Consider the following 72,089-nt stretch of genomic DNA (forward strand, 5'->3'; position numbering starts at 1 on the left):
GGAATAGTATATGATATGTCAATATGTTTGAGTTTGAGCCACTTGGGTGAAGTGGGCTAAAATGATGAGATAGTGATTTTGTATATTGTGGTAAAGTGTCAATGTGTGAGTTGAGGAGGCTTGATGTTGAATTTGATATATTTTGATTGATTTCAAAGAAAAGGGATGAAATTGGCATGTTTTGATTGATTTTGAAAAGAATTGGAAATGGCTTGTTTTGAAAATGGCACTTTGTGGTTTTTATGAAAAACATGGTTTTGGGCATACTTTGGTGGGACATAACATGGACTACGGATCTCTGTTTTGACCCAAATCTATTTAGAAATGAAATTTGATCCGGGATGTCCATGCCATTCGAAGAACGGGTGAAAAATGATTTAAAATGAGGAAGTTATGTCCGTTGGAAGATTGGGGTTTAAATCTGTGAATTCTGCAGCTTTTAACTTAGAAAATTTTTAGCAGAATGACCCATTGCGCGTGGGCGCACCTGGCGCGTACGCGCCGATCTTCCAGAAAATGCCATCCACGCGTACGCGTGGTGTGCGCGGGCGCGCCAATTGTGCTGCACCCAATGCCAAGCCATTTTCCAGAGAGTTATGCCAGAACTGTGCCAGTGTTGTGCCTGGGGCACGAGAACACCCGCGCGTGCGCGTCGATTGGCAAATCTTTAATCCACGCGATAGCGTGCATGACGCTTGCGCGTCGATGAGTTTTTGAGGCCATCCACGCGTGCGCGTGGAGTGCGCGTACGCGTGGCCCTGTTTTCATCCCAAAGTTGATTTTTGAGTTTTAAAAGCCAAATCTCATACTTCTAAGCCTCCGATCTCACCATTTATGTCTTAAATCATTATGACATGCCTAGCTATTAAAAAGGGGCTAGTGAATGAGGTAACTTGCGAGTGAAGCAAGGGAAAAATGAATGATCAATGAGGATCAAGATGATTATGTGAGATGCGGAGGATGGTGGTGGAAGTGCTTGTTATGCCATGGGCCGAAAGGCTGTAATTGTTAATGAAATGGCTGGTTATGGATTTAACCGTGAGCCGGAATAGCTGTGTATGCTATGAATATTGGCTGGTTATGGATTTAACCGTGAGCCGGAACAGCTGTGTATGCTATGAATATTGGCTGGTTCTGGACTGAACCGTGAGCCGGATGGCTGATATGGATGTTGATCCATGGATGAGAATTCATGCATGTTGATGCTGAATTATTGATAATTGTGAATTGCACTTCCACTATCAGAGATACGAGTTTCCCTGGGTAGTAGCAGTGGCTAGCCACCACGTGCTCCAGGTTGAGACTTGATACTCTGTTGTCCCTATGTCGTAAGTGTGGCCGGGCACTGTGAAAGACCCGGATGAGCTCGCCCCCGAAATATTCACCAGTGAGGGTGATGGATATGGATCATGTTTATGATCAAGTTTATAACGAGTATAACTCGAGTTGGGGATGCGCGACAGAGGGACAGTCCAATGGTTAGCGACTAGGACTTGTCGGGTTGGCTCGCCCCCGAAATATTCACCACTGACTGCACCTGCACTCGTGGCTCTATCCTTTTCGAATATACCCTCCAGTTAGTGGAACAAAAGGAATGGATTACCATGAGTATAGAATTTGATTGGATGTGCCTACAATGAAACTTACAGAAGTTAGTATACATATTCTAAAGTGACAAATTAATTAACTTCAAGTAATTTTGTTAACAACCTTCATCCACACATCAAGAACGTCTCTATTGTCAACTTCTACACATTGTTTATCAAAATCTCACCCAAATCCACTGCAAGTCAACATCTCAGAGGCATATTGATGCTTCTCCTTCAGTTGCTTTTGCTTATTCGACGGATAACATATAAGTTGGGAAGGCATCTAACATCTTTAAGACTAGTTTTTTAAAAGTTTATGGTCTAAATTCTCCACAATCAGCTTTCAGACCGTCAACAACATACTCTTCCATAAAATCAACAAATGCTTCAGTTTCTTCATCATTCCACATGTGTTTGTCCATTCTCACCTAAGAAAAAATATAACATGAATAAGTTGTACAATTCAATAACATCAAACAACACCTCTTACAATAGAAAAAAAACAAATAATATCAAACAACGCAATACTAAGTCATATTGATATTTTAGAAAGTCTTACAAACAACTTTTACGATAATCATTTATAAATTTCAATGACAATGAGATTAAAAACACAAAAGAAAGTCTTACAAACACAAAGTAAGCTATTACATCTCAAGTGTCATGCCAACTTAAACAATGAGATTCAAACTGGGCCTATAAGTTATTCCTATTCCATATGACTAGTTCACCACTCTTCGTACATCTCAATTGCAATGTTGCCACGCCATTATGTCCACTAACTCGTATTTTCAACCACATTACTCAACTCATTCGCAACTTCCTCTCCAACAAGCAAAAATTCATATAAGAGGTCAATTTTCTCTTCTGGATCTGTATCTATATTCATCCGAATAGTGTTTTATAATAAACAACAAGAAATTATAATATGATTTTGTGTCTTTAGAGGGTAAAAAATAGGGCTTATTAATATTGACCATCTCTTCTTAAGTAAACCAAAGCATCTCTCAATAATATTCCTAGCAGAAGAATGCTTCTTATTAAGATACTCCTGGTAGTTGCGAGGTGTGCGTACTCCTTAGGGCTACTCTCTAACATAATAACGGGTGCCTCTATATGGTACTAGGAACCTATGACCATTTTTATAACTAACATCAACTAAATGGTGATTACCTTTAAACTACAATGAACTAAAGCTCAATGTCAAAATATAACTTGTGGTTTGTAAATTAAATATTACCCTGTGATATCTTGAGACCATTACTACGAGTGATTGCATCTTGGAGTATTTTTGGATCAGATGTTGATCCTTCCCATCCACTAAGTACATAAATAAAGTTGATATCTCAGTTACACATTCCTAGGACGTTGATACATATTTTACCCTTTCTTACTCGATATTTTGGGCTATCAGACTCTGGGACTGTCACTTCTATATAAGTGTTGTCTAATGCTCCCAAGCAATCCTATCATGCATAAAAAATTATGACTTTTAAATAGATAGTCCTTTCTACTGAAAAACAAACGACACCTATAAACCATTAGCTATACCTTAAACTTTCTCTATGCTGGGTCTACACAATCCTCTTCAACTAGTGAGACCATACCAAATAACATGCTTTGGATACGTATAACTGAAGGATTACCATGAGTTCATAACACGCAGCGGAAGAAAAGAAAATAATCCTTAAAGATCTATTTTGTGCTTAAACTTTATTCCAATAATAAATATATAGTAGATCAGATCTAAATACCTGAGTACGTTAGTAAAAAAATCTTTTTCTCCTTTGATGGTACGAAGACGCTATGCGTATCCACATCGAGACCAACCTTTGCTGTCAACTCCTTGACCAATAGACATCTGATCTAAATTGAGAAACCTCTTGCAACTCTTTACATACCATAAAATTCTTCTCCAAGAATCAGGCTTACATATGTTTATGTGTGTAGAGGTAAAAGAATAAAACCCTTGTGTTTTATTCTCTCTTTTTCTCTACTCTTGGCATACATATATATAGTATGAGATTTGTTACTGATTTAAAATTTGATTCTCAATTCAAATTTAAATCATATCTTAAAATTCCAAATCTGAATCCTTAGAATTTTATGAATCATATCATAACAATTTAAAATATAATCGATTTGGATCTCATCCAAATTTATAATTCAAATTCAGAAATAGAATAACTAATTATTCTCAAATCTCATTTAATATTCTCAATTATCATACTATTATTATGTTCTTGGTGCTAGAAAAGAATATAATAATATTCCATTCGAATTAATATAATTATTTATTTGATCAAATAAAAATAATAATTAAATAATTCTACAGCAAAGATTAGAACACTCGTTAGTGTGTGACCCCATAGGTTCAATACTAAGCGGGTAGTAAATTAGTCATACTAAATTTACTAATCAAGGTTGGCGCCTAGCAATACTCCTCAACGACCCAATAATATGAAGTAATATATTTTTTACTAAGAACCTTAGAAGAACAAAGTATAATTCCTTCCATCTTTTCAGCTCTTGGTTAACCCTTAGAGTATGGTTTAATTGTCAAACTCTAACTTGTTACTATTATTATAATGAACTGTGAATGACCTAAGAAACTCATTTCTTCTTTTATTCAATCTCCTTGGCCAAGGTTTTATTCATCTCAGTCATTATAATCATAGAGCTCAAACTCTTTACCGAGAGTTGACGGATTTCTTATTGACTAATCATTAATTCTACAAGTATTTAAATTATACCCAATATCCATTCAACTAGCACCCTAGGGTATTAGGTGTCCGAAATCAAAGTATAATAAATACATTGTTACTTACTATGACAGTCGCAGGTCAAAGGAAACTCTATTACTATGTTCATCTTAAGAATATCCTATTGACAAATATACGATAATTATAACCATTAGGAATTCTCAAAGTGAGTCAGTTCAATGGCCATATCTCTATATGCACCATATATATATATATATATATATATATATATATATATATATATATATATATATATAATTTAATAAATGAGATCTATTAATCTTCATCCAATGAAAACCATTATATATATATTGATCTTTCCGGATTATTAATGTCCTTTTTAATAATCCTATAACCAAGAACAATTTAGATTAAATTATAAAAGATTTATCTCTCAATATTATGATCACTATCACAATGATAAATCTCTAAATTTAATCAAGGACCTTATTATATTAACATTTTAATATAATAATAATAACAAATTATTTGACACATGATTGATTGGATTGTGGTCATACTCCTTATTCCCAACAATAACAACCTTTAAAACCTTATTGAAATACTTACTAATTATTTTTTCATACTTACAAAATCTAACTAGTAGACTACAAATTTTTTTTGTGATGTAATAAGATAATTAAAAAAATTACAAGTTGCTCAGGTAAACTTACTTCACTATCCTCTGGAAGTTCTCTTTCGACTTGAAGCAACTCACACAAATTAGCAAAAGGCATTTGTGTTCATTCTTAACTCCCAAATACAATTTCTATCACCATGCCAATAATACGCTCTAAAGTATCACGTCTAATTCTATTATTCATTCTTCTGCTTAATGATACTTACCCACTATCTTTATTCCTAAAGTATACAAATAATGTAAGAATAAAGAACAACATCAAATTATCATACATCGATCTCATCATTTGATAAAAAGCAATACATCCTTTAACAATTTTCGAATGCTCTATTCCTTCATATCAAAATAATTGTTTCAGTAAAAATAAGTATAAATAATCAATTAAGTCTACTGAAAATAAAATTCATAACAGTCACTTCAACACCCATTAAGGACTATTTGACTATTGTCATTTATAGCTACTAATGCTTCTACTTATACTTCTACAAAGACTAATGCAATAATAATAATAAATAACAACATGCTCTTAGTCTCGTTTCCCCTCCCTAAACTATATTCAAACCAAGATAATGTTGCATGGCTTAGAAAATCATATTTCAACTCTCACAAATCACAACTAAAACCCAAAAAATTATTATTTGAAGTGTCAACTGTGAAAAATAAAATGGCTCTTATTAAAATTAAAAAAAAATAGTTCACTGATTTCTTAAAATATGACATTGATATTTTTAAAATAAAATGCAAAGAAAATTCAACTAAAAAGGAATGTAATAGAGCATGGGTACATAATATTCCTAGTAGTGGCAAAGTACATCACATATTATTCATGGCAAATTTGTCATGTATTAACAAAATGATAGTAAAATTGATAATAAAAACTTGACCAAACAAAAACTCCCTATAACACCTCTAGAGAAGACAAGCAAAAACTTAAACTGAATCGACAAGCAGGTAACTAAATAAAATGATAGTAAAATTTCATATAACACCTCTAGAGAAGATAAAAAAACTTGAACAGAGCAGCACAACTCTTCAAATAAAAAATCATATAACTCTATATAACTTCGTATCAAACGGTGTCAAAAACAAACACAACCAAAGAAGACAAGTTGCAAAAGAGAAGAGAAGACAACACAAATGTGAACATGGAGGAGAAGAGAAGAGAAACAGAGGGTTGAGGAAGATAACATGAACAAAAAAATGTGCCTACGAAGATGAAGGTGCGACGGCGACTAACCTTCTCACGGTGGATCCGACGACGGCGACGCGGTAATGGTACGAGCGGCGGCCACAGGGGCTTGGCTTTAACTGGAGCTCTTCGATAGTGAATAATGATTAAGACGATAAGGAAGTAAGAATAACTGAGGATGCCTTAATTAGAAATAGCACAAAGGGTAAATTTGAACTTATAAATTTGGATTGAGGAAATTTTTGGATGAAACTATTAGTTAAATTTCAGTCCCAATCCCCAAATTTCCGTCTCCTGTGTCTTCACTTTCTAAAAGTACTGAAAAGACTAAAATTTTGTATTTTGAGACTGAAATTTTAACATGATACTGAGTCTCAATCCCCCCAGTCTCCGCCAACAAACAAACACTACCTAAGGGTGTCAAAAAGGGATATATTTAAAAAAAAATTTGGTAGGGTGTTCAATTAAGATTTAAACTTGCCAAACTCTAACACTGTCAAACCTATGAGTTTTGGTAGGGCGAGGTGAGACTGCTCATTGAACTAGAATTTATCTTTTTTTTTTTTTTTTTTTACAAAAGAATGATGACTACTATAAGAATAAATATATCCAAAAATTTAAAATTATAATTTATAAACTGACTCCGTTTACTTTTTTCTATTTTTTGTTATTTATTTATTTATTTTATTTTTGTACTTTCATATATATGTTCTAAAGTATTTGATTTAAGTTATTTCTTAGAATGAAAATGATTTTTTTGTTTGTTATCACAAAATTCTATTATCGTGTTTGTGTTATATTATATTATAAATGTTGTTGTCATTGTTTTAAAATAGTTTATTATTTGAAAATTAAGTTAAATTTTTTTCTTTGTAGAAATTTGAGAAGGGATATTATAAATTTATAATAGATAATTCTATTGATATTGAGAATTTAAAAAAATAGTGAAAAATGTATTACACATTGTATTCTCTCATTTTAATTAAAATAAAATCTTTTTTTTTTTAACTAAAGAGTTCTTTCTTTCACATACACATATTGTATCTCTCTTTTCTCCTTCCATTCTATCTCTCTTATATATTATTACTAATTACTAATTTAACAACAAAAATGTGTCATATGATATTATCTCATTGCAATTGAAATTAAATATTTCTCTAATAAAATTAAAGAATTCTCTCATTTTTTTTCTTTTCTTCTCTATCTTTCTCCTTCCACCAAGTACCATTCTGTCTCTCTTTTTATTATATATGATTAAATAAAAAGATTGGTTTATCCTTTATATAATAATACAAAAAGAAAAATTTTCAAAAAGAGGAAAAATTATCTTCCATCCATTTTATCTCTCTTTTATTTTATATTTTCAAATAAAAAGACTATTTATTTTACTTTTAAAAAGATTATTTTACAAATTTTGAAAAGAGGAAAGGGTCATCCAGCATCCATTATTTTATATATTAACAGAAAAAGAAAAATTTTGAAATTAAAAGAAGCTGATAGCAGCACTTCTGTAAAAGGATATATTGATATTGTTGATTAATCACCTATCGACAGAACCTTATCGATTGACTAACCACTAACCTAACAACCATCCTATGGATGACACTAGCCATCTAACCGACCAATTGCCTAATGAAATACCCAAACTGCCAACCGACACTTACCAAGTGATAGCCCAACGACCTATTATGTTTGGTCATCGACTACCACAACTGACCAACCATCACCCCGACCGACCAATAGACCATTAACTAATTGGTGCCCTCTAGCCGACCAACCAACTTCATCCCGATCCCGACTTTTATTTTGTCGGTCTACCGATATTGAATGAGCTACCCCTCGCCAATCGACTCGCACATCGACCAGTGACTACTTGTCGACCTAACTGACCAATTGCACACCAAATGACTACTTAACCCTGACCAACCGATTACCAACCTCGATTGATTGATAAGCAGCTTCTTGATCGGCTCTTTCTCGACCTACATTGACCAATCGTCCCATGGTTGACCTACCCTAACCTTTTGACCTACCCCAACCAACCTAACCACCGATGTTTCATAGGTCTACTCCTAACGACCTTGGAAATTGCCCATTGAATGCTCGCTTGCCTACCACAACTAACTATCGATAAATGTTGGCCAAAACTAACCACTGGAAGATATTAGTATAACGACCATATTCGAAGTTGAACAACACTTGTCGACCTAACCTGCCAAATCTTGGTTGACTGCTAGACGACCTCAAACTATGCAAGTTGATTGCCATTGTTGTCCATCCCTAGAATTCTGCAAACTCACTTTGAAGACTCTCTTAGCCTGCAAAAGCTTTGACTTTGATCCTATTGGCTCATAAGGGCTTTGGCCCCATGACTGTTTTGTAAAAGTAGTCTCTTGGCCTTGTAAGTATTTTTCAACATATCATAAGGATGTTAGACAATTCTACATATCTTTATTTTTTTCTAATTTAGAGTTTAGGGTTTATAGTGAGAATGGCACATATGGGCTCTAACGCAAATTTGAGCTTTTACGGGTAAAAAAAGTGAATATTTAGAAAACTATCTCGTATACACACTAAATATTAAGTATTAAATTAATCATTCTTTATAAAATATATATCAAAATATAAAATATATATTAAAAATATGAGTTTATCATTGTGATTGAAAGAAATTTTTTCTACCAAAATTAAGGAGTTCTCTCCCTTCTCCGCTCAATCTATTTCGCTTGACTTTTTAACCTATATGCCACCATTTCTAAAAGTTATTAGAAAATGCTACTCTTTTCAAACTATTTATTCAGATGCTACCATTTTTTCTATACTGACAATCTTTTTTGTGGTATCCTAACTAGAAGGCGCATATCAAAAGTGCTTTTAATAAAAAAAAATACTAACCCATAAACTATTCACTATATAGGAGGAAGTAAAACTCGAATCTCATATCCTTTTCTTTCTTTCATTTGATGAAATCTTTAATAATTATTACAATAATGATATATATTTTTAGTTCTTTAAATTTTACAATAAAAATTAAATATTGAAATTAATTTTATTTTAAAAAAGTTATAATTATGTAATATTATTACAGGCAAAAATATTAGTTCTCAATAAAACCATCAAATGTCTCCATGCAAACGACGAATAGGTAGGAAGACATAAGGTTCCCCTGCCGGAGCCCTCCACAAGGCTAAAAACTATCCAACTTATTCTTATTCTATATGATAGAGAGGTTGGAACCTTGAACACAATTCATGATGATTTGAATGGTTCGAAAAGGAAAGTCGAAAGAGGAGAAAGTGTGGGTAAGAAAATTCCAATCAAACATGTCGTAAGCTTTTTCCAAGTCAATCTTGGAAGCTAAAATCCCTTTCTTAGACTTGGTCTTCTTTAGGAAGTATATCATCTCTTGAGTAATAATAATATTATCTGAGGCTTCTCTGCCATGAATAAACCTTGAGTAGGATTGATGATATCATTTAAGAATGAACGAAGCCGATTAGCTAACATCTTGGTCACAATCTTATAAATAACGTTGAAAAGGCTTATAGGTCAAAACTCTTTAAGAGATGTCAGAGAGTCACATTTTGGAATGATAATGACCGTGGTCTCTGGTGCACGAAAATTACACTCACACTATATAATTCCACACAACTAACCAGCAAGTGCATTGGGTCGTCCAAGTAATACCTTACGTGAGTAAGGGTCGATCCCACGGAGATTGCCGGCTTGAAGCAAGCTATGGTTATCTTATTATTCTTAGTCAGTATATCAATAGGGTTCTTAGTCTTAATTGTGAAAAGTAAAAGAGAATGAAAGGAATATTTGTTATGCAGTAATGGAGAACGGGTTGGAGTTTTGGAGATGCTCTGTCCCTTGAATTTCTGCTTTCCTACTGTTTTCTTCTTCACGCACACAGGTCTCCTTCCATGGCAAGCTGTATGTTGGTGGATCACCGTTGTCAATGGCTACCAGCCATCCTCTCAGTGAAAAGGGTCCATGTATATGGCTAATCATCTGTTGGTTCTCATTACTGTTGGAATATGATCCAATGATCCTTTTGTGTCTGTCACTACGCTCAACACTCGTGAGTTTGAAGCTCATTATAGACATCCTCTCCCAGATCCTACTCGGAATACCACAGACAAGGTTTAGACTTTTTAGATATCAGGAATGATGCCCATTAGTTCTAGCTTATACCACGAAGACTCTGGACTCACGGATTGAACGCTCTGTTGTCAGAAGAGGCAGTCAAACTCGTGAGCCAGAAACCCAAGAGATAAACATTCAATCTAAGGTAGAATAGAAGTGGTTGTCAGGCATGCATTCATAAGTTGAGAATGGTGATGATTGTCATGGATCATCACATTCACCATGTTGAAGTGTGAATGAATGTCTTAAAATAGAAACAAGCGAGATTGAATAGAAAACAGAAATACTTGCATTAATTCATCGAGACGCTGCAGAGCTCCTCACCCCCAACCATGGGGTTTAGAGACTCATTCCGTCAAAGGTACAAGTTCGGATGTAAAAATTTCATGAGATACAAAATAAATCTCTAAAAGTAGTTTTTATACTCAACTAGTAACCTTGGTTTACAGAAAATGAGTAAACTAAGATAGATAGTGCAGAAATCCACTCCTGGGGCCCACTTGGTGTGTGCTGGGGCTGAGTATTGAAGCTTTTACGTGCATAGGCTATTCTTGGAGTCAAATGTCAATTTGTAACCTGTTTTTGGCGTTTAACTTTGGTTTGTAACTTGTTTCTGGAGTTTGACGCCAGAATAGGGTAGAAAGCTGGCGTTAAACGCCAGTTTATGTCATCTAAACTTGGGCAAAGTATGTACTATTATATATTTCTGGAAAGCCCTGGATGTCTACTTTCTAACGCAATTGATAGCGCACCATTTAGATTTCTGTATCTCCAAAAATTTCACTTCGAGTGCAGGGAGGTCAGAATCCAACAGCATCAGCAGTCCTTTATCAGCCTCTGAATTAGATTTTTGCTCAAGTCTCTCAATTTCAGCCAGAAAATACCTGAAATCATAGAAAAACACACAAACTCATAGTAAAGTCCAGAAATGTGATTTTTGCATAAAAACTAATAAAAATGTACTAAAAAGTAGCTAGATCCTACTAAAAACTATGTGAAAACACCCCCCAAAAAACGTATAAAATATCCGCTCATCACAACACCAAACTTAAAATGTTGCTTGTCCCCAAGCAACTAGATAATTAAAATAGGATAGCACAAAGATCAAGAGGCAATCTCAGAGTTTTACATGAAGCTCAATTCTAATTAGATGAGCGGGACTAGTAGCTTTTTGCTTCTGAACAGTTTTGGCATCTCACTTCATCCGTTGAAGTTTAGAATGATTGGCATCCATAGGAACTCAGAATTCAGATAGTGTTATTGATTCTCCTAGTTTAGTATGTTGATTCTTGAACACAGCTACTTTATGAGTCTTAGCCGTGGCTGTAAGCACTTTGTCTTCCAGTATTACCACCGGATACATAAATGCCACAGACACATAACTGGGTGAACCTTTTCAGATTGTGACTCAGCTTTTCTAAAGTCCCCAATTATAGGTGTCCAGAGTTCTTAAGCACACTCTTTTGGATCACGACTTTAATCACTCAGTCTCAAGCTTTTCACTTGGACCTGCATGCCACAAGCACATGGTTAGGGACAGTTGGGTTCAGCCGCTTAGGCCAGGATTTTATTCCTGCATGCCCTCCTATCCTTTTTCTTTTTTTTTTCACTGATTTTTCTTGCTTCAAGAATTAATTTTATGATTTTTCAGATTATCAATAACATTTCTCTTTTTCATCATTCTTTCAAGAGCCAACAGTTTTAACATTCATAAACAACAAGATCAAAAATATGCACTGTTTAAGCATTCATTCAGAAGACAAAAAGTGTTGCCACCACATATAAATAATTTGAATTTTTCTTATTAAGAACTCGGAAAAAATTGGCTCCTTATTCTAAAAATATCTGCTATTTTATTCATGTTTAATGATGATGAGAAAAATAAATTATAGCTTACTTGGAGATGATAAAAATAAAAATAAAAATACTAATTACTACTACTCATATGACTCCTAAGATAGATTTCTAATAGCAGAAGTTATCACAGAATTAAGATTAGGACTCAACAACCTTTATTTTGGGAGACAGATGCTCCTTCAATTTGTGGGTTGTCTAGACCTTCAAGAGAAAGCTTCTGGCGCTTCAGCTCCTGTAATTTACGCCCTTTGCTTCTCCTGTTCCTTACGCAGTTTGTAGATCATAAAATTTTGATTCTGATGTTCTTCCTTGAGTTGATCCATAGTTTCTTGTAACTTAGTGACAGATGCTTCTAGGCGGGTCCAGTAGTCAATTTGAGGGATTTCTGGGAGGAATTCCTGCGCCCTCCTTTTGATGGAGTTTTCTTGTACTTGTTGTCCCTCCATTGACTTCTTGGTGATTGGATGTTTGACTGGGATGAACTCATCTACTCCCATCTTCACCCCAGCCTCTTTACATAGTAGAGAAATCAAATTTGGGTAAGCCAATTTGGCGTCCTTGGAGTTTTTGTTTGCAATTGTGTAGAGCTCACAAGAAATCAGTTGATGAACCTCCACTTCATTTCCTTGCATAATACAATGGATCACCACTGCTCTCTTGATAGTGACTTCGGAGTGGTTGCTAGTAGGCAGTATGGAACGCCCAATGAAATCCAGCCAACCCCTAGCAATTGGTTTGAGATCCCCTCTCTTGAGTTGGTTTGGAACCCCTTTTGTGCTGGTTGTCCACTTGGTTCCAGGGATGTATATGTCCTCTAGAATTTGGTCCAAGCGTTTATCATCACACACCATTCTCCTATTGAAGGATTTTGGATCATCTTGTAGTTGAGGTAGCTTGAAGACCTCTCTTATTTTGTCAAGGTGGAAGTAAATCATCTTCCCTCTGACCATGATTCGAAAGGTATAGAAAGCGATTTTAGTCATTCTCTGCCTCTCTGTTTGCCACAGATTTGAGTAGAATTTCTGAACCATATTTCTACCCACTTTTGTCTAAGGATTAGCTAGAATTTCCCAACCTCTGTTTCGAATTTGCTCTTGGATCTCCGGATATTCGTCTTCTTTCAAATCAAATTTTACTTCTGGGATCACTGACCTTAGACCCATTATTTTATGGTAATGGTCCGAATGTTCCTTGGTCAAGAACTTCTCTTGATTCCAAAGTGGTCTTGGATTATTCTTTTTCTTGCCTCTTGAAGTTGTTTGTTTTCCTTTAGGAGCCATGATCTTAGTGAATCTTAGCTCAGTAATCACGCAAAACACCAAACTTAGAGGTTTGCTTGTCCTCAAGCAAAAGAAAGGAAATGAGAGGAGAAGGAGGAGAGCCAATTTGAATTGTAGAGGAGAGGGGGTGGCCGAATCTCAATTTAAAAGGAAGGGGTGGGTTCAAAAATTTTTGAAAAATATATGATAGAAGATATGATTTGTAAAAAGATAATTATGATATGCAAAAGATGTAATTTTAAAATTGAAAAGATAGGAGAGAGTTTTGAAAAAGATAAATCTAAATTTGAAAAGATATTAACAAGATCTATAAATTTTGAAAAAGATTTGAAAATAAATTAAAAAGATATATGAATTTTGAAAAAGATTTGAAAATAAGAAAAGAATTTTAGGATTAAGAGTTATAATAATTTTTTTTTTCAAATTTGAAATTGAAGAGATGAGGATTTGAAATATGTTTATGCAAGAAATTATGGATGAAAACATAAAAATTAAAAAATTGGGTTGGAAAACAAAATTGCCTCTCCTCCACATTCCTGGCGTTAAACGCCCAGCCAGGTACCCTGACTAGCGTTTAACGCCAGAAAAGTCTTTATCACTGGGCATTTTTCTAAACGCCCAGGATGCTGTAGTTTTGGCATTAAATGCCTAGAATGGCACCCATTCTGGCGTTTAACGCCCAGAAGTTGCTTGTTTTGGGCGTTTAACGCCCAGCCAGGTACCCTGGCTGGCGTTAAACGCCAGAAAGTGCCTATTACTGGCGTTTTCGTACCAGTGAGCTTTTTTTCTCTGCCTTTTGCTCTGAATCCTTCTGTAACTCTGTGAACACCTGTAAATGAGAATTAGTTCTTGATGATAATTTATTTAACTTCTATAATTATTATTTAAATGACATGTAAACTGTAGTAATGGCTGGGTTGCCTCCCAGCAAGCACTTCTTTATTGTCTTTAGCTGGACCTTACTGAGCTTTAATCTAGTCTCAGTTTTGAGCACTCTTGCTCGAAATCACTTTCAAGATAATGTTTGACTCTCTGTCCATTAACAATGAAATTTTCGTCAGAATCAATATCCTGAAGCTCTACATATCCATATGGTGACACACCTATAATCACATATGGTCCTCTCCACCGGGATTTTAGTTTCCCAGGGAATAGCCTGAGCCTAGAGTTAAATAGCAGAACCTTTTGTCCTGGCTTAAAAACTCTGGATGACAGGTTCTTATCATGCCATCTCTTTGCTTTCTCCTTGTAAATTTTGGCATTTTCAAAAGCATTGAGTCTGAATTCCTCTAGCTCATTCAGATGGAGCAATCTTTTCTCTCCAGCTAATTTGGTATCAAGGTTTAGGAATCTGGTTGCCCAGTAGGCTTTATGCTCCATTTCCACGGGCAGGTGACAGGCCTTCCCATACACAAGTTAGTATGGAGAGGTTCCTATAGGAGTCTTGAATGCTGTTCTGTATACCCATAGAGCATCATCCAAGCTCTTTGCCCAATCCTTTCTACGGGCAATGATAGTCCATTCCAAGATTCTTTTTAGTTCTCTATTAGAGACTTTAGCTTGCCCATTGGTCTGTGGATGATATGGAGTTGCCACCTTGTGGCTAACTCCATATCGGACCATGGCAGTATAAAGCTGTTTATTGTAGAAATGAGTGCCTCCTTCACTAATCAGTGCTCTAGGGATACCAAATCTGCTAAAGATATATTTTTGGAGGAACTTCAGTACTGTCTTAGTATTGTTAGTGGGTGTTGCAATTGCCTCCACCTATTTAGATACATAGTCTACTGCCACCAGAATGTAAGTGTTTGAGTATGATGGTGGGAAAGGACCCATGAAGTCAATACCCCACACATCAAACAACTCAATCTCTAAGATCCCTTGTTGAGGCATGGCATAACCATGAGGCAGATTACCAGCTCGCTGGCAACTGTCACAGTTACGTACAAACTCTTGGGAGTCTCTATAAATTGTAGGCCAGTAGAAGCCACATTGGAGGTCTTTGGTGGCTGTTCGCTCACCTCCGAAATGTCCTCCATATTGTGATCCATGGCAATGCCATAGGATCTTCTGTGCCTCTTCTCTAGGTATGCACCTACGGATTATTCCGTCTGCGCATCTCTTGAAGAGATATGGTTCATCCCACAAGTAGTACTTCGCATCAGAAAGCAGTTTTTTCTTTTGCTGCCTGCTGAACTCCTTGGGAATGAATCTTATAGCTTTATAGTTTACAATGTCTGCAAACTATGGCACTTCCTGAATGGCAAAGAGTTGCTCATCTGGAAAGGTTTCAGAGATCTCAGTGAGGGGGAGAGACATCCCTTCTACTGGTTCTATCCGGGACAGGTGATCTGCTACTTGAATCTCTGTCCCTTTTCTGTCTCTTATTTCTATATCAAACTCTTGCAGAAGCAACACCCATCTTATGAGCCTGGGTTTTGAATCCTGCTTTGTGATTAGATACTTAAGAGCAGCATGGTCAATGTACACAATCCCCTTTTGATCTTACCAAATAAGATCTGAACTTGTCAATGGCATAAACCACTGCAAGCAATTCCTTTTCTGTGGTTGTGTAATTTTTCTGCGCGTCATTTAGAACACGGCTAGCGTAGTAAATGACGTGCAGAAGCTTGTCATGCCTCTGTCCCAATACTGCACCAATAGCATGGTCACTGGTATCACACATTAATTCAAATGGTAATGTCCAGTCCGATGCAGAAATGACAGGCACTGTGACCAGCTTAGCCTTCAGAGTCTCAAAGGCCTGCAAACACTCTGTGTCAAAGACAAATGGTGTATCAGCAGCTAGCAGGTTACTCAGAGGTTTTGCAATTTTTGAAAAATCCTTTATAAACCTCCTGTAGAATCCTGCATATCCCAGAAAACTTCTGATTACCTTAACATTGGTGGGTGGCGGTAATTTTTCAATTACCTCCACCTTAGCTTGATCCACCTCTATGCCTTTGTTCAAAATTTTGTGCCCAAGGACAATTCCTTCAGTCACCATAAAGTGACATTTCTCCCAATTTAAAACCAGGTTGGTCTCTTGGCACCTTTTCACAACAAGTGCTAGATGGTCAAGACAAGAGCTGAATGAATCTCCAAATACTGAGAAGTCATCCATGAAAACTTCCAGAAATTTTTTCACCATATCAGAGAAAATAGAGAGCATGCATCTCTGAAAGGTTGTTGGTGCATTACATAGACCAAATGGTATTCTTCTGTAGGTAAATACTCCAGATGGACATGTGAATACTGTTTTCTCTTGATCCTGGGGATCTACTGCAATCTGGTTGTAGCCTGAGTAGCCGTCCAGAAAGCAGTAATAGTCATCACCTGCTAGCCTTTCTAGCATTTGGTCTATGAATGGTAAAGGAAAATGATCCTTTCTAGTGGCTGTATTGGGTCTTCTGTAGTCAATACACATATGCCACCCTATAACTGTTCTTGTAGGAACCAATTCATTTTTTTCATTATGAACCACTGCTAAGCCTCCCTTTTTGGGTACAACTTGGACAGGGCTCACCCAGGGACTATCAGAAATGGGATAAATAATCCCAACCTCTAGTAATTTAGTGACCTCTTTCTGCACTACCTCTTTCATGGCTGGATTCATCCGTCTTTGTGGTTGAACCACTGGTTTGGCATTATCCTCCAGTAGGATCTTGTGCATGCATCTGGCTAGGCTAACGCCCTTGAGATCACTAATGGACCACCCAAGAGCTGTCTTGTGTGTCCTTAGCACCTGAATTAGTGCTTTCTCTTCCTGTGGCTCTAAGGTAGAGCTTATGATTACAGGAAAAGTTTTACCTTCTCCCAGAAATGCATATTTTAGGGATGGTGGTAGTGGTTTGAGCTCAGGTTTAGGAGGTTTCTCTTCTTCCTGAGAAATTTTCAGAAGTTCTTATATTTCCTCTAGTTCCTCCAGATCAGGCTGAACATCTTTAAAGATATTCTCTAGCTCTGATTCGAGACTCTCAGCCATATTGATCTCCTGTACCAGGGAATCAATGATATCAACACGCATGTAGTCTTTTGATGTGTCTGGGTGCTTCATTGCTTCAATAGCATTCAGCCTAAACTCATCCTCATTAACTCTCAGGGTTACTTCCCCTATTTGGACGTTAATGAGGGTTCGTCGAGTTGCTAGGAAATGCCTTCCTAGAATAAGAGTTATACTCTTGTGCTCCTCCATTTCCAGCACTATAAAATCAGTGGGAAAGGCGAATGGCCCAACTGTGACAATCATATCTTCAATCACGCCTGATGGGTATTTAATGGAGTGATCAGCAAGTTGAAGACATATCCTGGTTAGTTTGACTTCTTCAATCAAGCCAAGCTTTCTGATAGTGGATGCAGGGATTAGATTGATACTTGCCCCAAGATCACATAGAGCTGTCTTGGTATAGGTTTCCTCTAATGTGCATGGTATCATAAAACTTTCAGGATCCTTAAGCTTCTCTGGTGAGCTCTTTAAAATGATTGCACTGTATTTTTCAGTGAGAAAAACTTTTTCAGTTTCTCTCCAATCCTTCTTATGACTTAAGATCTCTTTCATAAACTTAGCATAAGAGGGTATTTGCTCAAGTGCCTCTGCAAACAGAATCTTGATTTCAAGAGTCCTGAGATAGTCTGCAAAGCGGGCAAATTGTTTATCCTGTTTTGCTTGGCGGAGTTTCTGAGGATAAGGTATTTTGGCTTTGTATTCTTCAACCTTGATTGCTGCAGGTTTATTTCCTACAGAGGTAGGTTGAGAAGCCTTCTTGAGAGAGTTATTATCAGCACTTTCAAGTGTCTGACCCCTCATAGGCATTTGAACGCCGGGATTGGGAGTTGGATTGGTGTTTAATGCCAGATTCCCTCCTTTTTCTAGCATTTAAACGCCAGAACTGAACATGGCTTGGGCGTTTAATGCCACTTTTTCTCCCCTTTTTGGCGTTTGAACGTCAAAACTTGGCGTCCACTGGGCGTTTAACGCCACTTTTTCACCCCTTTCTGGTGTTTGAACGCCAGAATCATTCCTCTCTGGGCTCTTACTGTCCTCAGAGGAATTTTGGGTAGCAGTCTGCTCATCCTCTATGATTTGTTCTTTTCTTGGTTTTCTGCTGCCTTGAGCTGAGGTATTCAATATTTTTTCACTCCTCAATTGAACTGCTTGGCACTCTTCTGTTATCTGTTTTGATAACTGCTGTCTTGTCTGGTCAAGTTGTGCTTCCATGTTCCTGTTAGCATCCTTAGTGTCTTGTAACATCTCTTTGAATTCTGCCAATTGTTCTGTCAGATAACATAAATGCTTATTGATTTCAGCAACTTGTTCTGGAGGACTAAGTTCAGTGGACACTGCCTTAGCCTCTTCTTTTATGGAGGACTCACTACTTAAGTACAGATGCTGATTTCTAGCAAGTGTATCAATGAGCTCTTGAGCCTCTTCAATTGTTTTTCTCATGTGTATAGATCCACCAGCTGAGTGGTCTAGAGATATCTGAGCTTTTGCTGTAAGCCCGTAGTAGAAGATGTCTAACTACACCCATTCTGAAAATATTTCAGAGGGGCATTTCCTTAGCATCTCTCTGTACCTCTCCCAGGCGTTGTAAAGGAATTCATTATCCTCTTGTTTAAAGCCTTGGATGTCCAGCCTTAGCTGTGTCATCCTCTTAGGAGGGAAATATTGATTCAAGAATTTGTCTGACAACTGTTTCCATGTTCTTATGCTAGCTTTAGGTTGGTTATTTAACCACCTCTTAGCTTGGTCTTTTGCAGCAAATGGAAACAGTAATAATCTGTAGACATCCTGATCTACTTCCTTATCATGTACTGTGTCAGTAATTTGTAAGAACTGTGCCAGAAACTCAGTAGGTTCTTCCTGTGGAAGACAGAAATACTAGCAATTTTGCTGCACCATGATAATGAGCTGAGGATTCAACTCAAAACTACTGACTTCGATGGAGGGTATACATATACTACTCCCATATAAAGTAGTAGTGGGGTTGGCATATGACCCCAGAGTCCTTCTGGACTGTTCATTTTCACTTAGGTCCATGATGGAGTAAGGGAGATGATGTAAATTTATTTTAGTATATTTATTTAAAAAAATTTTTGAAAAAAAAAATAAAATAAAATAAAAACTAAATTAAATAAAAAATAATAAAAAATTTGAAAATATTTTAAGAGGATTTTTGAAAAAAGTGAGGAGAGAGAAAGTGGTTAGGATGTTTTTGAAAAAAATATGATTTTTAAAAATCTTAAAAGGATATGATTTGAAAAATTTTGACCAAGTCAACCCAAGGGATTTGAAAATTATGAGAAATTAAAGGAAAAGATATATTTTTTATTTTTTAATTTTATTATGAAAGAGAAAAATACACAAAAGACACAAGACTTAAAATTTTTAGATCTAATGCTCCTTGTTTTCGAAAATTTTGGAGGGAAAATACCAAGGCACACCAAAATTAAAAATTTTAAGATCAAAACACAAAGAAGACTCAAGAATACCTTGAAGACTCACAAGAACAACAATAACAAAAGAAAGAACACCAAACTTAAAATTTTTAGAAAACCAAAATAAAATTTTTGAAAACTAAAGAAAAATTAACAAGAGAACACCAAACTTAAATTTTGGCACAAGATTTAATCAAAGAAAAATTATTTTTGAAAAAATTTTAAAAGGAAGATACCCAATTACCAAGAACACAAGCACAACGCTCTAGCCAACTGAGCTATAAATTTAACATGTTTTAAAAAAGTATTTTTAATATATATGAAAATTTTTTGAAAACTGAAAATTTAAAAATGCACAAGAAAAACAAGAAAAGACACAAAACAAGACAAACTAATGATAAAACAAGAAAAAAAGCAAGAACAATGAACACAAACTCGAAAAATTAAAGGAAAATAAAAATATGCAATTGACACCAAACTTAAGATATGAAACTAAACTCAAACAAAAGACTCAGAAAAATTAAAAACTAATGAAGAAAAATAATATTTTTGAAAGATTTTTAAAAAGGAATAATAAAAGATGCAATCCTAGTGATTCTAAACCAAAAAGACAAATTTTTCTTAATCTAAGTAACAAGATAAACCGTCAGTTGTTCAAACTCGAACAATCTCCGGCAACGGCGCCAAAAACTTGGTGCACGAAAATTACACTCATACTATGTAATTTCGCACAACTAACCAGCAAGTGCACTGGGTCGTCCAAGTAATACCTTACGTGAGTAAAGGTCGATCCCACAGAGATTGCCGGCTTGAAGCAAGCTATGGTTATCTTATTATTCTTAGTCAGGATATCAATAGGTTTCTTAGTTTTTATTGTGAAAAGTGAAAGAGCATGAAAGGAATATTTGTTACGCAGTAATGGAAAATGGGTTGGAGTTTTGGAGATGCTCTGTCCCTTGAATTTCTGCTTTCCTACTGTCTTCTTCTTCACGCACGCAGGTCTCCTTCCATGGCAAGCTGTATGTTGGTGGATCACCGTTGTCAATGGCTACCAGCCGTCCTCTCAGTGAAAAGGGTCCATGTACATGGCTAATCATCTTTTGGTTCTCACTAATGTTGGAATAGGATCCAGTGATCCTTTTGCATTTGTCACTACGCCCAACGCTCGTGAGTTTGAAGCTCATTACAGACATCCCCTCCCAGATCCTACTCGGAATACCACAGACAAGGTTTAGACTTTCTAGATCACAAGAATGATGTCCATTGGTTCTAGCTTATACCACGAAGACTCTGGACTCACGGATTGAACGCTCTGTTGTCAGGAGAGGCAATCAAACTTGTGAGCCAGAAACCCAAGAGATAAACATTCAATCTAAGGTAGAACAGAAGTGGTTATCAGGCACGCGTTTATAGGTTGAGAATGGTGATGATTGTCACGGATCATCACATTCATCATGTTGAAGTGTGAATGAATATCTTGAAATAGAAACAAGCGAGATTGAATAGAAAATATAAATACTTGCATTAATTCATCGAGACGCTGCAGAGCTCCTCACCCCCAACCATGGGGTTTAGAGACTCATGCCGTCAAAGGTACAGGTTCGGATGTAAAAATTTCATGAGGTACAAAATAAATCTCTAAAAGTAGTTTTTATACTCAACTAGTAACCTAAGTTTACAGAAAATGAGTAAACTAAGATAGATAGTGCAGAAATTCACTCCTGGGGCCCACTGGTGTGTGCTGGGGCTGAGCATTGAAGCTTTCACGTGCATAGGCTATTCTTGGAGTCAAACGCCAGTTTGTAACCTATTTTTGGCGTTTAACTCTGGTTTGTAACTTGTTTCTGGCGTTTGACGCCAGAATAGGGTAGAAAGCTGGTGTTAAACGCCAGTTTACGTTGTCTAAACTTGAGCAAAGTATGGACTATTATATATTGATGGAAATCCTTGGATGTCTATTTTCCAATGAAATTGAGAGCGCGCCATTTGGATTTCTGTAGCTCCAAAAATTCCACTTCGAGTGCAGGAAGGTCAGAATCCAACAGCATCAGCAGTCCTTTATCAGCCTCTGAATCAGATTTTTGTTCAGGTCCCTCAATTTCAGCCAGAAAATACCTGAAATCACAGAAAAACACAAAAACTCATAGTAAAGTCCAGAAATGTGATTTTTGCACTAAAACTAATAAAAATGTACTAAAGTAGCTAGATCCTACTAAAAACTATGTGAAATCACCCCCCAAAAAGCGTATAAAATATCCGCTCATCAGTCTCCACTAATGCACAACTTAAAAGTTCACCCCAAAAGGACCTCTGCACGTTCTTCTAAAACCTTCTAACCAACCACGTCCCAATATTCTTTGAAGAAAAATGCTTGAAAACCATAAGGACTTGGGGCTTTAATGGGGCTCATGCTATCAATAGTTCCTTTGATCTCCAACTGAAAAATATGTTTGTGAGAAAGACACAAGCATCATGGCTTAGGCATCGAAAAAACTCATTTATATAGTAAATATCAACCTATTATGTAGTGTCAAAGAGATTCTTGTAAAACTTTAGCACTTCGTGTTGTAAGATCTCAGGGACATTCGATGAACACCCATCACCAATCAATAGGCCATGAACCTTATTTGCATTCCTTTTGATGATCATTTACATATGAAAAATTTTTGTATTCTGATTACCATATTGAACCACTACTCTCTAGATTTTTGGTATCACAGCATCTCCTTTTGAGCCAAGAAAATATAATAGTTAGCCTTGATCTGTTCTTCTTTCTCCCTTAGATTTGGGTCATTATAGCCCTCCAATTATTTTTTAATCTTATTTGGTCAAACTTTCAAATCTCTCCTCTTGATAAAAATATTACTAAAAGTTTTGGAGTTGAAATGTAAAGAAGCTTTTTTAACTTTAAAGAGCCTTCTATGAATGCACCATTCAAAATAGCTCAAATATTTATGCAGTAGAGCTCTATAGTCAAAATCATAGTTATCAAACTCATATTGGACCAGTCGGTTCAACTAAAAATCTAGTGAATTGGATCTTACACCGATCCGGATTAGGAATCTAACTATTTCCATAATAAACCTATAGAAAACCAGTCTGACCCGCTTTAAATCAGTCAACTCAGCTTGAACTGGACCTGTTGACCTATCGGGTTAACATCTCCAGCACGCCTCCATCGTGCACTAGCGGTGCACTAAATCACGATAGGAGACAATTTTTTGGAATAATCCAAAAATGGCACAAATGAAGCTCAAACTTGGGAGCTTCAAAAAGCATTCACTTCAGTTTTTCACTAGGCGAGCTTGTCATTCAATATGTTTAATGCTAATAATTGTATATATTATGAAAACCTTATTTTTTTATTTTATCCTACTAAAGAGTAAAGACTAATAATTATATATATCATATTAAAGCAATTATATTTAAATTAAAGCAATAAAATTTAAATAATATATATTATTTTTATTCTTCAATAATAATAGTGTATTTATTTATTTTTATAATTTAATTTTGATATATTAACAATATATAATATTTTACATAGTTGTCCAATCACATCCGTTCTTTTGAATAACCATTTATGCGGTTAATGTAAAAGATAACTACTTTTGCTGACATGGTATTACATAATTGGATATAATGTATCAAAGTTAAATTCATACTTTTATTTAATTATTAACAGGTCAAACGGTTCGACTAATGATCCACCAGTTGAACCATTAATCCAGTAATCCAGTAACTTAGTCAGGTCAATTATCGGTTTGATTCTGATAACTATGGTTAGCATGAGAAGCCCAAGCGACTCATAATGTAAAGGGTCTTGATCCTTTCTTCAGCGGAGCTCCAATGCAACAAATTAATAGGGGCAATGATCATAATGGAGATGACAAAGAACCTCATAATAAGCTTTACGGAAGAGTGACCTCCATTCACCATTGCTACAAGCTCTATCAAGCTTCGTCAATATTCTTATTTCCCTAAACCTTTTGAAATAAGGTGAATCTTCTGCCATTAGTTGTCAAATCTAGGATACTACAAGAGTCAAAAGTAGAAGAGAAAGTGTTTCTATAAGACGAGTAAAAAATTTTGCCCTTTACTTTTTGAGGATTCACAATTTTGTTGAAAACAAGTCATGGGTCCTGAATGCATTAAGAAATATCCATCATATGGTTCCAAAGCTCCTCACAATTAGCAGGTTAGGGGATTCTATACACAGTGCTACACACCTAAGTCTTGCTACCTCTTCTAATTTCTACTGCTAAGCACTGTTAAAAGCTCCAAAGGACAAAATAAGAGATCCTCGCATTTAAGCCAGGAGCCAAATTCTATCCTTATGACTAGGAGCTTCCACAATCCCTACTGCAGAAAATCTCAAATTCTCCCAAAAAATCTTCATAGACAGTTTCTAAAAGAATGACAAAGATTGATTGATATTTCTTTATCAACTCCTTATAATGGATGCGAGACATCATGTTTGATGTCGTTCTTACATTATAACTTATTATATTTAAAATGGCATAATCCATAGAAATACAAAAAAGTTGAAATGTTACAAACCTTGGCTCTACGTTGATGATCCCCTGTCTCTGAGCTTATGTTCTGCATCTTCCTTAATACAGTAACCATACTTAACAGTGACGTCGTATCCCTCATTTTTTCCCTCAATCAAAGATCCCTATAACAAAGCTAGCCTTCGCCTGTTGTGGTTGGAGCTCACATACGTTGTGCCTTAGGCCCTCACCATACTATTCTTTTTCTCTGTGTTATCAACTATAGATGTTTTTCTTTTTGTTGGATGGAGTTCCAAATGGGTTCGAGCTAGACCTAGGCTTACCCAAAATGGATTTCTTGAGAGTCCATAGGGATTTCTTAGCTGGAGTGAGGTTTTCGATAAAAATTCCTCCTTTTGGTCTTGGTCTACTTTTTCTTTCCCTTTCCTATTCACATGAACCCATCCCTCATCATCTGCATCATTTTTGCCTTCCTTATTCCACCATGAAATGTAACATCCGGGATCTTTCCTCCTTTGGCTTTTGAAAAAGGATTATGTATTAATTCCTAATTCAAAAATTGGATTATCCGAGACTGACGTTGCCTCCATAACTTCCATCGTTGACGTTGGTGCCTTCACCACCTTTAAGCTCATCGGTTTGGTTACATCGCCGTATTGCTTCTCCCCAACAACAATAGTGCCCTTCTCCTTGATACACTCCCTAGTAATGGTTAGATTGCAAAAAAATAGCTGCATTTTCCATATATTAGGTTTAAGTAGTGTTCATAGTCAATAACATATACTATACTATACTATCTTATATACACACTAAAAGTTAAGCATTAAATTAACTATTTTTATAAAATATATATCAAAATATAAAATACATATAAAATGAGTTTTTTTATACTGAAATTATTTAAGTTTAATAAATTAATAATATAAAAAGTTTTATACGTATTCAATTAGTTTTATGTGTTTATATGACTTTTAAAATAGTGAATTTAAAAATTAGTTAAATTTATGAATGTGATAGTATAAAATTAATTATTTGTGTAAATTTTTTATACTGACAATGCATAAAAATCACCCTTTTAAAATTTTTTGGGTTCAATATTAGTAGATTGTCATGATTCGATTTTTATTTTAAAATTTTTCTTATATAAATCGATCAAACTTAAAATGATTTACCAGGAAAGCCTAGTAAATCGGTTTAAGTAGAATTAATTTAGTACATCCCACTAAATCATTCTAATATGAATTGATTTAGTAGGAAAGTAACTTTGTATAGTAAATTGGTTTATCTTAAACCGATTTACTAGGAAATTTGACCTTGTTTAATTCAATTAACTTGAACCGATTTAGTATGATTTTCCACTTCTACACAAATAATTTTTACTTAAAACGATTTACAATGACCAGTCCTCATATAAATAAGTGAAACCGCATTATGTATAATGTGTTATTTCAAAATGGCTTATGAGAATTTTTTAGTACTAGTTCTATGAGGAAAAAATTAAGAAAAAACTAGAGAGGAAATTAAGTTCAATAGCAAAGATCCATTAAATTGTCATTGTTCATTCATCTATCGATTTTGTAAAATTGAAAAATACCATATTACAGAAATTGGGATGTGTGGAGTAAATAAAGCGAGTAGAAGGTTTGTATTACAGGATTCTTATTGCAATCTGTAAGGGTGAAGTATAATTCTTTTGCGATAGGAATGATGATGGCCTTCAAGTCTTGTTTCACTGTCAAAGAAGTTTTCCTGAGGTGAGATCCCCTGAGTTATTTGCGAAGCTTGTTGATGTCATTGAGTGTTTTGGAAGATCAGCTCAAAATCCTCAATCTGTTACTTTGGGTGGAACTTCTACTTCAAGGCCTATCGTTGTAGCAATATTGGTGGCATCTCCATCCTTTGCTATTGATTTAAATCACGATAATGATGGTGGTTGTATATTGGAGACAATTGTACGTTAGGTGAGCTTGCGATTGCAATGATAGCTACTCCTAATATCACCCTCGCCATTATTGATGTCATAGAAGTAAATCATAGAGAATATGCTATCAAGGATCGATCATGATGAGGATGAGGAGCTTGCCATGATATCGTGTGTTAGAGTCAGATCATATCAAGTATGTAACAGTCCAAACCACCCGCCAGCACAATGTTGTCTGCGTTGGTACACAAGGCCTCACGGTTTTGCCTTTGACGATAGAGATGATAGCCGAAACCCCCACACTCACTCGTCAAAAGGCGTCATGCTAGGGAGAGGTATCCACACCGTTATAAGGTATGCTTCGTTTCCCTCTCCAACCGATGTGACTCACTCGTCAAAACGCATCATGCTAGGGAGAGGTATCCACACCCTTATAAGGTATGCTTCGTTTCCCTCTCCAACCGATGTAGGACCTTACAATCTATCCCACTAAGGGAGCCCAGCGCCCTCGCTGGCACATCGATCTGGGCTCCAGCTCTGATACCATATGTAACAGCCCAGACCATCCGCTAGCACGATATTGTTCGTTTTGGCACACAAGGCCTCACGGTTTTGCCTTTGATGATAGGGATGATAGCCGAAGCCCCTCACACTCACTCGTCAAAACGTGTCATACTAGGGAGAGATATCCACACCCTTATAAGGTATGCTTCGTTTTCCTCTCCAACCGATGTGGAACCTTACAAAGTACCATGAAAAGTACAAAGAGTTTGGAAAAGATTACAATTGGTTGATTCAGATTATCCATCGGCAAAGGAAGGTACTTGGGAGGTTAGGAGATATAACAGACCTCATACATGCTTGGCAATAGATGTATTGAGTAATGTATGTTTGAGCATACACCCTAACAGTATCCTCACTCGCATTGGGAGGGAGCACTGCAAACCCCTCCTAAAACCACATGTATGCAATAGTGAACTTGTCGATGTACGCTACAAGAGGAAGTTCTCCAAAAAGCTTTTAGAACCGAACCCAAGCTGGTCTCCCACCAGGAATATGTTGTTCAAATCTGTAAGGCACCCACTAACATAATTACCTTCAATCAGAAGCCCAAGTTGGTAGGCTACATCCTGCAGTGTAATAGTGCATTCACTGAACAGCATATGGAACATATGTATCTCAAGACACTACAACTCAATAAATATACTAATCAGAGGGCTCATCAAGCTTGAACTAATGATCGTTGAGCCTAATTAGGCAGTACAATCCTACAGCCTCCAAATAGAGAATGAGGCGGTCATGAAGAGTCATACTCTACTACTTCCTAATGGTCTTAATACAACGAGTCATCTATAACACACAATTATTATGCGATCAATATCTCATACATAACTAACTACAACAAGCATTCAAACCATAATAAATTATTGCATTCAACCGCTAAATTTAAAAACAAATCTAATTCGATAAATACTAACTTAACTATAAGTCCTAATTCAAAGTATACATCATCTATACCAACTCTAAACTAACACAAATTCACCCTTATATATGTTATCTATCCTAACTGATAGCTTTCTACAACATAGACCACAAATCCTACTCTATCCAACTTTATTTATATCATTAACATTATCACAATCATCCTAAAATTAATATGCTAGCAATTAACTTTTAATCTAATATGATAAAACTTCGAATTTTAAACACTAACGTATTTATGTATATGTCCAACAATATGAGCAAGACTATCCAATTGATAGAAACAATCCATTTTGTCCCTATCTTCCATCACTGATACTTCACTTGTCGGATATTCATGATCCTCGTCGGATTCTCTCAAAAAAGGAAGTGTAGTATAGAGAATGATAAATCGGAGTGAGTAAAAACGAATTTTATAACGTCTTCTCATAGAAAATTATTTTAACATAGATTGATTTATATGGCCATTGGGAGTCCTAGAAAATGGTTTAACATATATTGATTTATATAATCGTTGGAAGCCTCGATTTACTATATTTTTCGCTTATTCTAGTAAATTGGTTTAAGATAAATTAATTTACCATACAAAGTTGCTTTCCTACTAAATCAATTTATGATAGAATGATTTAAGGGGATATACTAAATCAATTTAACCTAAACTGATTTACTAGAGACTCTAGTAAATCGTTTTAAGTTAGATCGATTTATATAAAAAGAATTTTGAAACGAAAATTTAAAATTGGACAATCGATAATATTAACTCTCAATCATTTTAAAAGGGTGATTTACCCTAAAATTAAATTCTAAAAAGATACAAATAATATAAATATTAAATAACTAATTTATTATCTACATATTTTTTTATAAGTATGTTATTTTATGACGATGATGTTGGGATTTGTCAAATTGCAAGTTCTCACCCAAAATAGAATTACATCTCTCTTTTGCCATTTGAGAGATTGTGATCTCATGCAAAAAGGAATTCCAAGTAGCCAAGTCCCTCCAAATTAGAACGCTTACCTTCAATTCAATAATTCTCCCCTAGTTGTCATTTTGCAGACACAAACACGCTAACGGAATCATAATACCTAACACACCTAAGTCTCTTTACGTCTAATGATTGACCAATTTGCTTTTTAAACCCTAAATCCCTAACTTAGTCTCTAATAATAACATTCTTATTAAGATAGATATTGATATCTAGCAAATATAGCATTGCTCTCGTGATCTCTTATACATAATTTAACATTCTTAATTAAGACATTAATATCTAGCAAAAGCATTGCTCTCGTGATCTCTTATATATAATTGTACAAGATAGAAATCCATATAGCCTCTATTTTCTAATTGATTTTAGAGATGCTCATATATTTTAGTGGATATTTATAATTTAATTCTGTTAAAAAATTAGAATTAAACAACTAATAATGCGTTATTGATATAGAAGAGTGAGGGTTAGTAGGTACTTAATAAAATTAGACCAAAAATTAGTGATAATTGCTCGGTGTCTAAAAAATAATTTTTAACTTGACAAAAAATAAATAATTAATAATTAATTTAAAAAATATAAAAATAAATATTTTTTTAATATTTAAAATTTATTATAAAAAATAAATTAGACAAAAATTAGATACTAAATAATAAGCATCATAGAATTAGTCTTCTACTTTTATCATGCAAAACTTTTTTAAACTTAGAGGAGTTTAATTTTGATTATGTTAATATAGAATATTTTTCATAGTTATCCAATTATATTTATTTTTTTGAGTAACTTTTTTGTTGTTAATATAAAAGATAATTATTTTTTTAGGTGGAAACTCAGGTGCAGTCAACTTTACGTAAAGTTGATATTGAGAGTCGTTCGATGATTTGACTAAATTTTCATTTAACGGCTTTCAGATATCAACTTCATGTGAAGTCGACTTCACTTGAAAAAATTTTCATTTAACGGCTTTCAGATATCAACTTCACGTGAAGTCGACTTCACCTGAATTTTTACCTTTTTTTATGTAACATTACCTAATTAAGTGTATGTATAAAAAAAAATCTAGAATAATAGTATATCAAAATTAAATTTAGCTTAAAATGTTAAAATAAAAAAAAATATGTGTATATCTTATACTTTTTTTTTGACCCGGTATGTTAATTTAGAAAAATATGATACAAAATAAAAATTTTGATAAATTAGAAAAAAAGTAATGATTATTAAATCCGTAACTATATTTCATTATTTTAATTTAATTTAAGAGGGAATTAATTCCTGAATTTATCAAACAATTTTGTCTAACTTAAGGAAGAGAAAGTTTTGATCGGTTACATTGATAGTCCATTGTTGCACAGTGGCAATAAGGTAATTATGAGTAGTAACTTTGTTTGTTGCGGTAATTTAACCGGTGTTGAAGGAGACAGTTTTCTCTCTTGGTCCCCTGTGTGTGTTGGTCTTGTTCATCCGGATCCGGAAATAAAAGCCCCTCCCAAATCCCCATTCTTGAAAACCATAAACACAATAAATAATAAAGAATAATGTCATCGCCATTCCCTTCCTGCTTTCGGCCATCCCACACCCGCCGTAATGGTCCTCCATTACCGGCGCCACCAGGCTCCTCCAACCCCAACCTGACCACATACCTGTACCACACCGACACGGGCCTCGTGACTCTAACATGGTCACGCTCTATCTTAGGCCGCTCCCTCCACGTCCAGGTCCACAACCACAACCCCTTCGATTCCCCTTCTTCTACTTCTTCTTCTTCTCCTTCTTCCTCCTCCTTTCAACTTCACATAAAGCCCTTCATATTCTGGAAGAAGCACGGATCCAAAACCCTCTCTTCCACCACGCGACTCTTCTGGAACCTCTCCAAGGCCAAGTTCTCTTCCTCCTTCTCCCCGGAACCCCACTCCTCCTTCTACCTCGCGCTCGTCGTCCACAACCGCATCGTTCTCCTCCTCGGCGATTCCCCCAAAGACGCCTACTCCAAGTCCAAGGCTCTCCACGCTAACAACCCCCACTCCCTCCTCCTCAAGAAGGAACACGTCTTTGCCGACACCGTTTACTCCACCACCGCCATTTTCGGCGGCAAGACCCGCCGTATTCAAATCGACTGCGGCTCCTCCAGGGATAACGACTCTGCCTCCTCCAAGCTCTCTTTCTCCGTCGACGGCGACAGGGTGCTGCAGATAAAGCGCCTCAAGTGGAAGTTCAGGGGCAATGAGAGAGTTGAAATCGACGGCGTTCCGGTTCAGATCTCGTGGGACGTGTACAACTGGCTCTTCGACAAGGATAGTAACGGCGATGGGCACGCCATTTTCATGTTCAAGTTCGAGGCGGATGAACATGGCGTGGACAGGAACGTCGTGAATCCATGGGCGCAGCAGAACTGGAACTTGGGTTTGAGTGGCTCCTGCGACTGGGCCAAGATGTCGTCTTCTTCCGTCTCGGTGGGTTCCTCCGCCGGGTCATTCGGCGGAAGCTCCTCCGTGTTGGAATGGTCCAGTGTGGAGGAGAACGAGTTGGTAGATCCCATTGGCTTCTCACTCATTGTTTATGCATGGAAGCGCTGATTCCTCTTCTTACATTGGATTCTACTATTCCCTTCTTGTTACTACGTTAATTTCTATGCTAACTGCTTAGAATTTTAGGCATTTTAGATTACATTTTTTTTCTTTTTTCCTCCTTCCCTTGTTGTTGTCAAACGTCAATGATGCGGCACTAACCCATTTGTTTCGTGGACATAAAGAGATTCCAAGAAATCTACTAGTTTAGGGTATACAGTATGCTATCATCAGAATCTATTCCTAGATTCTGTCACTAACACATTCATTTCTCTTTTACAAGATTCAGTGTCACCAGTTTGAGGTTGTTCTATCTGATTCTCTCTCTTTTTGTTTTTGTTTTTATTTTTATTTTTATATATATATAAATGTTTGGGGCTAAGAGAATGAAGTTCATTAAAGCATATTACATACTACGATGGAAGGAGTTCAATGGAAGCTGCATTATTGTTGCGCGCTCTGAAGAAGAAAAGAATTAAGATTGTTGGTGTTCCTTAGGGTTGACGTCTAAAGAGTGGTGCTGGTGTGTATTCTAATCTAAGAATTGGATTTGGATCGGATCCAAGACATGTGAAGGTAGGACCGCACACCACTTGTGTTTTCTTTTTTTTGTTCGGAAATGGCAGCTAACTAACTTTGTAGGCTGTAGCCGTCAACTTGCTTGACCGACCCAGTCCATCAACTAGCTATAAAACAAATATGGGGACCATATAACAAATATTAAATTTTATAGCAAATGTTAAATATTTAAGATTTATTAAATTCTATACTTTTCAATTAGATATCAACTATTTGACATCGAACTTTTAGGCAGCCATATAACAAACGCCTTAATAAATTACCTTCAAAGATGATTTTAAAGCCATGAAAAAAAGGGTGCTGCAAGTTTAGCTAAGAATAGTTATTTCCGTTTGGGAAGGTATGAAATAAAAGGGGAAGAGGTGGCTGACAGGAACTGCATAAGAAATGGCAATAGAAGCATTTGTTGATGGTGGTTGCGTACTTGGCTAGCTGTGGGAGTGGACCACACGACATGGAAGATTCCTCTGCTTAGTGTTGTGACTTGCGAGCACCAAAGCGAAAATAGATGCCTCTCTGTTTGTTAAGCTGCTTAGCTTTTACTGGGTCAAGAAAACTTTTTCTCTATGTATTCATAACATTATTAATTAACCGAGTTTAGTGCTTGGTCATACGATAAAACTACCATGACTGCCAATCTATGTGGACTTCGTTTGTTCTTAATTCTTATCATCATCACAAATATTTCTTCCTAATTGCATTATTAAAGCACATTAGTGTATGTCATAAGAATATTTACAATTATTTAAAACTTTTAAGGAAAAGAAAAATGTAAAACTTTTTAAATAAATTATTTTTGTATGTGTTGCTGGTTCATAGAAGATTAGAATCAAGTATGAGTTGGTAAATTTTTTACGTTATTACTGTGGTGATGGCAATTGCGGAAAACGGTGTGGTTTTGATGTGGTCGTTGATATTGATATTGATGCCATAGTCAATCTCCTTGTACATATTTCTAATAGATAATGCTATCCCGTAATTAAAAGTGAAAATTATACTTTTATAATAGAAAAATTAATTAAAAATAAAGACATACACATTTTTCTAAAAAAAAATTACAAGTTTTATTCTTTACCCAATTTCACTTTTTTTTTTTTTGTTTAAAGAAAAATCTGTTTCTGCTATATTCTTTCACTTTGTCGACAGTTTAAAAGTAGGGAAATAAATACAATGTATCAAACATATAAAGCCAAGGTAGGAGCCATTTCATTTGTGGCATATCTCCCAAAACGCGCTGCTTTTTGTTGCATTGCAACACTATTTCAGATACAATGACTGCGGAAGATTAATACACCAAGAAACACCCTTGTTTGATAAAATATTAAATTTCAATGAGAATATACGCCGACGATGAAGACCTTTTTTTCAACTGTTTGTGTGGATTTGTCATATGCTATAAGAAAAAAGGTTTTGTATAATATAAATTAGACTGAATAACATTCAACTCGTACCTTGGCGGGGACTTGGACCCTTTATTACCTGAGTAACAGACAAGAATTTATGACGGTTTTATTGGGGTGTAGAGGTTACAGGTCATTGAGTTGAAAAGGGAGGTTGAGAGAACCCGAAAGCTCAATTAGAAATTACAATAAGGACGATAATAAAACAAGAGGCTCCAACACCACTTATTTCACTACAAAAACCTTGGTTAGCTGTTTAATACAAATAAATAAAGCTTGGTTAGGTGTTATGCTTTTATGCTACGTTGCACCATACTATATAATAGAGCTAATAAACGATAAACGAAAAATAGAATCCTGCTTACTCTGTTACATTACATAAACAAAACAAGGAAAGGGAAAAGCTTGTGACCCATAGTTCTCTCATGTTTGTAGAATAAGTATAAAAATAAAACACGAATTTGGAACAAGGCACAGAATTTGGAACCTCTCATTTAAAGCGTATATCAGAAACACGAAGTAATGGGCTAATGGCACCATTTTGGGATATTAATTTAAATTTGCATAATGTCATTATGTAACCATTTCTTCCGAGAATTTGATGAGTAGCAGCAACTAGCAGGCAAAACCTTTATAATTGAAAACCTACAAAAGATGAATAGAAGCAGGCCCAGATATGGCAGCAACTCTCTGCGCACGATGTGCTTCACTCCTATAAAGATCCTTCATTTCTTTTTTCATGCGTCTTGCTTCTCGCCGCTCCTCCTTCACAGCAGCCTACAAAAATAAACAGGCCAACCATTCCAGTCAAAGTGGTAGTAGACAAATAAGGATCAAACTAGAATATATGTATGTATTGCTCTTAAGCAGCAGCATGTGTAACTCCTCAGTGGCATGAATAAAGAAGGCATTAAAGATTCAAGAAATAGCATAAACCAAAGCTAGTGAAAACAAGTATATGTTAAGACACCTTTCGTTCTTTTTTCTCCTCCTTTGTCTCTAGACCATGTGGCTTTCTCTTATACTCGATTCTTGCAGTGCTCAGCCCTTTAACCCTTTCAGCGGAAGTACTTTTATTACCGGGCAAGAAGTCTAGAGGCAGTTTCTCTTTTCCTCTAAGGGATATTAATTGACTAGAGGAACTCATGGCTGCAGACACAGTTCCAGCCAACTTCTTTTTCCTGGCTACTTCGGGTGCATCTATCTTTCTAGGATGGTTATCTAAAGTCGAATATGTTGAAACAATTGTCTCACAATCCCAAACTTCTGATTCATCGCTACTTTCTTCAACAAGTACAACATCGTTGTCTCCATCTTCTTCAACTTCGTACACCTCGGCATACTCCTTGCAACGGCGAATCACATCAGCAGCACAATCCTCTTCCTCAACCTTTGGTCCCTCTTTATTCTTCAATATATCAGCTGGAACCTTATACTTGTCATCGTTGTGTTCCAGGTCATCCATCATATCGTTGTTTAGACAGCACTTCAGCTTCTCGGCAAGGGATCCATCTTCTTCAGCCCCGTAATGTTCATAAGAATCATCATCATCATCATCATCATCGTTGTCATCAGTTCCATATTCTTGGCGTTCAAACTGTAACATAGAAAATACACAGAATGATAATCATAGAAAAAAAAGATGCATTTTACCAAAGACAACATCAGAGCAGGAAACAACAAAACTCAACATAGTTCATTAAATAATACGATTGAAACCAAAGATACAGCAGATGAACAAGACTGTAGCACGTGAATGGTATAAATTATGAATAACAGAACTCACCAAATCAAATTGTTCGTCCAACAGGCGACGAGCTCTTTCCTTCTCATCAGCGCAACCCACTCCAGTCGCACCATTTGCAACACCACCCAAGGACCCAAGACTATCTGTAACTCTGGTATGTGAAGAAACTTGCAATTCATGTGCATTGTTTTGGTTTCCATTTGTCATTGATTCTTCAAAATTCTTACCATCACATATATGTGCCTTCTCTTCTACATTATCACCATCTTCGTGGAGGTTCGCCCTCACAACAAAGTCTTCCTCCAAATCTTCAACATCAGAGCCAAACCGTGATAAATCACTATCGTCGAGCAAAGCTGCTACTTCAGGATCAACCACTTTCTGAACCCTTACAGTAGTAGTCTTCGATGCTACACTGTATATAGAATCTGGCTCGGGCTCACCATCAACTTCTGAGATTTTCAATCTTGAAGCATCATATGCCTAAACTCACCAAAAGAAAATCTAACTAATGAATTCTCATTTAAGAACATAACCAACTCTTTAGAAAAGGTGCCCAAAAAACAATACAAAACAAAACAAAACATCACTTGGTGTTTAATCAGGGCCAAGAATAAGTTCTTAAACAAAACAGTGTCCCACATCAACACCATTTAACTCACAATTCAGGCAATAAGATGGTTCCAATCACAAACACCAAATTCCTTAGCCTAGTTGAGTCTACAAAGAAGGGTAATGCCAAGACGTTTCATCAGTATATTGAGAGAAACACAATGTTCACAGAAACAAATAACAAAGGACGGGATGACCACATAGTAATATCTCATTTCCAGAGGAACTGAAAACCCATATAATAATAAGAAAAAAGTTTATTTAAAATGAAAATTTATCCTAGGAGTGTAGGAGTGAAGCACAAATTTGACTATCAAGAGATTAGAATGCAGACCATTTAAACCAAAAAATATTATATTCTTGTTAAGTAGTATCTGAATGATCAATGTGTCAACAAATTCAGTCCCAAAAAAGTTCATTTTGCTAAAGAAATACTACCAGAAACGTGTTTAGGGTTTCAACCGAAATAGTTTCAACTTCCCATTCAGCTTGAAACCAAAAAACCTTCACATAAATAAATAAATAAACAGCCGAAAAATCAAAATGAAAAAATCGAACCTTTACGTCACGAGGGATGTCTTCAACCCTGAACTTAGGGTTTTGATAATACGCAGAGCCACCACCAGCATTCTTGATTTCCCTCAAATGAATCAAGTAATTATACCCATCATCGGGGAACCCTAGTTCCAGAATCTCCCTTCTCACCTCCTCTGGAAGCGGCGTTGCCCCCACCGAACCAACAAAACCACGGCTCCCCAGCGGCATAGAGCTCGTTGAGCTGCTGAAAGCAAAGTCGCCAGCATCATCACTTTCATCGTCACCAGGAGCATCATCAAACACAGAATTTCTGTTGTCATAGTCGTCACCGGCAGAGATGAAATCGGCGGCAGGGAGTGGGTTCTTGTCAACCCGGACGAAGACACAGTCAGCACCGGGAGAGTTGCCGAAGGACGGGTCAGATGTGTCTCGAGCCAGAAGCTGGAATGTTGCGGATTTCTTCTTGTCGATGAACTTCTTCTTCCCCATGATAATGAAGATAGCAACCAGGGTTTTGAAGTGCTTGTGGGCTGTGGCAACGAGTATCTCTTCACTAAACAACAACACAAGGATTTACAACAATCTTAGTATACGAAGCAAAACCAGATTATAATAAAATAATATATAAAATTATAAATAAACATACAAACACGTAATTATAATTAATTTTTCATAATAACTTATCCATAATTTATCATTAGAAGTATTTTCAGAAAGATTTCTGTTAACTTAACATATCACATAAAGGATTGAAGATACAAATCCTCAAACCAAAAAACATATAATCGCAACACAAAACAAAGTTCAGTTCAATTACAAATTTCTAAACCTACTAAATATAAGAGGGCCAAAGCATATAACCATATTTAGTTTTTGGGATTCTAATCAATTTATCAGCATCATGGTTCCAATTTCTGAATCCAAACTAAACTGAAAATACATCAGCAATAACAACTAAATTGAATCCAATTTCAAACTCATAATTCAAATTAAATAGAATTCAGAATCACATCAGCATTCAACAAATTAAATAAATAATCCAATTCCAAACTCGGAACACAAACTCAGAATCTTAAAAATTAATTGGAAAAAGAGATGAAACTGAAGCATTGGCGTACCGGAGAGATGGCGAGAGATGAACGGCAATGACAGAGTGAGCTCGGAGAGTGTGAGACAGAGTTACCTAAAATCAGAGGAGCAGAGACCACCCCGCAGTGACGGCGAGACACGACGCGAAGCAGGGAAGCAACAGCAAGACTGGCGAGGAGGCAAAGAAGCAGAAACGACGCACGGCGAAGAGCGAAGAAGCAGCCACGGCGCACGCAGTGAAGAGAGACTGAGTTGAGATACGCAGTGAATAGAGTGGGGGTTTCTGCCTTCGGCGATGGTGGGGGCTGGGAGGAAGGGAAGTGAGCTCGGACAGAGAGGGGGCTCTGAAGTTTGAAGGTGCCGCAACTGAGCCTCTGAACTTTGATAGGGTTTGGTTTAGGGTAGGGTTTCGTTTGGGAGAGACAGTGGGGCGGTTTTCTTTTTCTTTTTTAATTGAAAAATCGGAAATCATAAAAGAAAATGCCCGGTTCAAACGGTCACTAGTTAACCGTCAATTAGATCGGTTTTTTTACCGATCGTATCTCAGATAGGTTTTTGCTTTAATTGAATCAGTCAAAAAATTAATTTTTGTTTAATCCGGTTGAACCAATTAATTCAATTCAATTTTTAAATTTATAAATTATTAACGGCTCAACAAACAGTGCCTGTTCAACCACTTTTTTATTGAATTAAAAAAATATTTTTATATTTTTATTTTTAAAATTATAAATTTAATATCAATAATTAAAAAATAAATTATAAAAAATAAAAATTTTAATTTATTTAGTATATGTAAAAGTATAAAATAAATAAATTTAAATTAAAAAATAAAAAAATTTATGTTATTATTATGTTTAACAAAATTAAGATAAAGATTTACTAATATTATTTACAAATTCGTTATTTATATATTAAATTTATTTATTTTCTCAATCCAATTTAATTTGGAATAAATTTAAAAATTTATATTCATATTCAAAACACTCTTTTAGAAGATACATAATTTTAATAGATAAAAATTTTTTTTTAATTTTATATTAAATATCTTTAATTATCTTAAATTTTATTATTATTTCAAAATTATTAATTTTAATTTTGATTATATCATCTCATCATATTATACATTATTATTTTCTCTTACTATTTTTTTACATGCATAATTATTATTTTCTCGTCGTCACTATTATGTTGCCTTATTTTATTGTCCTTCCTTATTTTCTTCTTCTATTAACGCCAATCGCAATCAATTACCACTGTACCACTATCGGAGTTCTTATTTTTGTTTATCACTTTGATTCATACATATTCATTGTGTTAAAAGAATTATTTTCTTATTTGATTTAGATAGCTAAATGTATAACTATTATATAAATACTTATTTTTTATACTTACTTGTTAAGTAATATTTTATCATTTTAAAAAAAAAAATTAAGATATCACGCATTCAAAAGTTTTGTATAAAATAATAAAATAAAAAATAAAAAAATTATAATTTATTTAATTTTTTTAATATATAGAATAATTGAATTTAAATTAATTTAGATATAATACTAAAATCATTACGTTGTTACTATGTGTAACAATGAAGATATAAATTTATAAATATTTGTAAATTTATTTATTTCTCAATTATAAATTTATAAAAATTTATATTTAAATCACTCTTTCTCTTGTATAATTTTAATAGCTAAAAAAAATTTATTTCTTATAATTTATATTGAACATTTTAAATTATCTTTAGTTTTATTATTCTTTTAAAATTTTTAATTTTTGGTTTTATTATTCTTTTTTCTTATCATTATCTATCTACATATGCTTCACCACTACTCTTATATTAACTTGTTATCTCTTTCTTCCTCCATTTTTTATTTTCTTTCTGTCTTCTCTTCAATCACAGTTAGTTACCATCATATATTAGTTCATAATTATTACACTCAAAAGTAAATACTAATTTAAAAATAAAATTCAAAAAAAATATCATAACTCTGATGTGAATCAACTACACTCCTATAAACGTAACAAATGAAAAAAAATTAACTTTTTTTATTATGAGTATTTTTTATTATCTAATGCATACAAAATCACACATTTTCATTTATGATAAAAATTAAAAATTAAAGTTAAATGACATTAGTACTTTTTGGTTTAATAAAATTAAAATAAAGTATAAAAATAAGGATAAAAACTAAAAAAATAGATGGCTCTGGAGAAGGATAATGTTAAATTTTATGTCATTATGTATGAAAACAGCGATTTATTTTATTATATTTATTTTTGTATCAAATAACAAAAAAGTTAAATTTTATGTCCATTTTTTATTACTTATCTATAGTTGTTTAGATTAGACTTTATAGTTATTGAGTCATATTTCGTTCCAACAAAAAAATAATAATGAAATTATTTTCATTTTTTATTGGAGCACATTTATTATATCATTATTTTAATAATTGATGTAAAATTTTAAAAATTAAATAAACATATATTTATTTTGATTAAATTCAAGAGTAAATTATACATATTTCTATAGTAAAAAAATAGACTTAACTTTTTTTATAATAAATAATTTTTCAATCATCTAATTTATAAAAAGAGTCCCATCTTTTTATTTATCCTAAAGGTTAAATATTAAAACTAATGTTAATACTTTTTTTATTAATGAAACTAAAATAAAACAAAAATAAACTTTGAATAAAAATAAAAATACAAAATTTTGAATCTCAAAATATAAAATGATTATAAGATAAAAAAAATTACTTAACTTTTTTCAGACAAATTATATTAGATTTTACGGTATATTTAAATGAAATGAGAAAGATGTAAGAGAAGATGGATAAAAAAAATTATTATGCCGTAAGATGGTAGATAGTAAGGGAGGTAAGAGATAATGATAGAAAGTTCGTGAATGTGAATTGACGAAATAAGAGAGAACTTGAATGTACCATGCATTGGTCAGGTTTTTTTCCATACATTATTCAATCACTTATCAATCATCCAATACCTAATGTACCATGCCTCTTACATAAATCACTCTTATCCTTATTTCTCAATAATATTCACATTATCATACATTAAACATTACCAAAACTCAATAATCATCCTCAATTATCATCACAACTCAATTATCTCCAATCCAAACACAAACCACACCAAACTCAACTCATCATACTTATCCGGACTTACAGGTTACGGCCTCCAGCGCAAATCTCACAAATACTCATCATCACATATCACATTATCAACAATCATCATCAAACTCAATCATACAACACATATATACACATTTAACAATTTCACAATCATTCCAACACATATCCTGTTCAATTCAAAATATTAAAGCCTGTCTTATGGCAACTAGCCTAAGTTTTCACGCAACATTATATATTAATTATGAGAAACCAAAACTATACATTGGTCGATTTCTCCCCAAGACCAAAACACCTTAAAATCTCTCATCTTTTCAACTTTCTAAACCTCTAAATCCATAGTAATGAGTTTCCATCTTCCAAGGCTCAAATTCAAGCACCCAAATCCACCAATTCAACTCCAATTCACAAGAACTCAATCTAATATCATTCAATTTCTTCATAATCAATACTAGGATTCACTAATTCAACAATTCACAAGGGATTAGTGGTTTCTTATCGTATCCACTGATTACATGGACAAAACTCAATGCTAACTCGTACTAGAACACCCCTAAATCATCAAAATTATAAAATATTTCAATATCCAAAATCGAAATTACAGAATTAAAGAGAGATGAGAATTAGGCACGAAATTCAGAATTTCTTACCACTTTGTTTAGAATGGTTTGAATAGAATTTCTAGAGGAACACGTGGCTGCAGATGGCTTGTCAATCGGAGTTACGGATTGAAAGATATGGAAGATTAAAATTTGGTTGAAAATGGAGGTTAGGGTTTGTGCCTTCAACTCTCTTCCCAGTGTGTTTGGCTGAATGTAAGGGAAGAAGGCGGCTGATTTGGCTTTTATATTTGGGTCTTGGACCCAATATAGGTCCGGTCAAATTGGTTTAGTCCGTTGGCTCAATTTTGGGCTAAAACCTTTAAAATTATTTTTTTAATTCATATTTTAAATATTTTTACTTCTCTAAATTATAATTTTTAATTTGCTAATTCCCTTAGCTCATAATTAATTTACCGTGTTTTACATAAGTTGAGGAAAGAAAATTTGTGCCAAAGGCTACTAATCAAACAACATCGTTTTGAAGAAGGCGGACTAATTTATCTCATTTTAAAAACTCTCCCTCCACGTAGGACACCGTAACAGCCATATCTGCATAGTGGCGTCCACGTTAAACTTTTTCGTTGGGTCTGACAGATCCATATGAATAGAAAGATGCATATGTCCAACTTTTAAAGAGGTCAGGAATTTAAAAGTATTTTTAAATGGTTAGAGGGACAAAAAGTTAGGGACTTATTTATCCTTTTCTCAAAATCAAACTTCAGTATGTGTGTGTGTTGTTACGTTATAGAGATATATTGTTATAGATTGGTAAATAAAATATTTAATTTATTTATTTAAATTTGTTTCTTAATTACATTTATAGGAGTGTAGATGAATCATATAAGAGTTATATTAATTATGATCGAGGAAGAGAGGTAGAAGGAGAAGAAGAAGAAAAAGAAAAACAAAGAGAGAACAAGCCAATAATAATAGATATATGTATAGAGAATGGTAAGAAAAAAATTATAAAAATAAAAATTAAAAATTCTGAAAGAATAATAAAACTAAAGATAATTTAACATGTTGAATAATATAAAACTAAAAAAAATAAAAATTTCTTTAGCCATTAAATTTATGCCAGAAAAGTATGATTTAAGTATAAATTTTTATATTTACTTCAAATTAAATAAGATTGAGAAAATAAATAAAATTACAAATATTTATACATTTTTATCTTGATTGTTAAATTTAATAACAATGTAATAATTTTAGTATTATACCTAATTATTTTAAATTTAATTATTCTGTACATTAAAAAATTAAATAACTTATAATTTTTTTTACTTATTAACAATTTATTATTTTTTATTTTTATCTCAAATTTATAATTTAAAAATATAATTTCTTAAAATATTAGAAAAAAACTAACAATATAGTAGTTGCTATTCTTTTTTTAAAATTGAATAAAAATTTTATTATTTAGAGAAATAGAAGTTAATATGTTAGATGCAAAACAAATTAAAAATTATTACAAGCAGTATTGAGAGTAAAAAAGTTACTCAACAATATCAACTTTTTTATAAGTTAATTGTATATATTGATCGTAGTTAAAATAGTAGTGTCCATATAATATTACTCTTTTAAAAAGATATAATATATTTGATATTATTTTTTATAAATATCGACAAATTTTGATCATTTGAACAAAAATTTTAAATAATTGATATCTTAAATTTCTTTTTAAAATAATAAAATATGACTTAATAAGCAAATATGAAAAATAAATATCTCTATAATAGTTATACATCTAGATATTCAAATCAAATAAGAAAAAAAATTCTTTTAGCAAATCTTTAATTCAAAATTTAACACAATGAATAGTTATGGGTTAAAATGATAAACAAAACGAGATGCGATAATGATACATGGTGGTAATTAATTGCAGTTGGGGTGAAAAGGAGAAGAAAACAAAGAGAATAAAATAAGACAACATAATAGTAAGGTGAGACAATAATAGTTATACATGTATAAAGAATGATAAGAAAAACCTATAGTGTATAGTATATAGTTGTCAGAACTGAATTGGTGATTGAACCGACCAAGCTATTGTGTCACTGGATTATTGGTTCAACCGGTGAGTCACTGGTTGAACCGATTGACTCGGTCTCACATAAATAAAAAATCTAAAATAGTCAAAACTTAAAATTAAAATTAAAATTTAAAATACATATTTTTATTAACATATTAAGAATAATCTAGCCATTCTAAAATAATATAGAACAAGAACAATAACTATTTTATTATTTTTACTCTATCATAAGTATTTTTATTTTGTTTTTATATTAAAATAACTATTATTTTTAAATTTAAATAATTTATTAATTAGTTTATACCTATTATACTATTATATACTATAAGTATTTATTAAAAAATAATATTTAAAAAATAATATTAATAAATATCATGTAATTATAAAAAAAGTGAGTTTATAATTAAAATTAAAATAAATTTATATAAATAAGTAAATTTATAACTAAAATATTTTTTATTGTATATAATTAAAAATATAATTGATTTAACATTTAAGAATGACCGATAAAATGAAATTAAATTGGTAATGAAAATGTTATAAGGTATTAATATATATAATAATTAGCATATAAAGTGTTTAAGAGCAAGATAGCCTGATGGCAATGCTAGTAACTTGTTAAGGTTCGAATCACACACTTAGAATTTGGAAATATTAAAACAACCCATGAGAACAAACGGCTGGAGCATACACTTGTATAATTTTCAAGACAAGTGTTCCCACTAAAATTTAAAAAAGCTCTAAGTAGTACATAAGAATTATGTATACCTGTCTCTATTATGTTGTTAAATTTGATCTCACTATTCTATTTTTCTTATTTTATATTATATTATATATACTTTGCTCTTGTTGTTAAAATTTTTTAGATATATAATATGATAAGATAATATATAATTAAAATAAAATAATTTTAAAATAATAATAAAATTAAAAATAATTAAAAATATTTAATATAAAATTAAAGAAATATAATTTTTATCTATTAAAATTATGTATAAAAATAAAGAGTGTTTTAAATATAAAATTTTAAAATATATAAATTTAAAAAATAAAATTAAATAAATTAAATAAATTTAGTCACATTTATAATTAACTATCTATAAATAATATTAATAAATTTTTATCTTAATTTTTTTTATATAATAACAATATAATACTTTTTTAAATATTTTTATTTATTCATATTTTTTTTAAATACTTGAAGAATTTAATGATTTATGCTAAAAAATAGACAAAATATTATTATATATGATAGAAAAAATATTAGAAATTAATTTATATATTAAAATGTTTATTTTTAAAATTTGTTAAGATTGATTTAGGTGATTATTTCACTAAAATATTAACTGAAAACTAATTTATTTATCAAAAAAATATTTAAAAAATATTTTTATGTATTAATTTTTTTAAATTAAAATATCGACTTTAAAATATTTGAGAACGAATTTGGGTAAATTACCTTACAAAATATATAGGAAAAAAGATAGATAAGTTCCTAACTTTTTAAATTTTTGACAAATACATCCCTAACAAAATTTAAATACAAAAAAGTTCCTAACTTTAACAAACGGAGAACAATTTAGTCCTTCCGTCTATTTGCCTCTCATACACCAAACGGAACTGGTTGACGTGGCTGAAACGGTGTCCAGGTGTCCGTTACGGTGCCACGCTGGAAGGGAAATAAAGTTAGAAGGACAAATAGGTCCTTGAGAATTTAGTTCATTATACTTCTATTATGCTTCTATTATGAGAATTTAGTTTACAAAATTATGCTTGTATTTTGAAATCTAGTTAACTTGTTGTATTCTGTAATTTAAATTATTTGTATTAAAATTGTAGAAATTGGGCTTGTTCCTGTTTTTACTTTTTTTCTTAAATTGCATTAGTTCAGTTTTAGTGCATTTGAATATTATATTAGAACTAATATTTATTATCGAGAATAATTTTTTTTTTAAATTATAGTTCACTTTGTTCTAACGGTATAAATTATGCATGGCACAAAGGATTTATAAAATCAAACTACCTTTACAAAAAAGTCGTAAGTTGACAAAAGTCTCTGACTAAGAAGACCAAGATATCTGCAGATAAAAAATTAAATAATAAGATTTTTAGTTATTATTTTTATATGAAAAGTCTAATTTTTTATTAATTAATTAATTTTAGCATTCGTTATCTAAAATTTAAAATAATTTAATGTGTATACTTTTACATTTAAAATATTTTAATTGTAAAAAAATATCGGATGATATATTTTGATTTGTCAAATTACTAATATAAAATATAATTATATATAGAGTAAAAATAGTAGAGAGAAATAGAAAAATGGAGAGAGGTAGATGAGAGAATTTAAGAAAGGAGTTTATTAATTTTGAAAAAAAATATTTTCTCTCAATTTTAATAAAAGTGACATCTGACACATTTGATTATTAAATTAGCTAGTAATATATAATACATAATATAGGTATATTTCAATTTGATAGTAATATATGATACATATAAAAGCATAATAAACTAAATTCTCAAGAACTTATTTACCCTTCGAACTTTATTTGAAAAATGACGTCAAGGACTTATTTGTACTTCAAACTTTATTTCCCTTTCAGCGTGGTACCGTAACAAATACCTGGACACCGTTTCAGCCACGTCAACCAGTTTCATTTGGTGTATGAGAGGCAAATAGACGGAAGAATTAAATTGTCTTCCGTTTGGTAAAGTCAGAAATTTTTTTGTATTTAAATTTTATCAGAAATGTATTTGTCAAAAATTTAAAAAGTCAGGTACCTGCCTATCTTTTTCCCAAATATATATTCATACTTTACTAGTGCCCAAGGTTCGGAAAACCGGATCGATCATCAAACCGTTCTAACTACTGGTTCACTGGTTTACTGGTCCAACCGGTCTAACTGATGGTTCAACTGAAAAAATTGTTTTAAAATAAAATAATAAATAAATTATAAATAAACATCCTAAAATATAATTATAGTATAATATAAATATTAAAATAGTTTTCAAATTTAAAAAACTACATTAAATGTCATCAATCAAATTCATATAATCTTATTAATATACAAACTCAAGTTAAATAGTATAAAAGGAATGGCACCAAAAAATGAGGTAGTTAAGGCTACACAAACTAACAATACTCTCTGTTTGTTGTGGGCAGTGACCTTCATTGCCTTTTCCATTGAAATCCTCACAGGTTCAGCCAATAACTGCAAGTTTTCAATAAAATGTAGTTTAACACCGTATTCATTGATAGTGCTTTCATCTGAAGCAACTCCTCAATCTTTTCTCGCATCAATTCCATCAAGGATTGCACCTCTTTGGGCTTTCTTTTGAAGTTATCGATGCTGAATGCATAGACAGTTACATACTTCACTCCTAATTCATAACAATACCTAAGCATGAAAATGAGAGATGAAAATCCAGCCTTATGACCAATCCCTTCAGCCAAGTTACTCTTCTTTGTAAACCTTCGATTCCCATCCATGATAAAAGCAATATGATGTGGCACAGAACCCATAGATAATATGCCGAATATGCATCTCCTAAGACAGCTGGATAAACCTCCAAGCAGGTTGCTTGTAATACCTCCAGTATCTTTGTGCATGGATGTGTTCCGCAATGCAACTCAAAGTGTGTAAGATAAATCTGCCAGAAGAAAACTTTGTTATAAGTTAGCATTAGAAAGAGTTAAAGCAATAGAAGCACATTATCAAGATACAAGCTCAACAGCTAAAGCAATAACAATGTCAAACATAAATGCAATATAAAAAATCAGTAAGAAACAAAAGAAGAAAGAAAAAAGAAGCAGCAACAAAAGTTAAATACCACCAACAAATAATCACTATAAACCCTAAAATCAACAACTATTTCAACAAAAATTAAGAAACATCATACTTAAAAATTAAAAAATGGCAATAGTAGCATAACAAATTCATTTTAATCAACAATTTCAACAACACAAAATCAATGATTTAATTAATTTCAGATTCAGAAATCACAAATTAGAGTATCAGACATTCAAAACACTAAAACAGACTCAACAATGATGACACTAAATTAAACAGAGCATTAGCAAGGAAGAAGAAGAAGAACATTAGCAACATTATTTGAACAAAAAATTCAGAAATTAAAAGTAAGAAGAAGAACCGAGCATTCAGAAACTAAACAAAGCCATCAGTAACCAGAAAAAAATTAAAAGAACCATCAGAGTAACAGATCCAGAACCAAAATTTCAGAGTAACAAAATTTCAAACATTCACAGCAATTAGAAAACAGAGTAACAAAACATTCAGAACCAAACTTCAAGGACCATCAAAACTTCAACAAATTGAAGAAGACTTGAACCAAGACCGAAGCAGACTTGAACAAAAATTGAAGCAGAGTTGAACAAAAATTGAAGCAGACTTGAAGAAAAATCAGAAATGGAGCAAAAATTGAAGAAGACGACCAAAGTGAAAATGAAGAAGAGAAGCCACTAACCTGGGTCCGTGCCGAGAAGCCAGTGAAGATGAAGAGCCGAAGAGGAGCTGGGTTAGACGACGACGCTGAGGAACTGAGTTAGGCGGAGGGCAACGTGGCTAGGGTTTTTTTCATTTAGAGTTCTCCAGAACATGGATGAATGAATGATTGGGGGAAGAGGGGGGCTTGGGTCACGAGGGATCACTGGATCGGTGGATCCATTTCTTTTTTTTTTTACAAGTTTATAAACGGTGTCTTTTTATCCGAACCGGCCGGTTACCGATCCGACCCAATCGACCGATTTTCGGCCGATTCGCCGATTTTCTTTCGAACGGTTATAAAGGGAGGACCGGACCGCTTGCACCGCCGGTTCCCGGTTGAACCGGTTCGATCGGCCGGTCCGGTCTGGTTTTCAGAACCTTGCTAGTGCCTTTAAAATTCGCCAAGTCTGTCCAGAGAATGAACTAAGACAAACCCTAATCCTAAATTCACTTTTTCCCTCCTGAATTTCGGAGTTTCTATGGCGAAGCAGAAGCAAGTCGCTCCTGAAGACTCTGACGACGAATCGCAGGTTCCCAGGCCTCAGCCCGAACAAAAAGATAGCAGCGAGGAAGAAGAAGTAGCAACTTCATCTGACGAGAACGAAGACACAGACGAAGGCGAAGATGAACGTGAGAAACACGTGCTGGTTCAGGAAGCCTCAACCGCAAAAGGTTTCCAAACCCTTGTCATCTTCTTCTAAACCCTCTCCAAAGTTGAAGTCTCAACCTTCGGCTTCTGTCAGTCAAACCAAATTCGGGTCAAAGCGCGCAGCTGAAAATAGTATCAACCACTCGAACCAACCAAAACGTGGGAAGAAGACACAGGAGGATCACGCCGTCGGCTCTGTTGAAAAGGATCCGCAGAAATCCAAATCCCTCTTTCAGAGGGTTTTCAGCGAGGAAGATGAGATAGGTATCTTGAAAGGCCTGTCTGAGTTCATCGCGAAAACAGGGAAGGAACCCTATAAATGCGCTGATGAATTTTACGATTTTATGAAGGGGTCGAATTTGATTCGGGCAAATGTATCATGCATGCAAGTGAAGGAGAAGATCCGCCGGCTGAAGAAGAAGTTTGAGAACATCCTAATAAAAGAGAAGAACGGCAAGGGGACAACCTTAAAGCCGCACGAGTTGGAAGCACTTCAGTTGGGAAAGAATGTTTGGGGCCACGATGGCCGTGGCGGTGAAGCAGTGCTCAACGAAACTGCGAAAAAAGATACAATTAATAATGAGAAGGCTGCGAAGATTACTCCCAAGAAGGCGCTAGTGCCCCATTCAAAAGAAAAAGCTGAAGCAAAGTCCAAACTAAATTCTGAACCTTTGGATTCAAATGAAGGTAGAAGGATGAGTGAATTTTCTGTTACTAGTTTAGCTTTGACTTCAATGTTGAGGTACGATGGGACTTTTGGTAAGCCTTTCGGTGAAGATTATATTAGAAAGGGAATAGAGTTACTTGGAGTCGCAAAGAGGGAAGACATGGAGGCTAGGTGGAGGAAGTTCACAGACGCTGAAAATAAATTGTATGCGGAGATAGCTGAATTCTACGCCGAACAGGCTAAGTTGATATATCAAGCAAATAGCTCGTCGTCCTCCTAGGTATATATCTTGGTTGCTTTTTTGTGTTTTTGGATTCTGGCATTTTGATTTTATTTTGACATGTTTAGGTTCATGGCATTTTAGTATTGTATGATATATATTTATCTCCATTGATTCAAGAATTTTATGTTTGGGAGTTGGAGGAAAGGGAAGCAAAATGGAGGTTTTAGTTCACTTGTTCACCAAAATCCAACTCACAAAAAATTAATTTGACAGTCTTTCAATTTTGATTTTCCTGCAGCTTATTTTCAGTTTTTCTAAGTTTTAATGTTATTGTTAGTTTGGCTTGTTCTTATTCTGTCATAGTAAGATTATGAGCGGTTTTAGCACAAGTCTTTATATCGCTATAACTTTTTAAGTTTCAAGTATTTGGTATACTTCTATGGCAGATGATTAACTTCAAGAAGAAACATAACTCACCTATGAGAATTATAGAACAAAACAATAAAAGGGAATACTATGCTAAGTCAAACTATTGTCTGTGAGTTATGTTTTCTTGAAGTTAAAAGCAAATAATTTTTAATAATCCTATTGGCTGAAAATAATTAAGTGGATGGATTATTTTTTATCCGAAGAATATTTGTTTCACCCTTTCTACTTTCTATGTTATTTTTCAGATAGCTAAGGATGATACATTATCTAAAACAGGACGAAGTGTATCAAGCATTTGTGGAATATGCAATTGTATGAATTTAGTATAGTTTCATATTTAAACTAGTTGGTTGCTGGGTTATATGTCTCCTGATCTTGTTATATATGCCACTTTTTTATTTTGTTCGATAGTAATTTGGAAATTTTGATGATTTTTGAATGTCTTAACCGTTAAAAACATGGTTGTTTGACGGTGCACATTTTTTTTCTATCGTGTAGGACAGTACTGGATATATGTTTTTGTGATTTCTAAGATTTCTCTTAATGATTCATTAATCAAGGAACAGAGGGTTGATGATTTCTTTAAAGAAAATGCGAAACAGTTCATTTTATTGCATATTGTATGGGTAGAAAATTGCTTAATTTGTTTTGGCAGGAGAATATTGGTGCTTTTGTTTGATTTTGTTTGACGTGGTGTAGGTTTTTTTTTCTTTTCGAATGATACAGAGTGTGTTTTGGTAAAAGCGATCCAGAGAGTGTTTTGGTAAAAGGTAATATTAGGGAGTAAAAAAAAACTGTCCGAATTTTTGATAAGAAATTATAACCAGGATAAAGGGATAAGAAAGAAATAGAGAAAAGATGCAAAAGAAAAGATATAGTGAAAATATAAAAGGATAGGTAAGGATTTTCTTACTATATCTCTAAAAAATTTGTTCTTAGCAACTTAGGTTATTGTAAGGTATTTTTTACTAGACCTCTAAAAAATTTTTTCTTAGGTTACTAGAAGGGTTTTTTCTGTTAGACCTTCAAAGAACCTGACTTTGAAAATCTAAGCAAATCACTCACCTTACTTAATCACACTATAAAAATGTGTATACAACACTAAGGAAATTTTATTCATTAAAAGTTGTAAATTGTCTCACCAAATGTGTTTAAATAGGTCCCTGACAAACTAATTAAAAGATAAGATAACTTAATTTAAATCTCTTTTAAGGTAAGATAATTAATTTAAATTAAATTTGATATTATTGGATTTGACCAAATTTGATTTAAATTTTAAAATCCTAAAGATATGATAACTAATTTAAATCAGATTTGATCTTATTATATTAGATCAGATTTAATTTAAATTTAAAATTTTTAAAAATACTATTAAGCAAATTAGAAGTAAATCAAATCTTTTAATAAACTCTAACAGCAAAATAAATTAAAATAAATGCCTAAAAAATTTGAAAATTAATAATAAATTATGCCTCATTGAATTTGAAAAGCATTATTAGGCTTTTTATTGTCTTGCCTTAGTCCAATGGGTTTTATGAGGAGTTGTCATTTCAGTACCATTATTTTTTAGACGTACTATTGGTTTTCTTGATATTCAAGACTGTCATGGTATAATTCTTCTAGTATTCAAATTTTTTAACATAACGAGATTATCTTTTTGCTCCTTAGCTCTAAAATGACAAAAATGTCTTTTTGACCACGTATCATCCTCTCTCTTAAAAAGATTCGTTCTCGAATCTTGAATGAGAAACTCTTCTTCCCTCCAAGGAATTCAAACCCAATCTCCGGGTTCAAATACCATGGTTTGATGGCTTTTCTCTATCTACTGAATTGTGGTTATGTCCCTCATGTGTGCAAGTTCAATCTTTCCAACCATACTTTCACCATCTTATCTAAAGTGTGCAATTTGTCTTTCTTCCTTTTCATCCATCTTAATGCCTACATAATTGACTATTGAATCTACAAAGTGTGGGAAAATTAATATAAAAACAATAGGAATTTCATGGTTAGATGTGTGAGAAACTAAGGACTCCATAGAATTCAATGATATTAATGTACTCTTATCTAAGTTAGAACTTTCTAGATCTCTCTCACAAGTGTGTTTATTGCTCTCAATTTCTTTTTTGCTCATTGACTCTTCTCGCTCACTATTCTCTTCTTTTCTCTTAAAACTCTCGCTTTCAATCAAATATGGATTCTTTTCACTCAAACACTTACTCTTTTTTTTAGTTTCTTTTCTCTCATATTTTTCAAATTGCTCACATCTCAAGGATCCAGTTGAAAAATTCTACACTTTTAAATCTTTCAAGAACACATCATACTCAACAAATTCTTCCATATCTGACTTTGAAGGAGATTTAAAGATAGACGTGAAAGAAGTCCTCTTCTTATGTCGATCTATAATATTCTTCTTGAAATAAGAAACTTTGACTTTTGTCTGATCCTCAAATTTTACTCCTTTGAAATCTCAAATTGCTACAAATTGTTGCATATGCTCCATGTCAATGGCCAATTTGACCAAATTCTCCATGGTCGCGTAATGGTAATGTTGTACTTTAACTGCAAGTTCTTCACGTAATCCAAACAAAAATCGTTCCATAAAAATCTCGGGACTCCTTTTAATATTAGCCTTATCCATCAAATATAGAAACTTTTTGTGGCACTCTATCACTGATTGTGAACCTTGTTGTAACTTACAATTTTTTTTAAAAAATTTATTGTGGTATGATGATGGCACAACTCGATTCCTCATATTGGTATGATGATAGCACAAACTGACTCTTCATGATTTTCTTCATCTTCAGTCATCCATATGCGGGCATCATAAAAAAAATTGATTTGTACCATTCAAACATTCTTTTTCTCTGAAAGGATGCAATTAACAAAAATCGACTCTACCTTCTTTTCCCATCCGAAATAAGCTTCAGGATCATTCCTCCCTTTAAATGCAGGGATTTACAACCGAGAATTCTTTTTCACATATGAAATTTCTTTATCATCACTATCGTAATACTCAATCTTTTTTTTTTACTTTTTTTTGTGGACTCTAAAGTGAATTTGCTGAAATTAAAGAGAAAAAATAAAGAGACTAAACAAGACACATGAAATGTGTAGATAAATAAGAATTTACCTACGACCTGTAACTGATACCAGATGATAAAAAAGTATAACGAAGGATAAAGGGATAAGAAAAAAGATGGAGAAAAGACGCAACAGAAAAGACACAACGGAAATATAAAAGGATAGATAAAGGGTTTTCCATTAGACCTCTAAGAAACCTGTACTTAGTAACCTAGGTCATTGGAAGGGTTTTCCTACTAGACTTCTAAAAAACTTGTTCTTAGCAACCTATATCACCGTAAGGATTTTCCTACTAGACCTTCAAAGAACCTGTCCTTGACATCCTAGATCAGAGGGATGAAAACTGAAAGAGACTAACGCACAAAATCACCGTAATGTTGGATCTTTCAAACTTCTTCATGCAATAAGCAACACCTCATTTAATCACATTAAAAAAATGGGTATAAAGCACTAAGAGAATTTTATTCATAAAAAATTGTGTAAATTATCTCACCAAAGGTGTTTAAATCAAGGTTCTGAAAATCGGATCGGATCGGCCGGTTCGACCGGTTTAACCGCGAACCGGCAATGCAAGCGGTCCGGTCCTCCTGTAAAAACCGTAATTGAAAAAACCGCTGAAAAACCGGTGAACCGGTCGAAAACCGGCCGGTTGGGCCGGACCGGTGACCGGCCGGTTCGGAAAAACGGCGTCGTTTTTAATTTAAACAAAAAAAAGAAACGGATCCACCTCCCTCTCTTCCTCCAATCATTCATTCATTTTACACTCACTCCCTGGAGAACTCTGAAGCAAAGGAACCCTAGCCCTCCATCGTCGCCGCCGTTCCCAGTTCCTCAGCGCCGCCGCCGTCTCCAGTTCCTTAGCACCTCCGCTTCTTCCTCTTCCCTGTGTCCGGAATCCAGTAAGTCGGCAGGTCCTCTTCGGCTCTTCATCTTAACTCACCAAACCAATTACCAAAACCCTAGGCTCTCTCTGCATTTTGCAATGGTTCTGCCGCAGTGCTGCCGCCGTCCGTGCTGTCGGCGCCATCCGTGGCCTGGCCCTCTCTTGTAGCTCGGCGTCCTGCTTTTCCGTCATCCGTCCGACCTCCGTGGCTTCTCTGTTTTGTTGGCTTGAAGCAAATTTCTGCCGTATCGCCGCTGGCCGTCGTCTCCCTGGTCGTCGTCCGTGCCTCCATCGAAGGTTAGTGTCTCTGTCTGTTTTGTTCGTGTCTCCGTCTTCTCTCCCCAGAGCCTCTGTTTGTTGATTTTTAATGTGAAATTGTGAAATTGATAATTTTTGCTGATTTTGTGCTGCTGCTCTTTCTTTGATTTCTGAAATTTTGGTTAAAATTTTCTTGCTGCTGCTAAAAATGAAAATGAAATCATTATTGGAAATTTTGTTTAGGGATTAGGGATTACTTGTTGCTGTTTGTAATGTTTGTTGAAATTTCAGGTTTAGTGTGATTAGGGATTACTTGTTGCTGTTGAAATTTCAGGTTTAGTGTGATTAGGGATTACTTGTTGCTGTTTGGTACTTGCTGCTGCTGTTTTAGTGTTTTTTAACTTTTGAATCAACTGTTTTTGAATTTTTGTTGATAGATTTATCGATTTTAGTATTTAGGGTGATTATTTGTTGCTGTATTTTAATTTTAGTTGCTGATTGTTCTTGATTTCTGACTCTTTTTAGTATATTGTGCTGATTGTTCTTGATTTCTGGCTGTGTGAATGTTCTGATTTCTGGCTCTGTGAGTGTTGTTTTGTTTTTGTTTTAAGGCCTTATTTTGTGCTCAGTTTTCATTTTGTAGGAAATTTTTTGAGGTATATAAGAATTAAGAAGGAAGATTATCCCAACAGCTACTCTGTTGATTGATTCTAGTCCCCCACAAGCTTGAAGAGAGGAACCATTTATCATTGGTTAGTATAAGAAATAAATAATCTGAAAAATGTTGTTATTCCATTGTATTCAATTTGTGAACTTCCTCTGTTCAGTTTGTATAAGAAATAAATAATCTGAAATCTGTTCAATTGTTGTTCAATTTGTGAACTTCCTCCTGTTTAATTGTATTCCAAATTGTTAATTTGTGAACTTCCTCTGTTCAATTGAATTCCAATTTGCAATTTGTGAACAAATGGTTTAATTTCTGTTATGTTTAGTTTCTGTGTGCTAACTACCTGTATTGTTTAATCAAGTTTGTAGGTATTCAGAACCTTATGAAAAGAAATGAGCAATTATATAGCTCAGAAAACCCTCCCAGTGATGTATCTTTACCTTTTATTCTGGTACAGGTATACCCGCATCCCACTGTCTCATTTTTTGTTCAGTAGAACATGTCATTTTTTCCCCTTGGATCTTCATCTGTATAAGCATTCTTATTCTATATTTTGTTGTTGTTAACTCCCTAATTGGCATGTAGCAATCGGCTGAAATTGATTTTTTAGAATGTTGTTAGCTTATAATATAATGATAACATGTCTATTTTATTAGGTGAAATTGATGCTGATTTATATCAAAGTAGCGGTGGTAGTAGTGGTCTTTATATCAAAGGTGGGAATGAAAGTGAAGATCATCCCACCGAAGCAGATTTGCAACAAGTTCTTGCGGATTTTGATGATTGATAAACCATGATGTTGGGATTTAATATTTAGATATGCTTTTATTACTATTTAACTTTTGAGTTTGGATTTTGATAAGATCATATATATGTATTTGGTTGATGATATTTTATGTAGTGTTTTAAATTTCGAAGATATTTTAAGATTTATATTAGACTATAATTATATTTTAGGATGTGTATTTATAATTTATTTATTATTTTATTCTAAAACGGTTTTTCCGGTTGAACCACCGGTTGGACCGGTTAGACTAATAAACCAGTAAACTAGTGACTAGAACGGTTTGATGACCGGTCCGGTTTTTGAACCTTGACAAATATTGATTAAACCACTCTTTCATTTTAGTTCATGACAACAATAGAATATACAAATTTGATTATAATTTTAATCTTTATCTTATTTTATCTTATTTTATTTTTATCTTATCTTTATTTGTTTTTATTTTTCATAGGCTAATGCTCTATATATACTTAGTTTTACTTTCATAGTTTACATTTTTTAATCAATTAACAATCAATAAAATTTTTTATCTTATTTTTTTTTCTTTCGTTATTCTTTCACAATTTTATTATTTTTGAATATTCTTTATATACTCTTTTCGTTATATTAATGATTGAATTGGATGGTTAGGGGCTCCCCATTTATCACATTGGTCAAACTTGATGGCTCTGTAGGAGTTGGCACCGAAAGAAAAAAAAAATTGGCACTCCATAAAGTTGGTGCTATAGTGCAAAAGTTTGGCCTATAAAAGGACGCCTTTGAATTTATATACTTCAATTTCAAGGCCTCACCATTTTTTTTAAAGAAGGGATAAAAATTATTCATTTCATCAAAATACATCTACGAAAAAAGTATTTACACTCGTATAAAATATGTTTAGTTTTCTTTATAGTAAATTTAAAATTTTACAAATAATGTATTAATGTATTTATTTATCAAGATTATTTTAATAAAATTCAATTTTATTTCAATAAATTATTATATTATGTCACATGACAAGAGTCTCACTTAACTTTTCAAGCCAACTAAAACCAAGACTCTTGTGAACATTTTTCTCCTTCATCACCTTCCTCAAGTTTCCAACCTGGTCCCACTCACCATCAGTTGCATAAATATTAGACAGTGTTACACAGCCAACAGATCCTTTTAACTTTATTTTCATTCGTACATCCACCATCATAGTTATTTTTCTAAACTTTTATGTAAATGAATTTTCGGAACAAATGCACATACATCATTTTACATCAAATTAATAATATAATTAGTATTTTTTCTTCATTTCTTAAAAATTTATATGCAATGCTAAGAAGAATGTACATACATCATTTTACGTAAATTCAATACTAATATAAGAATATAATGCTCCTAATTTTATCCTCTTTTTTCGCATATAATCATATCTATCTTCTTGACATACAGTAATAATAGTTAAAAAAATAATAGCTATAGAAAGTGACGTTCCTTAAAATTCCAGAGTTAACACTAAATTGGTGCTAATATAATGTTTGTGACTCATTTTTTGTTTTTTTGTTTTTTTTTTTACGAATAAAGTAAAGGATCCTAAGCCTTATGACTTTTAAGTTAATAACAAATCAATGCCACCTTCAAATTATGCTTCATCTTCATTTTTATTTTTTTTCAATTCCATCTCTATACAGCATTATATGATTTTTTTAACATTGTAATAATTGTTATATGATACTTTTGATTTTTAAATTATTAATATATACATGTGTAATGATGATAACAAATTTTATTTATTTTCAATTTTTTTTCTAAAATTACACCAAAATATTTATTCAAACCAAAAATCATAAGTTGCAAAATTTTCACTTTAATCTTGTTCTTTTTTTTCTCTTTATGCACTAGTTCATTCTAAGTCTGTTCTAAGTTTTCACCAAAACTATTATTATTGACTTTGGCTCAGGACTTGGGGTCTCAATAAAATGGAGTAAATTAAAAGACCAAAGTAGAGTACAAATTAAAAAAATGCTAATATTGCTACAAAAGTGATGGGTCCACAATACATCTACATACGAATAAGCTCTAACCCCACAATGCATCATATTTTTTCTTAGATTTATGTATGAATACAAGATTGATGGTAATTGAGATTTGATGTTTAAACTAAACTTTAGGAAACGCTTCACGTGCGCCACGGTACGGTAGTGGAGTTTCAAAACTCCAACATCTGGAAGCGTTTAGATTTAATATAAAAAATTTGATTGACTAAGATTAGGTGAAGTTTTGATATTGTGGGATTAGGTTAGGTGGGATCTAGCGTGGAGATGCGACAGGCTGTAAAAGTGACATGTTAACCGAATGTTAAAGGTCAGAATTGGGCAAAATATAGTTGAGTGAAATGACGGAACTTGTAGTCAGCTACGCTAACAACTGCATGGCTTAGGCTTCCGCATGGCCTAGGCTTCCTAGCATGGACATTGAGGTCCGATTAATGATGGGCCCGTTAATGACATATTTTGGTAAAACCCAAAGATTTAAAAGCAAAGAAATTGAGGTGGGCTTGTGGGATAGGGTTTACAATTTAGAAATGGAGTATTTTGATGCCTAGTAAGTCGCGGTGTTAAAGGAGAGTGCTCCTTTCATATGGCTAAGATGGTCAAAAAAAAAAAAAGAAATTAAATTCAAAAAATTAGAATAAAGATGAAAAAAGCATTGTGAAAAATAATAAAAAAAATAAGACAATGACATATGTGAACAAAAAAGATTAAAAACAATGTTACTTGGTTTTTGTTACATATCGAAACTAATATTTCCGAAAAATTAGTAGCGTTTCTTAAAGGTTCAGGGATATTATGAATTTGTTGGAATGTATTAAATTATTTTTGCTAAATAATTCAGTTTTGATAAATAACAAGAATAGAATTAATGTACTTAATTGCTAATTCAGTTTTCACATAACAAGCGGTAAATAGAAAGGATTGTTTTTAATGTAATAAGTTAATTAAAATATTTTATTGTGATGTTTGTAAATTATATTGCAAGCTTTGTCGCGTTTAACTTATTTTTCGTTGTATAAATTTAATGGAAGTAGAAGTTAAATTAAGGTGGATATGTTGTTATCATTTATCTTCGGAATGCTAGCAAAATTAAACAACATCGCATATAGAAAAGGTTATATGTTAAAACAGAAATAGAGTAAATAAGTTCATTGTTGAACATAGTAAGAAATAAATGATGAGATTGAAACAAGGACAAACACAGGAGAATTCGAATCCAAAAAGCATGGAGAAGAGTCATAACAGGATTGTAACTGTAACAAAATGCAGTATTTGATAATTATCGTTGAAAGCGACGTGTTGTCTGGCGTCGGATTCAACCATGGAGTACCTTTGCTATCCTTAGGGAGAAGCTGTTGCTGGGATGGATTCCCGGGCAGAACAACGACATAGTCGCGGTACCAAATGCCGTCGGGTCTGAATGGGCTAGCTATAAAATTTTGGGTTGAAAGCATGGGAAATGGGCTAATGAATTATGTGGATGAGCATGTGGAAAAAAACTGTATCTGTATAAATGAATACGAGAAGCCAAAGGTACCTCCATGAATGAAATTAAGTTTATCCAAGTTTTGGCTTAAGTGTTGCCCTTTTTTTTAAATGGTTCAGTTTGGGTAAGGCGGTTAAAATTTTTTTTTTGTCGGAGTTGATGGACGTGAACTGAGAATCTATTTAGAATGCCAATTAAAAGAAGAGTAAGTAGATATAAAGAAACGCAAAATTTTGCTGTAAAGTTTGTGGGTGTATGTATTTAAGTACAGTTTGAAGTATCACTAAAAAAAAATTTCTAAAGGACAGCTTAAAAAATTTAATTGTTAAAAAGGATGTGTAGTTAATATCAAAATTATTAATTAAGACAAAATTGTTTTATAATATTTTAAAAGATAGGGAAATTTTTTATAGAAAAAAAATATATCGTTCAGTATCCTATGTTTATGTTTTATAATTTTGATGCTGATAATTTAAATTTTTCCTAAAATTTTAGCAGGGTATTTATTATTTATTTAATTTAATTAATTTAATTTGTTTCTGTGATGTTTTGTGTTGGCCAAAAAAGAACAAAACATAATAGAAATTAAAATAAGTAACAAATAGATTATTAATTTAAACTAATAAAAATTGAGAAGCAATAAAGAAAATAGAAAATGTTGGCGTCGGTCAATATCGGCATATCTTGCGTGGTCACAGTTGTGATAACATAATTTTGAGTGTTGAGCAAATGAGTTTTTGGATGATAATGAAATTCATTCATAAGACAGTGGAATAGATAAGTTGGATTGATCATGCAAGATTAGCACAACAATTATCGACATGAGCATGGAATAGAGAAATATATTTCCGGCAACGTTACTATTTTAAAGTCTTCCTAATGATATGATGATTGATCTGTAGAATGCAGGATAATCGGATATAGAGGGGGTGGGGAAGAGTACTATGGCGATACGTTCTCCAAGCTGCTGTCGTAGCCGTGGAGACGAGCCTTCTCCTGAAGGCGTTCAACCTCTTCAGATAGTTCATTGTTGGCCATCTGTAACATCTTTGCTTTTAAGTAGTTGAAGTCCCTTATTTCCTGACCCGTGGTGTGGAGGACCTTTTGAAGCATGTTGTAAGCAGCATCTTCCTTAGCATCCATCTCGAGAGGGCTGAACCTACCCTTGGCGTGGACGTCGGCTCCCAAGGGGTTCCAAGGGAGAACGACCGAGAAAGCATAGACGACTCCTGTGTCACGGAGACCCAGCTCAGTACGGAAGTAGGATGGAGGTGGCAAGGAGGCGTTGTAGCAAACCTTGTGTAGCAAATCTTCCATGCTGAGGTTGACGGCATAGGGAGCGGAGGCAACCTCGGTAGGTGGGATGCAATTAACCCCTGTGTGAAATTTGAAAAGCTCGGCGTTAGGCATGTCTGGTAAAAAGGTGTAAATTTAGCAGATTGATGTATGTGTTTAGGTGATGAAAGACTTACACCGAGTAAGAGGGGCTCGCCGGCCGTTTTCGGTGACGACGGTCGCAGGGCTTTTTGGTGGTGACTCATCCGGTAGCCCCATTTGCAGCGTCATCTCATCTAGGGCCTCTTTCTCTTTTTCGAGCGCCTTTAATCGTGCCGTGTAGGAACCAAGTGCTAGGGCCTGACAGTTGAATGCCTGGTATTCGGCATTTGGATAGTCCGCAACCTGAGCACTGGCCTCGTCGAAGGAAGTGAAGACTCCCGGGTTCCTTCCTTTGGTGACGACGAAGTAGGTGAATTTCCTCAATTCGGCCTCCATTGTTGTTGGCGGTTCGGCAAGGTGGTTCCGGTCACAGGTTCTAAGGTGGTTGGTTGTTGTGATGTTTTTTAGGTGGTGAGTGTTCTAAATCTACAAGGGCATGGAGTGGTTTGTTGTTGTTGGGGTGGGTGAATGAGAGATGCAATGATGGTTGTGGACGAGAGGTTTATTCAGGCGGAATGCATGATGTGAAGAGACTTTCTGAGGAAGATTCTTGCTTTGAGTGAGTTTAGAAATTTATTTAATTTAAAGTTAGCTTTTAGGTTTTAAGATAGATTAGTTGATTCGTGAGTAAATGTGTTGGGAAAAAGTCTAGTACGGACGGATTCGATAAATCTGTTAAGGGAATAAAAAGCAGAATTAAAATCTTTAAATCCCGTATTTTTTTGGGTCCACTTGAGTAAATTTTTTCAAAAGCGGACAGGAAGTTGGGATTTAAATTCGCATTCACCGTAAATAACCAAATAGCAATTTTTTTTTGTAAGGAAATTTCAGTCAAGTATAGTGCTGTGCTTTTAGGATAGAATTGTTAATATGGCCGATATATCAAAAATTTTTTAAGATTTTATACTCAAAGTTAGGTCTGTATAGGAAGTTAATTTTTTAAAGTTAAAATTAAGTCTTAAAAAAATTTTAAATTAATGAAGAGTACTAAAGAAGAGTACTAAAAATTTAGGTTATGGTATAGTAAATAGTTCAAAAAAAAAGAACTCTTTGGCTCCACAATGTTACAGATGAAATCATTGATGTTATAAAAAATAATATAAATTTCGATGTACAGATATTCAGGAGTTTGAAAGTGTAAAAGAAGTGATTAACATGAGATTAACAAAATTAGGCATATATCCCGCACGTTTCACATCGTAATTAACGGTGGCCCTTTGAGAGTTATTAAAATCCATGTTTCTGAGATCATCACGAATTTAGAATGGAACTGAAGTGTGTGTTCTAGTTCGGCCAAGGACGACGCGTATACTGTATGCTTTGTAGCCTCGAAGATTAGCGCCACCATCATATCGTAGCCAGTCTAACCTGTCAGCTGAGTGCCTCCCGTGACAGAAGCAATGATGCATTCTTGACAGTTGATATTTCCCAAAGCAAAATGATCACGCCTTTGGGAAACCTCCATTTGGGGAAGGAATGACATTCACGGAGGCTGTCTTGATGGGGCAAATCATAGCATTTAATGTGATCGAAGTCTGCAACACTTAGTGGGAGTGGGTTTGCTCGAAAAATGCTCCAGCTGATGCATAGAAAGAGACTTGAAGGACACATGTCCAAATTTTGTTTCCATAGTGCGGTAATGGGCCTGAGGAGTTTTGGGTTGGTCAAAAATTTGTGTAAATACAGTGCACCCCGAAAACTGTTGGCGTAGAATAACGGAGAGGTAACTTATTTAGATTTTGGTAATTAATTGTAAATATCGAAGTTATGTATGTTAAGCATTAAATATTAAATAAAAACAATTGTAATTAATTTTTTAGCACGGATATAACAACGAAGGAGTCAACTTTTCATTAATATAGGAGTTTCAAGCAAGCCATGCAATATTTCGAAATTTTAGATTCGAAGTTGTTCGGGTGAACCGTTCGCGAAGGAGTTTAATCGGTATTGATAGCAGTGGCGGAGCTTGAAATGAAAGTTTGGGGGGCCAGATAGAAGATAATTGTCAAGATGTGTTTGATATGAATTTCATTTAAGATAAGCTCGTCTAACTTCATCTCTCAAATTTGGGTAATATTGCCAAATTTGAAGTCATTTTCAGGGTATCGTTCTAAAGAATTAAGGTCAAACTCATCAGATGTAACTCTTTAAACTTTTGAAAGTTGTATCTTACTTTCTTTGTGATTCATTAAAGTAGAAGAACTATCTACAAGTGTTGATATTGTAAAAGTTATATGTTTTCCTTCTTGAATATTAGCCTTCTTCTTAAAAAATGCATCATCAACTCTTTGATTTTTTATGACTATTTTATATAAAAATTTGAATATATATCCAGTAAAATATGTAAAAAAAAAATTAGAAAGACAAATATTAAAATTTATAATATTTATTGAATTTTTTATCAATTTATACACATACAATAATATCAATATTTATTGAATATTCTAATATTTTTTATCATATAAAAAATTAAAGTAAATAAACGGTAAAATATAAAATAATATTAAATTACATAAATAAAAAATACCTAATTTTTTATATTTAAACTCAAAGGTAAAGGGAGTGTTGCTTATTGAATAAGAGAGCTGCGAAATGCGAATACACTCAATTCAGTCTAAATCCAATATGTTTTGAATGTTTAAAACTAAAAATTATTGTGCAATAAAAGCAAGAGATGAAGATTAAACTTTGGTATTTTAAGTTATAATAAAATATTTGAGCCAACTGAACTATTTTTTATGTTTTGAAAAAGTATTACTAATTTTTTTAACAAAAGTTTGGGGGGGCCATGGCCACCCCTTGTCTGAACTAAGCTCCGCCACTGATTGAGAGGTTAACTTTGTGTTTGAGCAGCTGGGGATCGGTTCTTTTGTTTGTACAAATCAAGTAGCAAACCGGAGTAATAGTCGGTTGAATTCCTCGTTTTTTTTTTATTCACTCAGTTTGGTCCGACATCAATCCATATCGTTCTAAGTAACCCCTTACAAATAGCATGTCTTTAAACGAAGATTGTTGAGTTAAGAAATTAATAAAATAAATTAACGATAAGATATTATTATTCTTACTGTTCATTCCCTGGCCCAATAGTAAAGGCCCTGGTCCAAGCAAAAGGCCTAAACCCATGGATTGAGCCTCACTCAGCACGGACCTTCATACTACGAAGTCGGCACTCACCATGACTTGCTCCAAAGAAGTCGGGACGAAGGTTAGCTGGCAGATAAGCACTCATTCAAATGAATAACTGCCCCTAAAATCTCTCTACCCACTTCCAGGAGCCATATCTCAACCTCCCTAAGATAAAGGGACGGTTATCCACCTAAAAATGTGGCACTACTTCAACGGTGGTTATTGGTTCACCACTATAAATACGCTGGCACCCCTCAGGTATCACTAAGTCCCAATGCTTACACTATTGCTGACTTAGGCATCGGAGTGTCTTTGCAGGTACCACCCCATTCTTTCACGCACACAAGTCGGACGGAGGCCCCCAGGTGCAGATCCACTCGAAGGCCTCCTCTTTCAAACGATTGGGCCAACAAACGCCATCCAATCCATTAATCTCCGGTTACCCACTGTAACACCTACAATTTAGGATTTTTCTTTCGACGTTCGAGTAATTTGGGGGTGTTCTTGGTGGTTAACCCGCCACTTAATTAAGATATTGGATTGTTATTATTATGGGTGTTCAAATCCAGACGGATCCAACTTAAACCGCTCATCGAATTAAATCCATTTACAAATCGATTAAAACCGCAGTAACTCGGATGTGATTGGTTTTAATTTTCTGCAAACCGGTGGATCAAGTTGGACCTCGTATGGTATTTTCAAAACCGATCGAATCCAATCGAAACCGCACAATGTGCTGTAATATTATTATTCGATTACTATATTTACAGTAAGACTTGTAACATATTCAACTGGTTTGGCATGTTAATGTTATTAACGTGGTACTAAAATTTTATAAATTTGTTTAATTGAGAATATTATTTAATTTTTTATGTTAAGTTACATATAATTTTATTTCTGTTGTAATCCTATCATTGTGCTTTTTCAGGTATTCTTCGAACTTGTTACGTTATTATTAAGCATTTAGAATCTGGGCAAAGGATTCGATGGTATCATAAAGTTTGAACCATTAAGTGATCCTGTAACACAACATGTTTTTTAACTTTTTTAATAGCTGGTAAATAGTCCGTTTCTAATTTTAAATATAAATCAATTGGGTAATTTAAACAATCAATTGAGTTATAATAAAACCCAGATTGTAGTAATCGTTTGATCGGTTGGATAATATGACCAACCGATTGATATTTGCGAAAATCATACTGCCTTGCAACTTTCAATCGATTGTTTTGTGGTAACCTGCAGTCCAATCGATTGAGTTATGAGAAACATGAAATTCAATCGATTGTTTTGTTAATCCAATGGATTGAATTTTTAAGAAACACAATTTCAAAATCTTCGACTGAAGTAACGGACCACCAAAGATAAACTTTTAATCGATTGGGATTGATAGAAAGTTATTGCGATCAATGGAAGATCTAATTCGTTCCTGTTTTTGTTTTTGAGTATTAATAAACATAATAGATGAATGAGAAACTAATATTTTATAAAACAAAAAAAACTTTTTATGAATAAATAAAATATATGGGAATAATTTGTAATTAAAATTAGAAAAAAACCATTTAGCAGTTATCGAGAAACTTAAAACATATGTTATGTAATTCGACCGTTTAATGCTCCAAGCGTTCTGGGACCATTGAATCCTATGCCGTGAATCTCATATGGTGACTTGTTGTATATGGTAATTTATTTAATTTACGAATCGCCGGTCCAATCAAATCCGAACCGCATTAAAATAGATCCGACCGGATCCGATTTTTTTGAAAGCATCTTTCACCGCTAATAAGTTAGTGTTCGAACCGGAAGAGGTTTTTTTTTTACTCAAGACCTATTCAAACTGCACAACGAACACCCATAGTTACTATTTTCAAATGACGATCTTGATTTCTTATAAAGTTAAAGAATCCAATGTTGAGGATAAATAACAAATGCTCTTAAAACCCGTTAGAGCTGGTCGGTTGAAGCAGTCTAATACAAAATTAACAAACAAGGTAGAAAAATATAATTTTCGAAAAAAGTAAGAAATATAAATGATATATGTAAGAGTATTTAATGAAATATGTAACATGTTTTTAAATTTTAAATATTAATGTGACATAGTTAATTTAGTATTTATTTAGTACAGATAGATTTTTACCAATGATATTATTTATAGATCTTTTTTTTTAAATTACTTTACATAAAGGAGTCAATAAATCATATTATGCTAAGGTAATAATAAATACAATATACTAAGATGGGTATGTCAAAAATGAGGTCAATAAAATGCAAGCCCGTTTGGTTGCTATTTTTTTAAGAATAAAATAGACTATAAAATTATAATTAAAAACTTTAATATAGATGAAGAATAGTAAAATTCCGTATATCCTTTATTTAATATATTTTGGAAATATTTTAACTTGTTATCATTGTTCAACATAATATTTGTGAACATGACCATGTTTGTTTTAAAAAATGAATTAGACAGTTTGAACATAAAAACGAAGTTGTAAAATAAAGTAAATAACCTCACGTAACTGGGACACATATACTTAAGTAACCACATTTTTTTAATTTGATAGGTTATAAATCCTAGCCGGACCCACCTGATTTAAAGGGTTCAGCGTCTCGCCTCGATGAATTCGATCCGTTTTACCATTTCGTACATACATGTGTTAATAATAAGATTATCACGTATTTTACTATACAAATTTTAAATGTAGAAATTTTTGGTTCTAAAATACATTAAAATAAAAAAATACAGAGAATATCAAATTTTTGATTCGTTAAGATTTGCTATGATACAAATTTTTTTACCGATATAAAATTAATATTTTAAATTACAACATGAGCATATAGGAAAATTAAAATATAAGTTAAATAACTTAATAAATAATTAAGTTATTATATTTAAAATTTATGAACGAATGACTTTCTTAAACATATTATTCTCTAATAGAATTATTTATGTAAATATTTCTCACAGTAAAAATTATTTTACTTAAAAATATTACCTTTTTGGTTTAGGTATGTACTCTTTAAAGAAATTATGTACTCTCGATTTTTAATCCCAAAATAATTAAAAATTAATATTTTCTTGACATCTATAAGGTGATATAAATAAGTTATGTTTTAAAAATATGTTGATGTTATATGAATTATGTAATGATAGAAATCAATTTTATTTTGAAAATATTTGTTTGCAAAATTATATTACATAATTAATTCATTGATAAAAGTAATTACTCAATAAATTTTGAATATATTAATCGAATTATTTACCAACTCATATAAAATAAAATTTAACTGATTTTATATTTATATTTTACAGTTTAAAATTTTATTTGAATATATTTTTTGTAAAGTTAAGATACAATCTGGCATAATATGTAAATTTAATAATTGAAAAATACGGGTTTTGAAATTTTGCCGAAACGCGGGGTGTTGCATCATGAGCGGCCAAAGGGAACCCTAGTCATTCTTCACGGACGCCCACAGACGTCCCCCGGCTCCTCTCTGTAGCCTCCACCCTCACCTCTGACGCTTCAGGTGTCTACTCGGTTTATCTCTGTCGAGGTAGAGACGCCGTGACTTCCGCCCAGCGACCGGCGCCCGGCCAACATGCGTGGACCCAATTTTAGGCATATCTATTGGCGCAGCCACGACGTGTGGCGAAGCAATCGTCCGATGCTTGCAATCACCGCCGGACCCGTCTTCGTACCCGCAGTCTCCTACCGACGGCGTCATTTCTTCTTGGCCCATTCTGTCCCGCCGGCGTCCCAACCACGTCTAGAGAGTTTTGGCAGGTTTCAACCTTGTAACCGTTGCATTAAAGTCTGTTGATTGTCTAATATTAGTGTTGCGGCACGATTACCTCATAGGAGATGCTTCTACTGACCCGTGCTTCTGATTGCTTGAACCATGCTTAATTGTTCGAACTCATTGGTTGAAGGGTGAAGCGTGACTCATTCTGCATAGACATGGTATTTTTCTTTGTGTATATGTTTACACGATATCGTTCAGGTATGCTCTTTTTCTCAACCTGATGGCCTAGTGAGTGTAACTGTCTTGTTTAAGTCGTCATTCTTATTCCCGGAGTATGAATAGGTTTCTATTCCTGCATAACAACCTGCATTTGTATGTTTCCTGTAAACCCTGCTGCTGATGTCCTTTTAATTTATGACTATGGGTGCTTTGAACTTGTGTATATAGATTTCTTGATTGCAGAGTTTCGCGTGATGCATGAAATTGAGAACTTGGTTGTTGGTACTTATCAATATGTATACTTGTTATGTGTGTTAGACCTGAGTCCCACAAATATTCTCTAGTTTTTACTGCTATGGTTGCTTTCATCAATGGGAGTTTAAAATTTACCAGATAAATCTTATTCGAAGAGGTTTGTGGATTATTTAATGCAAGTACGGATTGTAATGCTCAAGATGATAATGGTTGGAGTCATATGAAAGTTTTTTTTACAGTTTTTACAAAAATCTTTTGGGGGGTTTCAGATGACAAGATCAAACAGTATTCGTGAGGTTATGTATACCTCAGTTTTTTTTTACTATGAATTTAGTTGGACCATCCATGTACGGATCAACCGGTTGAAATTGAAAACCGGCGCCCCGGTAGTTAGAGAGGTTCAAAAATTCGATTACTGGTTTGCCATTCAAAACATTGGATATAACTGAGTCACAGATTATGAATTTGTCATTTCTCCATATTCAGCTACATACGTAGTCCAATAACTACATGACATTATGGCTAATGTTGCATGAAGAGGTAAAATAAAATTTTTGAGGCTCCGGAGAGTGACTTGCTATATGAATCAGTTATTGGAACAGATGAGAATTTTCAACTTTAAAATAACATTGTCCTCGAAGGGGATTTTTTTAAAATAGTTTTAAAACTTCAAATCAAATACTTGAATGATGTGAGTGATGCTTTATGTAGTGTAACAGTGGTGTGACTTTTGTTTTTTGCGAAAGTAATAGTGGTGATTCTTAACGAGTTGTTATGCTAACAGATTTGTCAATAAAAATCCTAATTGTTTAGGGAGAAAACATATAATGTTGCCACTGTTTCTTGTTATATACTAACCATCAACGAAACGTGATCTAACCGGGTTTCACTGCCATTAGGGGCCATAAGGGGGCATGCCGTAAAGATGGTTTCTTATATAGTTTGGCAATGCAAGGGTGTGCTCAAACTTTTTTCTAATTTAGTTTCAAACCCTTTGGCACATTGAGCCGGAAGCATTAAATGCTGATTCAGTGGATTACCAACGCAGCAAATCATCATCATTACCCAAGGTATCAGTCACATCACATTGGCCTTAGGGCTCTATAAAAGGGAGGAAACGAGGAGAAAATGTCATCCATATTGTAGCGAAGAGGCCTCCTTTGAAAATATCCTTATCCCTAGGTCACATCCTCCTCTGTTGTAGAACGTGCAGCGGCACAAATAGAAGCGTCACAAAGTGCGGGAGTCGATCCGGATCAACCCTCCCTAACGTCAGAGTAAGACCCCTCTGTCACAATGATAACACAGCATTAAAATTCTAATGGTGGCGGGAAATTCCGCCGCTGCTAGTGTCACAACCTTTTTTTATTTGCATACTTCGGCGATGGAACTGATGTTTTCATTTGTGTTTGGATCCAGGCTTCAACCTCCTGGCAACATCGACGAACCAAACTGGAAAAATGATGCTGATAAAACGAAGGCCTTGAATCTTGACCTAACGATGGAGGTGGTAAGTTTGTATTTTCAGTAACTTGTATCCATACCAAATCCTTTTCTGAGCATCATTCATGGATTCCACTGCTCATGCGTGTCCTTTGTTTATGTAGCCCCTCCTTAATGCGGCGTCCCCGGCCGGCATTTTTGTTGAAGAGTTCATTCCGCCTTCTGCGTATAAGTCACCTCCCCAAGCTCCGCTCGAGGTCGGTTGTATATCCCAAAGCTTTCTCTCCCGAATAAGAACGGTTTCCATTTCATGTAACTTAATAACATGGATTCCTGAACTCTCCAGCTTTTACTATTGCAGAGCATAGAGGCACGCTTGATGTCCATTGAGCAGTCGGTTGGAATGCTTGAAGTTAAGGCCGCCCGATCGGAGGCTCTCATTGTGTATATCAAGACGATGATATCCACGTTATGTAAGAAGGAGGAGATTTTGCAGATGATACCTACTCCAAAGGCACAACTCCATAATGAAGCCACGGAGAAGAAAACACCGCAGGCGCCTAACACTCCTGTAGGTGTTGGTAGCGCTGCTGCGGATGTCTTGAACAACAGCAAAAACGAAGCATCTGCTCAGATGTTCACGCATCAGCTAAGCAGTTCAGAAAAGGGTAAGGGAATCTTGGGTGACCCCATCACGAACTTGACCCTCGACGTTGTTGCCCCGGATTCTTCAGGTTCGGAGGATGATCTCGTTCTGCTTGACCACCTTTCTTCAACAGTCGTACTCTCCACTGGTGCAACACTAATCCCGACCGAAGCACCAGCCAGCCTTCACTGGTCGCGAGGGGTTCCAAAAATGTTGAACGACTCCAAGGATGAGCCATTTACAGCATGCAATGCCACTGTGCAGGTGAAGTTTTCGAATTATGTTGTCCTAAGCGTAGCTATAACTATATCTAATCCTACATAACATAATTTTTACATTATGCTGTTTCTCATGGATAACAATCTCACTGCCGAGTGAAACATGATCCCCTAATCATGTATACGCAGTATTGTGTGGTTAGTTAATAAACCGGCGCCCATGAGCAGCAGGAGGCTATTGTGCGCCAGGGGTGCAAACCTGATGCTCATGATAACCTTTAAACTTCGTGTGAACTTTTTGAAACTGCAGTAAATTTTACGAGCCTCTGGTCATTCTAAACACGCAAGGCCAAGGCATTGTATATGAAAGCACGGCCCTGTTTCAAAATTAAAAGTCCGCAGTTAAGCATATATTCGTCACACCGCGTTATTTTTATGCTCATGATTTAAATTTTTAATGGGCCTTAATTACATGACCATTCCCTACATGGCTCACCCTAAATAACAACCATTGGGCTACATGTGCGTTGGCCCACTTTCGAAATACCCGTCAACCATATGTTTTATGTAATTGATCAGAATGTTTTTGGGAATTTCTTTGGGAAGGGAATAAATATGGCTAATTTTTTTTTTGGTTAGCTAACTCTAGGCTTATTTTATTGTGTGTATATGTAAGTAGCCATAAAGTCGAAGCCACAAAAAATGGAATACTGTGGGTAACTTTCTGTTAGGCCTTTATTATTCAGTCCAATGCTAAAAACATAATATTAGTTTTTAATATCTGTCATTCTTCGGAACTTATGTTTATCTGCTGACCTAGGTTTTCTTTTTGCAGAGAATAACGGTCGGAGGGGATCTCGACAGCACGACTCGGCTGACTGATCTCTATGCATCTTCCGAGCCAGGTCCTAGGCGGCAGAAGACGCCGCGGTTGTCGACGTCGGACTTGGCTGCAACGGCCCTTCACGATGCCTCCATGGGCTCCCCTCCGAAGACCCATTCCAACTCCGTGCCACAGACACGACCTCTGTTTCGGCGTGGTGGAAGGGGGGTCGGGGACGCATTCCGCCACCGAACTTGGACAACCCGGTTTACCAAATCCCTAAGGCAAGTCACATTACCTTACTCCTGTCGTTAACGATGTGGATGATTACATCTAACTTTTGGGTTCAAGCACTCTATTATTCCTGAATTGTGTAGCATCCCTCCTAACCACTACAAATATTTTCAATGCAGAATTTTCCCATGTGGTTCAGGCCCACTGCCGATATGAGTCTGACCAGGGACGAGTGCCGCCTTGGGACGTATATATTTGCCAAGAATGAAGAAATGGGGTAACATTCTCCTAACACTTGGACACAGTCAACAGTTGTTTCGGGGTTTTATACATAGCTCCAGCACCCAACCTTAAACCCTATTCGTGTTTCTCCTATTTACAGGGAATCAGAGATCTTATTTAAGCATTACGAACTAACCCTGCCCCGGGGAAAGTTCTTATCCCTTAGACCGGAATGCATGCCCCACTTTGATGTAATAACGTTTCAGCTTGCGTCGATACTTTTTCCAAATTAACTGCAGTATTTGATTTCATTATTTCAATGTTGAAAGCTAATAAGGGTGAAATACGTAGGTGATCAACACTGTTGCAATGCTTTCGTCTCTACAAGCCAAGGCAAACCCTATTCCGCGTTGCTGGTTCTTCCCGTCAACATTTGCCGCAGAGATCTTGTTCCAAGCTCCGGCGGAACATTTACATGAGAGCTATGCGAGACGATGGATGCCACCAACCCAAGAACTTGAGCATGTAAGAAATATTTGACGTAGCGTCTCACCTTTCGTGCTCCATATTTATCTATAACATGTAGATTTGGCATTCAAACACCGTATCGATATATCTTAACTGATGTTGTACGCTGCTGCTCGCCTGAACAGGTGTTTGTACCCATTTGCGAGCCACCTGAGAGTTGGTACATGCTATTGTTGGATGTAAAGAGAACCGCTATTTATGCGCTTGATGTTTGCACAAGCATGGAGTCCGTTCCCAGGCGTGAGCGGAATATGCGCCTTATAGTAAGTAACCCGCAAGGCATATAGCACACACTAAACTCATGTATGGTGCAACTGTTGAGAATTTCATATGTTTTCCATGCTCATTTGAACTGCAGATGGCTGTCCTCGGCAAGATTTTCAAACATGAGCAGAATCTGCCTAACTTTAAACACGTGTCGCTGGACCCCAAC

The 72,089-nt window shown here is 34.2% G+C and overlaps 4 protein-coding genes across 6 annotated transcripts; 2 read left to right on the forward strand and 2 right to left on the reverse strand.

The window, feature by feature from the left end:
• The first annotated feature begins 30,269 nt into the window (after nt 1-30,269).
• Nucleotides 30,270-31,686, forward strand: LOC130956316 (uncharacterized). Its single transcript, XM_057883354.1, has one exon. It carries the CDS (start codon nt 30,345-30,347, stop codon nt 31,380-31,382), a length of 1,038 nt encoding a protein of 345 aa, XP_057739337.1. The 5' UTR covers nt 30,270-30,344; the 3' UTR covers nt 31,383-31,686.
• Nucleotides 31,687-33,672: 1,986 nt separating this feature from the next.
• On the reverse strand, nt 33,673-37,759 carry LOC130955645 (uncharacterized). 3 transcript variants are annotated; one of them, XM_057882562.1, is made up of 5 exons: nt 37,432-37,759; nt 36,270-36,801; nt 35,139-35,582; nt 34,323-34,949; nt 33,673-34,129 (listed from the first exon to the last, which is right to left on the reverse strand). In XM_057882562.1, the coding sequence occupies exons 2-5, from the start codon at nt 36,735-36,737 to the stop codon at nt 33,998-34,000; spliced, it is 1,671 nt and encodes a 556-aa protein (XP_057738545.1). In that variant the 5' UTR covers nt 36,738-36,801; nt 37,432-37,759; the 3' UTR covers nt 33,673-33,997. The 3 variants fall into 3 exon arrangements, with proteins under 3 accessions (XP_057738545.1, XP_057738544.1, XP_057738543.1); XM_057882561.1 differs by having other exon boundaries at nt 36,270-36,796; nt 37,367-37,759; XM_057882560.1 differs by having other exon boundaries at nt 37,367-37,759.
• An 8,545-nt stretch (nt 37,760-46,304) lies between these two features.
• LOC130957447 (dehydrodolichyl diphosphate synthase CPT3-like) lies at nt 46,305-46,721 on the reverse strand. The gene has a single exon (XM_057884305.1). The coding sequence runs from the start codon at nt 46,719-46,721 to the stop codon at nt 46,305-46,307; it is 417 nt and encodes a 138-aa protein (XP_057740288.1).
• A 1,374-nt stretch (nt 46,722-48,095) lies between these two features.
• On the forward strand, nt 48,096-50,048 carry LOC130957448 (GLABROUS1 enhancer-binding protein-like). The gene is made up of 3 exons (XM_057884306.1): nt 48,096-48,263; nt 48,331-49,212; nt 49,830-50,048. Exons 1-2 carry the CDS (start codon nt 48,096-48,098, stop codon nt 49,210-49,212), a joined length of 1,050 nt encoding a protein of 349 aa, XP_057740289.1. The 3' UTR covers nt 49,830-50,048.
• The last annotated feature ends 22,041 nt before the right edge of the window (nt 50,049-72,089 follow it).

This window comes from Arachis stenosperma, chromosome 10, assembly GCF_014773155.1.
Source record: "Arachis stenosperma cultivar V10309 chromosome 10, arast.V10309.gnm1.PFL2, whole genome shotgun sequence".
Taxonomy (NCBI): Eukaryota; Viridiplantae; Streptophyta; class Magnoliopsida; order Fabales; family Fabaceae; genus Arachis; species Arachis stenosperma.

Coding starts and splice junctions, on each gene's coding strand:
- LOC130955645 (XM_057882562.1), bottom strand. CDS start 36,737: ATGGGGAAGAAGAAGTTCATCGACAAGAAGAAATCCGCAACATTCCAG. Junction 35,583..36,269: donor ACATCCCTCGTGACGTAAAG/GTTCGATTTTTT, acceptor TGGTGAGTTTAG/GCATATGATGCTTCAAGATT. Junction 34,950..35,138: donor TGGACGAACAATTTGATTTG/GTGAGTTCTGTT, acceptor TCTATGTTACAG/TTTGAACGCCAAGAATATGG.
- LOC130957447 (XM_057884305.1), bottom strand. CDS start 46,721: ATGCACAAAGATACTGGAGGTATTACAAGCAACCTGCTTGGAGGTTTA.
- LOC130956316 (XM_057883354.1), top strand. CDS start 30,345: ATGTCATCGCCATTCCCTTCCTGCTTTCGGCCATCCCACACCCGCCGT.
- LOC130957448 (XM_057884306.1), top strand. CDS start 48,096: ATGGCGAAGCAGAAGCAAGTCGCTCCTGAAGACTCTGACGACGAATCG. Junction 48,264..48,330: donor AACGTGAGAAACACGTGCTG/GTTCAGGAAGCC, acceptor CCCTCTCCAAAG/TTGAAGTCTCAACCTTCGGC.